The 71006-nt window shown below is 44.5% G+C and overlaps 3 protein-coding genes and 4 long non-coding RNA genes across 23 annotated transcripts; 6 read left to right on the top strand and 1 right to left on the bottom strand.

The window, feature by feature from the left end:
* Positions 1-1779: 1779 nt before the first annotated feature.
* Positions 1780-6135, top strand: LOC120691016 (receptor kinase-like protein Xa21). Of its 2 annotated transcripts, XM_039973966.1 has the most exons (3): positions 1780-1861; positions 2677-5526; positions 5605-6135. In XM_039973966.1, exons 1-3 carry the CDS (start codon positions 1822-1824, stop codon positions 5946-5948), a joined length of 3234 nt encoding a protein of 1077 aa, XP_039829900.1. In that variant the 5' UTR covers positions 1780-1821; the 3' UTR covers positions 5949-6135. The 2 variants fall into 2 exon arrangements, with proteins under 2 accessions (XP_039829900.1, XP_039829899.1); XM_039973965.1 differs by lacking the exon at positions 1780-1861 and having other exon boundaries at positions 2341-5526.
* Positions 2060-2777, bottom strand: LOC120691017. Its single transcript, XR_005682072.1, has 2 exons — positions 2639-2777; positions 2060-2346 (listed from the first exon to the last, which is right to left on the bottom strand). It is a non-coding gene; the product is annotated as an uncharacterized LOC120691017 (long non-coding RNA).
* Positions 6136-10158: 4023 nt separating the features above from the next.
* LOC120688991 (zinc finger BED domain-containing protein RICESLEEPER 2-like) lies at positions 10159-12538 on the top strand. The gene is made up of 3 exons (XM_039971334.1): positions 10159-12273; positions 12350-12414; positions 12498-12538. Coding segments are annotated over exons 1-3 (2181 nt in total). The 3' UTR covers positions 12499-12538.
* Positions 12539-16663: 4125 nt separating this feature from the next.
* LOC120689515 lies at positions 16664-28050 on the top strand. Of its 15 annotated transcripts, XR_005681299.1 has the most exons (8): positions 16678-17744; positions 17874-17952; positions 18896-18969; positions 19451-25471; positions 26168-26386; positions 26617-26970; positions 27059-27187; positions 27609-28050. XR_005681299.1 is itself a non-coding variant. In XM_039971804.1 (7 exons), exons 3-6 carry the CDS (start codon positions 17925-17927, stop codon positions 27145-27147), a joined length of 690 nt encoding a protein of 229 aa, XP_039827738.1. In that variant the 5' UTR covers positions 16693-17621; positions 17687-17744; positions 17874-17924; the 3' UTR covers positions 27148-27187; positions 27609-28050. The 15 variants fall into 15 exon arrangements, 3 of the variants coding, with proteins under 3 accessions (XP_039827739.1, XP_039827738.1, XP_039827737.1); XR_005681293.1 differs by having other exon boundaries at positions 16677-17535; positions 17622-17744; positions 17874-25471; XR_005681292.1 differs by having other exon boundaries at positions 16677-17621; positions 17687-17744; positions 17874-25471.
* Positions 28051-28429: 379 nt separating this feature from the next.
* Positions 28430-30669, top strand: LOC120689517. Of its 2 annotated transcripts, XR_005681305.1 has the most exons (4): positions 28430-28612; positions 28750-29157; positions 30065-30112; positions 30277-30669. It is a non-coding gene; the product is annotated as an uncharacterized LOC120689517 (long non-coding RNA). The 2 variants fall into 2 exon arrangements; XR_005681303.1 differs by having other exon boundaries at positions 28431-29157.
* A 30611-nt stretch (positions 30670-61280) lies between these two features.
* LOC120692969 lies at positions 61281-62290 on the top strand. Its single transcript, XR_005682812.1, has 3 exons — positions 61281-61691; positions 61793-61838; positions 62190-62290. It is a non-coding gene; the product is annotated as an uncharacterized LOC120692969 (long non-coding RNA).
* A 3255-nt stretch (positions 62291-65545) lies between these two features.
* Positions 65546-68611, top strand: LOC120692967. Its single transcript, XR_005682811.1, has 2 exons — positions 65546-66568; positions 67681-68611. It is a non-coding gene; the product is annotated as an uncharacterized LOC120692967 (long non-coding RNA).
* The last annotated feature ends 2395 nt before the right edge of the window (positions 68612-71006 follow it).

Genomic DNA, 71006 nt, shown 5'->3' with positions numbered 1-71006 from the left:
TGCCCCAAACAACAGCAGACACACCCACGCACACACACTCAGCAAACATGACATGATTACATGGGGAAGGGGACACACACACCATCAAGTGCGGCCATGGCACTCAAAATGCATCTGCTTGGACTGCCAGGGCACTAAGGCAATCATTTCCCCCCTTCCTCTGGGAGGTCGAATGTAATGCCTCAGGGTTGTTTGGATTCAAATGCTAATATCAAAAAGTGTTAAATTTTAGTACTAGTTCATCCAAACATGAGTGTTAATGGAGTGGACTAAATTTTAGTCAAGACTAAGGGTATGAGTGGTAATATGTGCTAAAGTTTAGCATTCAACTTTAGCCCATACAAACAGGCCCTTAGTCTTCACCGGATCTAGAAACTGTTCCCTAAAAGCATTTTCCTTGTCCGCAAGCAAAGCCTCCTCTTCAAGCAGGCCACACTTCTTCATTAACAAGCAGGTTGCTTGTTGTTCCATGGCTAGCATTGGTTTTGGCTTGTTTGCAATTCTCAAACTTTGCCGGCCCGAAACGGATCCTAGTGCAGCACTGCAGCACTACCCTCTCTACCTTCTACATTTTGCATTGGCGTGAACAGCAAAGCCCTCTTGACCTTCTTCGTGAAGATTTGCTTCTCCTGCCAGCTGCAGCTCTTGCCCCTGGGTTGAGGTCACTTCTCGAATCGTTTTCCAACCAGGTACCAGTAGCGTAGACAAAAGTGGTGAAACTCTGAAAGAATAGTGCCCCCAAATGCGCTTATTTTTATTATCTTTCTGGTATTTTGATTCTATTTATTTTGGCTGGCGCACATCTTCCTGGTTCAGGCTGCCTTGCGTCATTTCCTTCCCAGTTTCAGTTCCTTCTTCATGGGCCTCTTGGGCCTCCTGCTTGGGCTTCCGCTTCTGCTTGCACCTCAAGTGGCAGCGGACACTTTCCCTGCAACTGTTGTTCATCCCCTTGGTCCAATAATTCTGGAATGTCAGGGGCGAAGCACTCTGCTCCTGCACAACTCCAGTTGGCAGTTGGCACACGTCGCTACTCCTGAAGGTTGGCATCCAGCAGCACTGTCCCCAGCCCCTCTCTGTCTTTGCCCACTTGTACTGGTTCCCACGCTCTGCCACGCACTGGTTGACAACAGGGTTTCATCGAGCATCAGGTCCTGCACTGTCTGGCACCTATTTTGCAGAAAATGGAAGGCCCTCGGCAATTTTTGCAATGTTCCTTGCGATCTTCGATACTGATTATTAACAGTGTGCTTCTGTTCAGAGCTTCTAGCACCATTTGTATGTTGAACTTGGGGAGTTACTGGCCGTGCTAGTTGGAAGTTTGAACCAAGCCTAGCTTAGCTTTCTTAGATTGGGTTTGAATTACGTGCCTTTCTCTTAGTGGGGAAAAACGTGTATTACTGAGTTGGAATTTTGATTCACACGTGGAGAACTGTGGAACATAACACAACTTGTTTGGCTGGTTCTCGCGAGTTGGAAGGAAACAAGGAATCCATGTGAATTTCCATGGAAGGGGCTAGATAGTATGAACATAGAGGCTTGGTCAACGACTCCATTGAAATCCAGGGGCCCAGGCACGTCTCCTTCGTCCTACCAACGCGTCCCGGCGCTGTGAATGCGAGCTGTCTGCAGCACCAAGATGGCAGCAGGGTCGCTGTCCGCAAGGTCACGACGTGGAAATTTGGAAAGAAGCTGTAAATTGGACGGCGTCTTCTTTCTTGACTTGACTCCTATAGCATGCGTGGGCAGGCCGTCGGGCGTCATTGCATTGCAGATATATATAAACGATGAGGACTCAGACTGCGGGCACAAGAGGCAAGAGCAATGATGCGAGCGTTGTTGGCGTTGGGCCAGAGAACATCAGGTACGCGCTGCTCATTCCTTTGGTTCTGCACTCATCTTTGCACATTTATAGTCAAATTAGGCGTCAGGCATGCATGATTATTCCAAGACCGTTCCTTCAAGTCTTCAACCTTCATTGATTCTGGCCATGTCTGTCTGTGCTCCAAAACTGTGAAAATCTGTAAGAGTAAATGGAAGACAAAAATCATCATGCTGTGTATGGTTTGGCTATGCTTCTGGCTTCGGTAATCTTTGTTCATGCCACAAACACTTTCAGCCAACGTATCATCTCATGTACAAGCTCTATTGATGATAATATATGAAAATTATCTTTACAATTAGTATTAAGCTGGAGCAATATTGCTATTAGTTCAGACGTGCTCTTCCATCTTCGATCAACTTTACACCACCTGACGCATGTGGCCACAATGAAAATACTCTATGTTGGTCCAGTCACCCAGAAATCATAGCCCATGGATATGGTCAAGTCCTAACAAGTTGTATACCCTACAATGGTTAATCCAAAAAGGAAGAATTAATAGAATTTATAAGAAATGTTGGAAACAATGAAACTGTTTCTAACTAATTACTATTACAGAAAGCAGATCGTTTCTCATAGCATACACAAACGAGTACTTTTGATATCAAAATTTAATTGTATTGATGATGAAAGGAGATCGTTTTTCATAGCATACACAAACTAGTATTTCTGATATTAAAATTTCATTTAATTGTATTGACGATGAAATATGAATGATATATACTTACAAGCATTCTTATTATTTCGAGTGAAACATACCAAGGAACTGAAGTTAGTTTTGTTAAATTCAATGCCAGAGAACAGCTTCAAAATATTTCCTGTCCTGAAATTGCTTATCTTGTCCCATCTGCTCCTGTTGGCATCAAATTCATGCGCTCAAGCATTGCTGAGCACAAATGAGACTGACCAGGATGTGTTGCTAGCACTGAAGGCAGGTCTAAGCCTGCAGTCAGATTCACTGGCCTCATGGGAAAAAGGCACTGATTTCTGCTGGTGGATCGGCGTCATCTGCAGTCACAGGCACAAGCACAGGGTATTGGCACTGAATCTATCCTCCACAGGACTTGTGGGAAGCATAGGCCCTTCCATCGGAAATCTCACGCACCTGAGAAGTCTAGATCTTAGCTGCAATCTACTGAATGGAGAAATCCCTCCACAAATTGGCCATTTAGCACATATGTCATTCCTTGACTTGTCAAATAATTCACTCCAAGGTGAAATCCCTGTGACAATTGGCCATCTACCATGGTTATCGTATCTTGATCTATCAAACAATTCATTGAGAGGTGAGGTCGCAGTGGGCCTAAGGAACTGCAGTCACCTTGTGAGCATCAAACTTGATTTGAACCACCTTACTGGAGGAATCCCCAATTGGCTTGTGGATCTGCCAATGCTGGAGTCCATGTCGCTAGGTAAGAACAACTTCACTGGTGTCATCCCACCATCACTTGGCAACCTCTCATCACTGCAGGAAGTTTACCTCAACGACAACCACTTATGCGGACCAATACCTGAGGGCCTTGGGACACTTGGTAGCCTTAATGTGCTAGGTCTTCAAGTAAACCACCTCTCAGGCTCTGTCCCACAAACAGTCTTCAACTCAACACTGGTCCACATTGGCATGCAGATGAACGAACTTGAGGGCACACTGCCCACAAATTTGGGCAGTAGCCTACCAAAAATCAAATACCTTATTCTTGCTGAGAACCATTTCAAGGGACCCATTCCAGCTTCAATTGCAAATGCAACCACAATGAGGTCTATAGACTTGTCTGGTAACAACTTCACTGGAATTGTGCCTCCAGAGATTGGGACTCTCTGCCCGGACTACCTGCTGCTCAACAAAAACCAGCTGAAGGCAAGCAGTGTCCAAGATTGGGAGTTCATCACACCCTTGGCAAATTGTACAGTTCTCCGTGGTGTCACACTGCAAAACAACAGATTTGGTGGTGTGATTCCGAGCTCTATATCCAACCTATCAGCTCAGCTTGGAATCCTAGATATCAGATTCAACGAAATATCTGGTAGGATACCAAATGGAATTGGTAACCTTCCCAAACTATTTAAGTTGGGGCTCTCTGGCAACCAATTTACTGGTCACATACCTGAAAGCATTGGAAGGCTAAAATTGCTCCAATTCTTGAGGTTAGAGAACAACAAATTGTCTGGGGCATTGCCATCCTCGCTTGGGAACTTAACACAGTTGCAGTACCTTTCAGTGGATAACAATAGCTTGGAGGGACCTCTTCCTGTGAATCTTGGGAACTTACAACAGCTTATTTGGGCCACCTTTTCAAACAATGTACTTTCAGGTCCATTACCAGGAGAGATCTTTAGCCTATCGTCCTTGTCATACATTCTGGATTTGTCTGGGAATCGTTTCAGTAATTATCTTCCATCTGGAGTTGGTAGACTCACAACACTAACATACTTGTACATACACGGGAACAACTTATCTGGAGTGCTGCCAGACTCTCTCAGCAATTGTCAGAACTTAATGGAGCTTCGTTTGGATGATAACTCCTTCAATGGTAATATTCCTACGTCCATAAGTAAAATGCGCGGTCTGGTACTGTTAAATTTGACAAAAAACAGCCTCACTGGTACGATACCTCAAGAATTAGGATTCATGAATGGCATGGAAGAACTGTACCTTGCAAAAAATTACTTAATTGGACAGATCCCTGGGACCATGGAAAGCATGGCATCGTTATATAGGCTAGACATATCCTTCAACCGTCTTGTTGGCCAAGTTCCGAAGAATGGCATGTTTACCAATTTGACAGGGCTATCTTTTAATGGGAATGCTAAACTATGTGGCGGTATTGAAGAGTTGAATTTGCCTAAGTGCCCTACCGAATCCGTGGAGCATGATCGAAGGATACCAAGAGTCATTCGAAATGCCATTGCAGTAATTTCTATTATCATCTTGGCATGCTTCATCGTGGCACTTATTTTCTTATTTTCAAAGAAGGCATTGAGATCTCCATCTGCAAAAACAATGACGGTGGATCCTTCATTGTTGGATGGCATGTATCCTCGACTTTCATTTTCTGACTTGTTTCAAGCAACAAATGGCTTCAGTGCTGACAATTTGATTGGTATGGGACAGTATGGATCGGTTTATAAAGGGGAAATCCTGCTGAAGGATTTAGTAACTACTATAGCTGTGAAGGTTTTTGATCTTGAACAACCTGGCTCATCAAAAAGTTTTTTGACTGAGTGTAAGGCGCTTAGCAAAATTCGCCACCGGAACTTGAACCGTGTCATAACTTGCTGCTCTTGTTCTGATTTGAACCAGAATGACTTCAAAGCTCTAGTCTTGGAGTTCATGTTCAATGGGAGCCTTGACAAGTGGTTACATCCGAAGGTAGATTCTTCATATCATGTCAATGTACTGACATTACTGCAGAGATTGAACATTGCTGCTGATATTGCCGCTGCACTAGACTATTTGCACAACGACTGCCATCCTTCAATAGTTCATTGTGATGTCAAGCCCAGAAACATTCTTCTTGGAGAGGACTTGGTTGCTCGTGTCGGAGATTTTGGCCTCACAAAGATTCTCACAGATCCTTTGGGCGAGCAATTGATCAATTCAAAGAGTTCTATGGGGATACTAGGAACAATTGGATATGTTGCTCCAGGTAACCAAAAACCCTATATGCTTTTCCTACAACAATCAGCTCAGCTGATGCACTTTTGATGTCATTTATTCATTGCAGAATATGGTGAAGGTGGTCAGATTTATCCACATGGGGATGTCTATAGCTTTGGTATTGTACTGCTTGAGTTGTTTACAGGGAAGGCACCTACGCATGACATGTTTACTGATGGACTGAACCTGCTGAAGTATGCAAAGATGGCGTATCCAGCACGACTGATGGAGATAGTCGACCCACTTCTGCTATCCCTTGAGGCTGAACCAGGGCAAATCAATGTCATCATGAACTCTATTACAAAGCTTGCATTATCATGCAGCAAGAACAGACCAAGTGAAAGGTTGTGCATAAGAGATGTTGTAGATGAGATTCAGACAATAAAGACTTGCTATAGTATTGCAGAATGAAACAAGGCAAAGTAGTTCCTGAGTTATGCAGCATAAGCGCCTTGTGCATGAAGTTTAGTAACAGTAAATGACATCGAGGAAGGAAAAACAACCTAGAAATATGGAAGAAAAAGTGTAATTAAAGCGATCATCATATCAGAGAGTATTGTAGTACCCCACTTACAATTGAGACTGGTCATACTTTTCTTATCCGGGTGCAGTTGCTGCAACATTTCCACCCACACCCAACGTTGATGATGTGCATACAATAATTATGAAGTTTTTCTCTGCATACAATAATTATGAAGTTTTTCTAATTAGCATATTACAATGTTAGTTTAGGTTTAGTACGATTATTTTGTCCGAACAAGGAGTCCACATCTTTTACTTGATTTTATCACAACAACAACATAGCCTTTTTTCCCAAGCAAGTTGGGGTAGGCTAGAGATGAAACCCGAAAGAAATAAGTTCAAGGTTCAGGCACATTGATAGCTAGTCTTTTACTTGATTTTATCCTGCTAAGAAAATCAAATTAGAGTTCAGTCCCTACTTCCCAAACAGTTTCCTAGAAACAACATTATATTTTTATCTTTCTGCTACCTCTGAATACAAGAAGGCAAGAAGGTCAAACAATACGCAGCCGGCACTGATGAACATGAAACTGTGGACGGCACGCTTAAAGTAACAAATAGTGCAGCCTCCTGTGTTGGCCCTGTGCTCAAGATGATTGGCTCAAATTGTTTCGGATTTCACCTCATATATTTTTTTCCTTTTTAATATTTGAGAATGGTTACTAAAAGAGATTGGATTTGTGGAAATAGTAGATTGATTAATTGAGAGACAATACATTTACATATATAGGGGAGGAGGATCGTGAGGCAAAAGGAAACCTCGTATAGGATCAGGACTCCTCCCCATATATCTCTAATCAAACATACTAAACAAGGCTGGCCGGCTGATAGCCAGGCTCTAAGCCGTACAAGATCAGGACTCTTTCTAACACCCCCCCAGTCGAATCATCGGAACACCGAACATTTAGATTGGACCTAAATTCCGTGAAGACCGAAGAAGGCAGCCCCTTGGTGAAGATGTCAGCGAACTGAGAAGTCGTTGGCACATGTAGGACTCGAACATCACCAAGTGCAACACGCTCCCGGACGAAATGAAGGTCAATCTCAATATGTTTGGTCCGCTGATACTGAACAGGATTGGCAGACATGTAGACAGAGCTGATGTTATCACAATACACCAAGGTTGTCTTGCGCAAAGGAGTGTGCAGCTCAGACAAAAGTTGGCGTATCCAGGTGGCTTCAGCAACAACATTGGCAACAGCTCGATATTCGGCCTCTGCACTAGAACGAGAGACTGTATTCTGACGCTTGGAAGACCATGACACCAAATTGTCACCAAGGAACACTGCATAACCCGAGGTAGATCTGTGTGTATCCGGACAACCGGCCCAATCAGCATCAGAGTAGACCACCAGATCAGCTGGTGTAGAAGGACGAATGAGCAAACCCATATGTAGCGTGCCACGAACATAGCGCAGGATGCGTTTAAGAGCAGCAAGGTGTGTCTCCCGAGAATCATGCATATGAAGACAAACTTGCTGAACTGCGTAGGAAATATCCGGTCTGGTGAAGGTAAGCCACTGAAGAGCACCAGCGAGACTCCGAAAATCCGTGGCACCCGTAGACGAGAGTGGAGGTCCTTCAGCAGACAACTTTGGATTAAGATCCACCGGAGTCAAGCAAGACTTGCAATCAGCCATTCCAGCACGCTCAAGAATCTCAATCATATACTTCTGCTGAGACAGAAAAAGATTCGAGCCCAGATGCTGAACATGCATACCGAGGAAGTGATGAAGAATCCCGAGGTCCTTCATAGAAAACTCCTGCTGAAGAGCACCAATAATCTGCCGCAATAAAGCTGGTGAAGAGGCTGTCAAGGCAATGTCATCGACATAAAGCAAGAGATATGCCACATCTGCTCCATGATGATAAACAAAAAGCGAGGTGTCTGACTTTGCCTCAGTAAATCCAAGCTGTAGAAGATGCGAAGCAAACCGACTGAACCAAGCACGAGGAGCCTGCTTAAGACCATATAAAGAACGATTAAGCCGACACACATAATTGGGATGAGCAAAATCCTCAAATCCAGAAGGCTGAGCGCAGTAAACCGTCTCTGACAAATGGCCCTGAAGAAAAGAGTTGTTGACATCGAGCTGATGGATCGGCCAAGAGCGAGAAACAGCAAGAGACAAAACTGTCCAAACTGTGGCTGGCTTAACAACTGGACTGAAAGTTTCAGCGAAGTCAACACCAGGCCGCTGAGTAAATCCACGAAGTACCCAACGAGCTTTGTAGCGCTCAAAACTCCCATCAGCATGAAACTTGTGCTTGAATACCCATTTGTCGGTAACCACATTAGCTCCAGCTGGCCGAGGCAACAGATCCCAAGTGTTGTTGGACAAGAGGGCAAAAAACTCAGCTTCCATTGCTGTTTGCCAGTCTGGATCAGCAAGAGCAGCACGATAACTCTGTGGAATAGGTGACAGTGAATCAGTCTGAAACAGAGCTGGAACCCGAAAACCAGACTTGCTGCGTGTACGCATGGCATGCTGATTTGCCACCGGAGTAACTGGAACTGCACCAGCAGGCAGTGGAGGGCCGACGAGGCTAGGAGCAAGAACCGGAACACTAACCGGAATCTCGCGCGCAGGGGCGCGCGAGGGAAGATGGCGCAGGGCCGACGGTCGCGCAAGGGGCGGCGACGGAGCGCAGTGCACGGGCGCAAAGCCGGCGGACGCGCGAGAGGCGGCGTCGGCGGGCAGCGCACGTGCAGCGGAAGAGGAGAAGGGCTTAGCCCTAGACTCGTGATACCATGAAAGAGATTGGATTTGTGGAAATAGTAGATTGATTAATTGAGAGACAATACATTTACATATACAGGGGAGGAGGATCGTGAGGCAAAAGGAAACCTCGTATAGGATCAGGACTCCTCCCCATATATCTCTAATCAAACATACTAAACTTGGCTGGCCGGCTGATAGCCAGGCTCTAAGCCGTACAAGATCAGGACTAGGGCTGGAAAAAAAGCTCGCAGCTCGAAGCTCGGCTCGGGCTCGGAGCGGCTCGGCTCGGCTCAGCTCGCGAGCTAAGAATGAGCCGAGCCGAGCCTCTTTTCGCGGCTCGCTAAAACGCCGAGCCGAGCCGAGCTGGATCGCTCTGGCTCGCGAGCCGGCTCGCGAGCTGAGCAAAAACCAGCCCAAGCCAGCCCAGTAGCCCACCAAAGCCCAATAGCTGAACCCTAACTCCCCCTCTCCACCCCATCCGCGGACCAGGGACCAGACAGCCACGCAGCCGCTACTCCGCTCCCCGGTTCCCCCGTCCCGGCCTCCCGGGCTCCCGGCCGTCCCCCAGGCGCGGAGGTGCCCGACGCCGGCGTCCCCCGCCGGCCGCCGCCATCAAGTACTACGCCGGCGTCGCATCCAACCTCGCGGGCACCGGCGGCCTCCGCGACTTCCTCCTCGCCGCTGAGGGCCTCCGCGCGGCCGCGGGCGACGATCCCAGATCCAGACCGCGCAGCGCCGCCGCCGCCGGCCTCCGCCAGACGCCGGACTTCCTCGACCTGAAGCCGCCGAGGCCCGAGGTGCCGACCGCCGCCCAACTCCCGCTTCATCCTCGACGGCTCGAGCTCAACGCCTCGACCCCAAGCTGCGCCTGAACGGCTTCATCCTCGACGGCCACTCCGGTACGCCTCCCAACTCTCGCTTCATCCATTGCAGATCGATCGGTTGCTCGTTCTCCATTGCAGAAGCAGAAATCGGTTTTTCTAGTACCTTTTGTGATTCTTGATGCTTGCAGAAGTTTCTCTGCATATAACTCCATGTGGATTAGTTTGCATTAAGATTATATTCGGTATTTATTCCATATGTTGTGTTGCTGTATTTCTAGCAACAACTTGGTCATTGCTTGACTGATTTATAGCTGATTTTTTCATGCTTGGTATTTTGCCTATCTCAAGAGAATCTAATCTGTATTTCTCACAAACATTCATTATTTTCCATACTAAATGAATGCCCATGATTTCAAAAAAAAGGAATTAAATTGGTCAGTTCCTGTTTCCTGGTATCGACTATATTTCACTTGGTACAAAAAGAGATAGGGGTGGAGTGGCTACTTATTTCAGCATGTCAAACAATCTTATGCCATTCAATCTACCTGCAGCATGGAATCTGCTGTGCAAGGGAAGAGTAATGAAAGTGAGGGGACTGATTCAGAGAGTAATTCATTTGACAAGAATGATGAGATGTCTGAGGATGACTTGATAGTGCTAGGTGGGAAAGGTGCTGCTGAATCTGATGGTGGAAGTGGAAAAGGAGGCAAGAAAAGGCGCAGGGGGGTGAAGAAGAAGGTTAAGGTGCAAGGGGAAGGGGGCAGCAGGAACAAATCCAAAGTTTGGGATGTCTTTGATAAGGTGACTATGCCAGATCCGAATGAGAAGGGAAAAGTGTTATCAAAGGCAAAGTGCAAATACTGTAAGAAGATGTATGCTTACATACAAGGGTCAACAACGTCGACATTATCAAGGCACATGAAGAATTGTGACATGTACAAGAAACATATAGCAGAGAAGCTAGATCAAAAACTTTTGAGCTTTGCTCCTTCAAAGGCAGGTGAATCTAGTTCTAGTCTCCCTACTATCACGTCTCCAAAAGATTATAATCATGATCAAGTTAAGAAATTAATTGCCAAGATGATTATAGTTCATGAGTACCCATTTAGGATGGTTGAGCACACATGGTTTAACATTGTCATGACTTATTTGAATCCTCTATACCAGTTTATTGGTAGGAAGACCATAAAAGCTGAATGCTTGAAAGTGTTTGAGTCTAAAAAAGAAGCACTAGCAAAGATCATTAAAGGTGTGGATTTCATTTCCTTAACCACTGATTTGTGGACATCTAATCAAACATTATCGTATATGTGTTTGGTTGCACACTACATAGATAGTGATTGGAAAATGCAATATCGTGTGCTGAATTTTTTTGAGTTAGATCCTCCACACAAAGGACCTGTGATAGGACAAGCTGCATATGATTGTGTTGCTGCATGGAAAATAGAGGATAAGATTATATCCTTGACTCTAGATAATGCTGCAAACAATGATGGTGCTATCCGTGGTTTGAGGGCTAGGTTTGCAGCTAGACAGGGTTATGCCTTCAATGCAAAATACTTCCATGTCCGGTGTTGTGCACACATTATTAATTTAGTTGTCAATGATGGAACTACCGCATTAGCTTCCTTGATAGAGAACTTAAGGTGCACTGTGAAGTACCTTAAGAAGTCTCCATCTCGCATGCATAAGTTTGTAGAGATATGTAGATCTCTTGCATTGCAAATTGGAGAAGGGATGAGGCTTGATGTGTCAACGAGGTGGAGTTCAACATACAAGATGTTGCGTACTGCTATAGCTTACAAGGAAGCTATTCAAGCATATGCTGATGCAGATTTAAACTATAAGTGGGAACCTACGACTGAGGAATGGGATTTGTTTGTTGCAATTGAACCAATTCTTGCATCTTTAGCTAAGGTAACCACTGCATTGTCAGCTTCTTCATATCCCACTACAAATCTATTCTATCCTCACATTGTGGATGTCAAGATTGCATTGAGGGCAGCAATGTTTTCCAATAATTTAAATTTGAAGAAAATGGGTACTGCAATGATGGAAAAATTCAACAAGTACTGGGAAGAAAAGAATAATGTTATGGTGGTTGCTACTATCCTAGATCCGAGGTATAAGATGAGATATATTGAGTGGTGCTTTGGTAGGATTTTTGATGTAGACCAAAGTGGATTTGAGATACAGGAAGTTCGAGCTGAGTTAGAAAAGTTGTATGAAGAGTGTGAGTTGCAGCATAGAGAGAAAAAAGCTGCTCAAAGCAAGTCCAATGCATCCTCATCCTTGACGATTGATAGATCGTGCGGTTTGCCTTCTGCTTCATGTGAATTTCAGTCATATTTATCATCTACTGAAGCGAACCCATCAAAGAGTGAGCTGCTCATCTATTTGGATGAGCTGAATGTGAGTTTAGAAGACAAAGAGTTTGATTTGCTGAACTGGTGGAAGGTTAATTCACATAGATTTCCGGTGGTGTCGAAAATGGCAAAGAAGTTCTTAACTGTTCCGGCAACCTCTGTGTCTTCAGAGTCTACTTTTAGCACTGGGGGTAGAACTCTAGATGACTATCGTAGTTCTCTACGCCCTTCTACGGTGGAGGCATTGATATGCGCATCTAGCTGGATTCGAGGTGCACATGATGGAACCCGTAGATATGTGGTATGTTATTCTTTAACTATTTGTTCTAGTTGGTTTCTTTTTTTTGTTTGACTTTAATTACTCTTTCTATTTTCAGGAAGAAGATGAGGAGGATGACATCGAGAATATTTCATTTCCAAAAAGCTTTGTAGAGAGTAACTAGTAAGATGTGATTTTCATCTGTTATTACAATAGTGTTACGAAATACTAATTTTTATGTCTATTCTCTATTGCATGTTTTCTAGGCTGGAGAGTGGAGACATCAGGACATGGAGATGGAGCTGGTCAACTGGACTTCGCCGTTGCTTGCTGGATGTGGATGGTGCCTGGGCGCCTGGCTGCCTGCTTTTGTAGTTTTGTGGAATGCTTGGAGGCTTGGAGCTGGACTTGGGTGGCTTGCTGGTCTGCTGGATGTGGATGGTGCCTGGGCCTGGGCGGCTGGGCGCCTGGCTGCCTGCTTTTGTAGTTTTGTGGAATGCTTGCACTTGCAGGCTTGGAGCTGGACTTGGGAGTTGGGTTGCTTGCTGGTCTGCTGGATCCTGGATGTGGAATTGTGGATGGTGCCTCAGTGCCTCAGTGCCTGGGCGGCTGGGCGCCTGGCTGGTTGGCTGCCTGCTTTTGTAGTTTTATGGAATGCTTGGAGGCTTGGAGCTAGACTTGGGTCTTGGGACTTGGCTGTAGTCTGTAGATGAGTAGATAAATGTTTAGCTCATTAGTTGTTTTTTATCTTGCGGTCTTGCCTGTGTAAGTATATACTATATGCAAAAACTAATCTGCATGAATTAGCACAGCAGTGCGTCGGCTCGCGAGCTGGCTCGAGCCGGCTCGCGAGCCTTTAACGAGCCGAGCCGAGCCGACTTTCCCAGCTCGCAAAATGACCGAGCCGAGCTTGGCTCGGCTCGCTAACCCACCGAGCCACACCGAGCCGAGCCGAGCCTGGCTCGGCTCGGCTCGTTTCCAGCCCTAATCAGGATTCTGTCTAACAGTTACAGCTTTACACGGCCAATGCAAGACATCTCAACCTCCGAGGCTTGCCATGCGTTTGTGATAGACCGATACAAGTTATTCCCTCCATTCCAAAACTTATATTGTTTTAGTTTTCTTCTAATTTATTCTCTAACTCTGATTTTTGAAATGAGGGGGTATATTGGTCAGCCACACCCATTTTATTTGGTACTCCATGGTGTGCTTTTACAATGTTGTTCTTGAACCATAAACATAAACTAGATTATATAATCTATGGGCCAAGTCCTAACTTCTCGGTCTACCGCGCTCACCGTGTAATGACTGTTAACCATTATGCAACCGATAGCACCTGCCACATCAATTTGCCGCCCACAATCCAATGTCTTAGATGTGTTGTTTCGTTGATAGAATTGTAATGTAGATGTAATCAGACTGCAGAGAGATAAGTTAAAGGAAAGTGATCGCAGCATTTGTTTGTTTTCCATCAGGTAATGCTATTGGATACCATAATATTGTGTAGCGGAAAATTTATAAATTAGCCCCTTATACTCTTACAAAGCCGTAGATTACCCCTTACCCCCCCCCCCCAGCTCTTAAACAGTGTACTTTTAACCTTAAACTCTCTAAATGCTTCTATAGTGCAGCAATGTTTGTGTTTGTGAACCGATCTTAAGGCCAGCAGGGGTAATCTCCAGCAGTTTGAAACAACCAATACTCAACTCAAGTACATCTTGGGGAATTTGTGTTACTGCCCCTACTTTACAGTGCAATTGTGATTTTACCCTCATTTTTCTTAACTTTGTAATTTTTCCCTTACTATTCACAAGTCAACGCGATTTTGCCCCTGGTCGACAGTCAAACAGGGGCAAAATCACGTTGAATAGGGGCACAATCACGTTGACTTGTGAATAGCAAGGGCAAAATTCACAAAGTTAAGGAAAACGAAGGTATAATCACAATCACACTGCTAACTAGGGGCAAGAACACCAATTTCTCATACATCTTTGACATGCTATGCTCACTCTATATGCAAAAGAGAAAATTGGACGCTTGTACGTTGGAAAGAAAAGTGAGCTAGGTCCCATGAAGAAAGGAGGCATATATCAGATTGTTCTTGCTCATACTTCAGACTTGGACGCAGGCCACAAATGTGCCAAGAGGGAAGTGTTTAATACTTTAATTAAGAGTCTGGGGATACTACATATGTAGGAAACCTGTGATCTCTGAGACGAAAGTACACATTATTTATTATTGAGCAAGAGAGAAAAAGGTTCCATGCCTGTTGTGTTGCTGCTCATACGAGTTTTCTAGCCACAATCCTTGCTTGCTGACTGCACATCCCTCCTTCCATCAGTCCATTGTATTTTCCAGAATCACCATGTATTTAATCCCCTAACACCAACGAACAAATGAAAAAAAAAGCGTATTGAAATAAGGAAGAAGAAACAGAGGAGAACCTAAACCATAGCTCCCACATGGATGTAGAGACCAGTGCAGCAACAAAATAGCCTTTTGTCCCAAGCGAGTTGGGGTAGGCTAGAGATGAAACCCAAAAGACATAAATGTCACAGTTCAGGCACGTTGATAGCTAGTCTCCAAGCGCTTCTATCCAAAGCTACCTCTTCAGAGATATTCCAATCCTTAAGGTCTCTCTTAACCGACTCGTCCCAAGTCAGTTTGGGTCTACCTCTACCCCTCTTTACCTTATCGACACCAGTGCAGCAATAAACGTTACCTTTTTTTTTGCAAACATTTACATGTGCCATTAACATGGATTAACATGGCAGCATGCCACCGTGGGATAAACATATAGTGTTCCTGGCTTCTACGCAGGTAGTACAAGAATTATTCTCCAACAACATAAGCACTTGATGCGCAGAGGAAATGAGGAATGCCTACTCCAGATTCACATAATGCTTTTAGATTGGTGGGCTCGAATGGAAGATGCTTCTGAAGGATCCTGTGCTTTATGTAAAGGATGAAAGAAATTATTCACATTTAGAAATGATGGCAAGTACTGGCAAGCAGTCTCCTGCATCATTTGAGAAAATAAACTATCCTCGCAAGTATGTTAATACTAAAACAGGAAGAATTAACACACCTGTTATAGATTTTTTTCCATAGAGGAAAATTGGCTATCATAGAGAAGGTGGTTAACAACAAAAGTCGTGAATATGCTTCAGTGAAAATAAGGCTAGAACCAGTTACATTATTAGCGGAGAAGCAGAATGAGCAAGATAAGAGAAACATTAGTGAACTGATAGTAGAGATAATCTACATACCACTCTGCTCCTGGCTATTATTTCTGAAAAGAATAGAAAGTGAAGGTAGGAGGTATTGTCCACGCAAAATTTGCACCAAAAATGAACTCAGATAATTCAATATTTTGAGTTTTGGACATTTCAAATGAGTTTTGGATTACTCATTTGAGATGTCCAAAACTCTCTTCTTCGTATGGACATCTCGTATGGATTAGCGGGGCGAAGGAGTCTGGGAGAGGGAGTGGTGAGGATAATGCGAGAGGCAGCGGGTAAAGAAGGCAACGGGTAAGAAATATCCGTGTGGATACCAAACTCAGCGACTATGATACGGGTTTAAATTTGTGCTCGTAGGTATTGGTGCGCGTTTAATTCTAGACCCAATGATATCTACTAACGTATTTGAAAAATTGATACTAATCCGTAACCCGTTAGACTCGCAAACCTACGTAATAATAGAGTTGAACAATGACTTTTGTGTGATTGTATGCTTTTATTTGTATTAATATTTGACAACTTCGATTTGAGATGATGGTAAAAAGTATCATGTATAAGACTATTTTATTTGTTGCCTTGGATTTATTCTATGTACATAGAGTGCGGCAGCACGCTCAGCCGCTGCCCGAGGACGCCGCAGCGCTTCATGCCGGCGAGCCAGCCGACCACCGTTGGATGTATCTCGCACGGCCACGCCTGCCTCCCAACCTCCAAGACGGCTCGCTCCTCCCTCCTTGGCTCGTCCCGTCAACTGCCGCCAATCTCCGTTGCCCGGTCCGGCACATGCTAGCCACTGCCTCGCCGCCACCAAATCCTAATCCTAGTGTTTGCCTACCGTCTCGTGCCCTGGCTCTACGTGATGTCACAGCGGCAGCAGTTTCTCTCTATGGCAAGCTGAGAATAAATGGATTTGGTCCAAAACTGAGGTAGTGTTGACGCTCACTACTAAGGACTATCTCTAAGCGTCAATACAGTCTATACTCTATATTATAAAAGATGAAAGAATTGAATATAATTTTCACTCACTCTAACCTATCCCCCTCTCTCATAGAGTATTTTTTTAGGCCCACGTAAAAAGATTGGGTGCTTGACCAAATTTGATAGAAAACAAAAACACCATGAACGAAAATGTTTCTACCATTTTGACGCTACTTTTTTCACCCGATTTTTTGTCTACCCGCCCGTGTACCCAAATCCAATCCCGCCCGCCAATCACGCCGGCAGTGCATCTCCTTCCATCCCCGCCGCCGCGCCGCATCTCGCGATCGCGCCCGTCGCTTCCCCTCCGCGCCTCCCCCAGGCGCCGCCTCCCTCCTCGCGGCCCCGTTCTCCCCCTCGCGCCACCGCCTCCCTGCGACCTCGGCCTCGACGGCGTGCTGCCGGTTCTCGCGCGGCTGGGCGCAGAGCGTGGTGGCGGCATCCTTCTTTTTCCTCGCGCCGCCGGCCTCGAGGAGGGAACCAGCAGCAGGACGGCTCCCGCGCGGCCGGTGGCGCCGTCGAGGTGGAAGCGGCGTGGGGCGGAGCAGGAGCGGCTCCGCGGCCTCTCTCTCTTTGGCCGACGCGCACGCCGCCTCGAGCCAGGGCCGGCGCGGCCGGCCTCCATCTCCAGCGGATCTGGCCGGGTATGGCGCGCACGCCATGGAGGCCCTCCTCCCTCCTCCCTCCTTCGGAGCTCGGCAATCTGCGCGAGCAGGCCGGGCGCCGCCGGCCTGGATCTGCGCGAGCTCCTCTCGCCGCAGAGCAGGAGTAGGGGAAGGAGGTAGCGGCGAATCAGCGGAGCGGTAGCGGCGCGGCTTGGCAGTTGCTGCGCGGGTCCTCCCTCCTTCCTCCGGCCTCATGGACTGCTGGAGTGCCCGTGCGTTGCAAGGTGAAGGCACAAGCACTGCCCCCGCCACCAGCACCGCCGCAGCTGCCCACGTATTCTCCTCCACGAAGCAGCACGCTTAGGAGGTCATGGCATGGATCTTATCATCGTGCAGACCTATGGCACCTCCGACGACGGCTTGAACTGCTCCCCCAACATCACCTCGACCCCAGGCTCAATCCTTCCTCCAACCATATGGTTGATGGGGCGCTGATCCTTTCCTCTTCGTTCTTCTTCAAAATCTGGAGGATTGATTCGATGTTTCCCCCCTTGTGATGCGTCAGGTACTATCCCACAGGCTAGCGAGATCACCTCCAATCACCTCTTTCATTCACAAACATGGTTGCAGGACGCCGACTGCGGGAGCACGAATCACTTAGTGGCATGTCGATGGCTGGGGCTGAAAGGTACACCTGATGCAGAACTCCAACCAATTCGTCCATATTTGTTTTGAGGCATGCGATCTTCAACTTTTCCACTTTAACAGTGCTCGAAGCCTTAACCTATGTTGTTTGGTACCATGATTTGTTTGGCAGAAAATAATTTATGGACAAATGATTTCAATGCCAAGCGCATGTTAGGCCTAGATGCGGAGCACTGATGGCGAAAGATCAGGTCATTTTCATTTTTATGATTAATAATTGCCTGAGTTTTTATGATACGAGTTACACATGAAAAGGTTCCCCTGTGATTTCAATTAAAAGCGGCTCAGTGACACCGCTATTTCGTTGCACACTTAGGTTTTCAGCTCCTATTTATTTCATTGCACGGGCATAGAATTGAATACTTTGTAGGATTTTTGTGTTATAAGCTTTATAAAAAAACTTCTGTGTTTCTATAAGTTAATAGCTGTAGTTACTTGAATCGTTGCCACTTGCCAGTTAATAGCTATAACAATTAGGATTTCTTGTGTAAACACAGTTTGATCAAATATTGTTTTTGGAAAGTAAGGGTCTGGAGGAAGTGAATACTGCTGAACCTAGCACAAGTAGTTTGCATTGTCAAACCAGGCAGCTAATGGAGGCACTGCCGATTCATCATAGTCCTTGGTCCAGGGAGAGAACTAAAGTTTTGTTTGGTGATTAGCTTTCTTTGCAATTATGTCATGAACCAGGTACTAGCATGTATGCACACCGTCTCGCACTCGGTGTTTTGGGGTCAATCTGAGATGTTATTAGTCCAGCAATGTTTAACTGATCAGATATTATATGTTCGCAACCTAACCATTGTCGAATTTGTTAGTTGGTACACTACTCACTGAGAAATTAACTTCACATGAGCTGATTTTGTTGCATGTTTTTGCCCGTTTGCCTAGGTTCAAAGTCCTATGGAAGAATGGAGTGATTTCAGATATTTTGCACAGGCAGAACACTTTAACACTAAAAACTTTTTTTTGAGAGTATTAAACACTAAAAACTTTACACACTATCATGATATGTTTCCATCTACAGCTGGAAAAAAAAGTATGCTTCAGATCTATTTCGCAACACTCCTACATATTGCTTTGTCTTTTATCTAAGAAAGTTCTCTCCATTCTACTTATGGTCCATTTTATCAGCATCCCTGGTACATGATCATTACCCTGTTAATTGGAGTTATCACTTCAGAATAGCTGTTTAGGGACAATAAGAGGTAAGCTATCCTTGAGTACCCTTTTTTTTGGATTCTGTAACTTTTTTTTCCAGTTTCTCTCGCTGCATCTGCTGAATTCCATATTGTGATCTGTTCAAAATAAATCTTTTATAGATATATTGATCGCCTGATGTGTGCCCACATAGAATTATTCTGCAATTGACCTTAGGTTGATCTTAGTCTGAAAAAAAAAGATAATGTCTTACTATTATAATCCTTGTTCAATGGATAAATCAAATGTGTTCACACTTACTATTCAGAGGTGCAGCTTCCCCAATTGGTCCCCAAATGTTCTGTGCATTATGCAGTAAGGATATCAGATTATCTGCCAGCAATTTAAACAACATTTTCTGTTACAGCTCTGAGTCGCAATAATTTACATGAACAAGTGCAGACATCAACTTGTGTGCTCTTCAGTTTCTCCTCTGATTTTGTTTGTAATTTGTCAGATATCTGTGTTCTTGACACACTCTTCTATCAGGCCTACTGTACACACATGACCACGAAACCTCTTGACGTAGCAATTGGGACCACATCGGCCCATCAGCTGATTGGATCTGTGACTGGTCTCTAAGATATGAACAATCGAATGTAAGCATCCTGAACGGATCAACTCTTATGCAGTGATCATTAAAATAAATAATTTTGATACAAATAAATAAAGATGCCACATAGATCTCATTTTGTAAATAACTAAGTTCGTACATGTATGTTGCTACAAACAATAAATATTTTGAGACCAATTGAGATCTGAAGCATCAACCTTTTTGAATTTTATATCACACAATCTAAAGAGAAAAAATGACATAATCTGTCTAAGTATTAAATATCACTTGTTCATAGATAAAAATAAGAATAAAACATTATGAGTGCAGGATCATTGCGCGGGTAAATTTAGGCCGTCTGTCTAGAAGCAGAAAAGATAAAAAAATTTAGTTGATATCTAATTTTGGTCAAACATAAAAATAGTTTGACTCTCTAAAAAATAAAATAACTTACTATTTGAAACGGAGGCAATAACATCAGAAATCATACATATATTTTTAGAAAAGCCAAGCCACAGTATCTTGAGCTGCCCCACGGCAAGAAATTTTCACCACTGAACACCAGTAACTATAGTCAGCAACACGAGCAAATTCTCTTTCCCAAAGCCATCAAAGCAATGTCCCTGCCCATCAGCGCGCAACACCCTCTCAAGTTCCATCAGTCCTCAGAGCCGGCCTACAAAGCCTACAAGCACCAGCTACATCAATGCTCTCTCTCTCTCTCTCATATAAGGCTGTCCGCAGTGGGTATTCCACCCCATCTGCAACGCATCTTCCAGTACCACTATAGAGAAAAAATCGTTGCAGCGGCGTTCTCTAAACGGCACGCCATCCTTGCGAACGGGGCGGAGGCGCGCCAAATCTGGGGTGGTAACGTCCGTCCGCAACGCGCCGACGTGGTTTGGGGCTTGCCTCCGGCAGTTGCTCCACTGCCTCCTCCCGCGCCGGGCAGCTCTCCGCCGCCGCAGCGCCAGTGCCATCTGCCGCAGCAGCCCTGCCCCGTCCGCCCCGCGGGGGAGGGTGGGGATGGAGAGGCCGGCGAGGAAGGGGAGGGAGGGCGCGCGCGCCGGCGAGGGAGGGGATGGAGCATGAAGGAGGCCAGGAGGTCGCCGCGTCATGGCCTCCGCCGCCCCGCCATGGGCGCACCGCCGCATGGCCCGCCAGCTGCCCCGCTGTGCCCGCGCGCCGGCCGCCCGCTGTGGCCGTGGGCCGCCCCGCCGTGCCCGCGGCCCCGTGCGACGGAGGAGGGAGGAGCCAGGACGAGGGGCGCCGGCGAGCTCAGGCCACCGAGCTCGGCACGGCGGAGCTCAGGCCACTGAGCCCTGGCTGCTCGTCGGCGCCCCTGCGCGCTCCCGAGCAGTGCCTCACCCAACGCCGTTGTTGCCGCCGCCTGCCCGCCCATGGTGGAGGAGCCGAGGCAGGCGCGGATGCCCGGGCGTGGCGGAAGAGCCGAGGAGCGCGTCGAGGGAGGTCCAGTGCGCCGCCGTGGCCGAGCTCGAGGCGTCGCCACCGCCCGCGCGAGGCCCCGCGCCGCCGTGGCAGAGGGAGCTAGGGAGGAGGGGAAGAGGAGGGGGCGGCGGATCCGGCCGACGGCTCCATGTACCCGTCAGGGCCGCCGCCGCCATGGCCCCATGGGTGCTCACCTACCCAAGCCGCCGGAGGAGCAGAGGGCAGGCGGGGGCTCGGCCTTGCCGCAGGGCCCCGACCACGCCGTGTCCGCCCCGCCTCGCCGCCGCGGCTCAGCCTCGCCGCGGTGGCCCCGCCACACTGCATCCGCCGAGGGGGAGGCGAGAGCAAAGAGAGAGAGAGGGGAAAGAGAGAGGAGTGGCGGTGGGAGAGAGCGAAAGAGGTGGGGATGGATAAAAAAATCTAAATTACGGGCCCCACAGTGGGTAGTTGGTATAGAGGATGGGATATGGAGGATGATGGGTGCGGAGAAACTGAATATACTCTATAGAGTATAGAATCTCGATGACCAGGATGAAATATTTTCTTTAAAGAATGAATTTAGAGTACGACGAGTGCGGATAGCCTTAGAGGGAGAGTGGAGATAGATGCAAAGGCAAAACCGTGGTGCTTGCCTGTTTGGTTGCACAGAAACCTTGGAGGTTTGGACTGCTGTGAGTTATGACGGGAACTGCAGGTGTGCATGGCGTCGAACTCCGAGCCGGCTTTCTCGGCGCCAAAGATCTTGGCGCCGAGGTAGCTGCCACATTACCTCAGTGCAGGTGGTAAGTACCGCCCCTCAGCGCAGGTGGTAAGTACCGCCGAGACGTGTAACCTCGGCGCCATGGGTTTACAACACATATGAGCTTCTGTGACATTCTATTTATATTACTAAAAGTGGTATTTTCGTCATGTTTTATAATCTGTGACGTTTGCATGACGAAAATTGGTTCGTCGACTATACCTTGTCATATAAAAGATCTTCTGCGACGAAAACATATTTTTTTCGTCATAAATATTATGACGATTATTCTATCGTCACTAATGTCATAAATCTTATGACGATTATTCTATCGTCACTAATTTGTGACCCTCATTTTTTGTCATAATTAATACCAAGAAACATCACAAAACTATGTGCAATGGATGATTTTACATGTGCCATGTAGGATAGAAAACATCATAAAATCTTTCCCCCATATTATGTGGCGATGACTAGAATATGATGTGGCATCTCCATTATGACGATTTCATTTGTCATAAAATATTCAAATTATTAATACAGCCTGATATTTGATTTGGACTGAGATCAATTCAAAACAATATATTCATTCAAAACACCAGGCCACTTTACAGAATATTTATTATAGTCCGATATCACTTGTCCAAAAACCAATAGATTCATATGCATATTACAGCCCAACATCACTTGTGAAGTCACTTCATAAACAACCCAAAAACAAAAAAGACAAGTCACTCGATAACAGGACAGCCAAGACAACTCTACGAACTCACAGCCAAAAAGTCTCTCCCCTTGCTTCTTCAAACTTTCAATCTCTCCCCTTTGATTCTCCCTTGCTGCTTCAGGTTCCTGGAACTTCAGCTTCAAGTCTTCTAACTCACTTTGCCGGTCATCCATTGTCTCACTTTGCTGCTGAAACCTGCTCACTGGTAAGAAAGGCAATGATTATAAGTACCGTAACACAACCATTAACCAAATATCAGACATATATATGTTTGTAACTTCTAGTCACATAAGTGCACATGCTAAGTTACAGTATGAATGCAAGTACCATAACACACTCTAATAAATGTAAGTATAACAGCAGTACCAACTAGAGATCCAACCCAATGTGCTGTAGCAAGCAAGAAAGGTAGACCTACCTTACAATGTGCTGTAGGTCCACACGAGAAGGCAACAGTTTACAATCTGAAACCGTAGTTCTTCCTAAAGGCAGCAGTTTACAATCTGAAACCTTAGTTCTTCCTAAAAGAAAAGGCAATGTCAGAAGCAGCAGTTTACATTTTCATATTAGGTCAGTGTCTTCATATAACATCTGATTAGTCCAATAAACTAAAAAATACAAATTGCTTAGTAACAACTGACAATCAACCCTCCTCTTCTATCAACCAAAGCTTGCTCAAGTCGTGTGCAAGAAAAACTAACATGTCAAGTAATGCTAAAAGCATAGGTATTATTTGCTACCACTTGACTTGAGTCAGTGTATCACTTTGTACTCAACCAATAGATGCTTTAGCTTTGCAAGATCGTGACATCGTTTGTTTATCTGCTACCACTATCCTGCAATGTAAAGTAATAAACATACATTACATATGCTGACTTGTATGGAGAGGCTGCAGTCCACATAAATGATCCATTAAGTCTGTACAAAGAGCAATTAAAAGTACAAATATTCTATTCAAGAGCCTTAAGTATGCGTGCAATTAGTTAAGAACTGCACAAGAGTGTAGAACAACTAAGGATGCCTGCCCACAAGAAAGTCATTCAGCAAACAGGACTAGTAACATAGAGTAGAGCATTACTCAGGTACCTGGGCCTTGTTTGGTTTGGCGCTAGAATCCTAGCGCTAGAAGAGAATCTTTTCCGCATGAATAACTGAATGAAGTTTATTTGCAAAACCTTTTCAGGGATGGGTGTAACTTTTCGCGACGAATCTAATGACGATAATTAATCGATAATTTGCTACAGTGATGTTACAGTAACCATCCTCTAATCGCATGGTCAAAGGCCTCATTAGATTCTTCAAGGTCACTAGCGCGGGGGTTCTGAAGTTAGTTTTGTAAACTGCTTTTATTTGACACCGTAATTAGCGATCAAACTGTCACTATTCACTAGCACACTGCAAACCAAACGGGGCCCTGGTGGCTTGTTTCTCGCTGCTTGTGGAAAGAGATGGAGGTGGCCATTGCTGCTCAAGGGAGGATGGCCACTTCTGCTTAAGGGAGGTCAATCTTTTTAAAGAGTGCTATCCAATCCTTCAGGTTTGGTTGAATGTACAGTCAGTAATCAGAACTATTTTCTAGCAACTGACCCTAGCTTCTGATAAGATTCTGATAACTTATATAAAGATAAAGAATTTTTTTAGCAACTTATCCTAGCAACAGTTTGTAGTTTGTACAGTTGCCCTAATAATAAGAATCGAGTAGTGTTTTAATAATACTTGAAATAGATAAACTATTGCTCTTACATGAACATAATGTAAATGGACAGAATCACATTAACTTTGGTACTATCCAATTACATACTCATAAACAAGGAGACCTAAAAAAATAAAGAGAAAGTTATCTCTGTACATGCTCAATCGACATCCCACCTTGAATCTAGGATGAGCTCATTTGCTAAAATTACTTGCAACATTTTATATAAAATTACTCAATTGAACAGAGCACAGCACAATATCACAAAGCACAATATAAAATTACTCAGTAGTTAGGGGTTGCATAGAACAAAGCACTCAATTTTTTCTTTGACGAACCACAAAGCACTCAATTGAACAGAGCACATCACACTATAGAGACCGCAGCGTGCTGTAATAGGAGTAACATAGGACAGAGCACGCAGTCGAACAGAGCAGAGCACAAATTAGACCACCTCTTCAACTGCAATTGAACACAAGAGGAAGAATCAAGTACCAGGACGGTAGTACCTAGGGTCCTAGAGATGATCCTGATCTGGGTGGAGGCTTGGAGCTGGAGTTCGCGAATCTAGCTAATCTGGCGGCGGGGCTGTAGGCGTCGAGAGGAGGCGAAGCTTGGGGGCCGGGGTGGCACACACGGGGCCGCACAACAGGGCACGGCATGCGCGGCCGCAGGGCGCCGAGCGGACGAGACCTTGGGGCCGGGGTGGCACACGGGGCCGCGGCCGCGGCGCAGGGCGCAGCACGCGCGGCCGCCGGGCGCCGACCGGAGGCAGAGCTTAGGGCACGTACAACGGACAGACATAGGGATGCAAGCGGGGCGGGTTTTGCCGCAAGCCCGCTGGGCTGACCCGCCCCGCAAGCACGTGAAGCGCCGCAATTCGGTCCGCATAATTGAAGTGGCGGTATGCGGCAGCCCAACGGGGCCCAACGGCGCCGCGAAGCCCGCAAAATAGGGTTCCTGTGTGTCGCTCGCAGTCATCCCTAGCCGCCGCCGTCCGCGGCCGCTGCCTCCACTCGCCCGTCCGCGGCCGCTATCTCCACTTGCTCCTCCTCGTCCCGGTGGCGGCCGCCGACGGGAGCAAGGCGCGGCGACTCCCCGTGATTCCACGGCGACTTCCACGGCGGCGGGTTCGCGTTCTTCTCCGTGATGCTGCAGTTCATTGGCGACCCAAAGAAGCACCCCGTCCCGGCGTCCCGCTCGAGTCGAGCCCCCTCCGGGCACCAGGAAACCTTTACTCCTTTGCAAGGAAGAGCGCCACCTGGAAGGAATTCTTTAGGATTGGAGGTGCCGCCGGTGTCCTCACCTCTGCTTGGCCGAATCAGGAGCCGAACTGACTTCGTCTTTGGTCGGTAAGAAATCCTCTAGCTTGGATCCCTTCTTTACTGCGAGTGATCTAGTCCAAACTTCCTTGCTGAGCTGTATAGATACTCCAATCCATCAGTACACTCTATTGCGTATTTACTTGATATATGTGAGCAACCCTGCAAAAACTGAAATGATTGCCTCTTCTCTTTTTACCCAGACCAACAGTGTCAATTCTAGATTTTCTTGTCCATTCTAGATATACAAGCCACTAGCCATCTTGTTGCAAATTGTGGTTGCAGAGCATAGCACATTGCAAATTCTAGGTAGAAGTTTCAGTATTGCATATTCATTACCATTAAATTCTAGGTAGAAGTTTCAGTATTGCATATTCTGCTGTGTTAACCTTAAAGCTGTCTAGTTGATGCTAATTGCATGATGTGTCTAGTTCCCATATCAAATTTTGTCATGTACGCAGCTGAATAATAGGCTTTTAAGGAACGCTGCTGAACCTTGTAATTAGAGTTCAGAGACTTTGAACAGACTGTAGAGCAGAGCTTGCTTGCATCTATCCATTTTTGCCTTTGTTGCCACAGCTAATAGTTGATATGATACTTTTGCAGCTAAGAGTTTTTTTTATTGGTTGCCAGATGGCAGACTTCGGCTCTTAATTCTAGATTTGCTTGATATATGTGAGCACCCCTGCAAAAACTGAAATAATTACCTCTTCTCTTTTTACCCAGACCAAGTGCGCCCTAGACATGGTGTCACCGCTGCCGCCGCCGGTGGGCAGCGGATCTACGCCTGCCGTCGTCAAGAAACAAAGGGTGAAGGTGCTTCGACCTGCACACTCCTCCCAAGCTGCCACTGCTACCACTCCGCTCCGACCTGCACACGAGGGCTCCTCCCAAGCTGGCACTGCTACCACTCCCACTGCTGGATATCTGAGAAGCCCCTCCCTGGTAATTTCTAAATTTCTGTGAACAACGGAACGTGTTAATCAGCACAATTACTTTTTTTTCCTACAATGTACTAGTACTTGATGTCAAACTTGTGCATTCTGGACACATTGGTTCATAGTTTTACTGCTGCTTGCAGCTGCCGTTCTTTTTCTTATAGTGTTGTAATAGATAATGGTTGGTTGAGCACCCAGCTGTGATATTTTCCTACAAGTATACTCATGATTCTGCAGAGTCAGTTGGTAGTGCTGAAACCAATGTTGGTAGAAGCAACCGTTGGGCTGATTGGAGCTTACACCAGAACTTGAAACAAAGGAGAAGGGTGAGCGAACTCGATAAGTATTTGGAAGGAGAAACGGTGCCTGCAGATGCTCCTTTTGACATTCTACAATATTGGAAGACTTCTTCCACTTCATATCCAATACTTGCACGTATGGCACGAGATATATTAGCTGTTCCAGCATCCACTGTGGCATCAGAATCAGCTTTTTCAAGTGGAGAGAAAACCATCAGTGACTACAGAAGCAGATTGACCAGCGAGACAGTGGAAGCGTTGATCTGTCTCCAAGATTGGATCAGGGGGGAAGGTATATTTAGTCTACTGTATGTATTTTGATGTCTTCCATGTGTGCTAATATGTTTACTCCTTTGCCTAATCTATTTCAATTATTTCAGATTGTACTATCACCCATGATGAAATAGCTGGATACTTAATTGGAGATAATGACGATGATGACGATGGTTTACGACTCGTAGACCTATGAGCATTGATCTGCAATATTTTTATTCTGATCTTACTGTAAGGTACCTTTATTTTTCACCTTTAACATCCACTGTCTAAAGTTGCTTGGCTGACCAGCTTATGTTTTATGTATTACGCTAGTTTTGTTTTAATTAGAGATGTAAAACTACTTTCTGAATGTGTATGGGTCTTTTCTTTTATATATTATTCTGATGTCTTCCATTGGCTAGTGATTTTGTTATATACTACGGCTAGTAATCTTTCTTGTCTGATATATACTAGCAAATGAGTAAACATGTCAAACTTCTAGCACCAAAACGTGATTTTGTTACTAGCATCAATACTACTATGGTCTGTCTCTACTATGCACTTTTCTGATCATGCACATTGTTCTTACAGTAGTCATCTAACCATCAGCTTGGTGTTCTGATACTGTCGTTTTGAGGATTTTTTTTGTATATAAAAACAGTCTCTTGTTTGTAGGAAGGATGAAATAATATGCTGCTTGTTCATCTGTTAAGCAAGTGCATAGAGTTTGAGTACAGAATTGTTGGCTACAAGCTGCATTAAGGAGATCTTTCCTTTGCATTTTTGATTGGGACAACAACCACCCTGTCAACGATGCCTCCTGTCTTTCACGTCCGCAAGCCTGATGAGTAGAAGTGCAAGCGTGGGGTTTCGATTTTATCATGAAGTTTGATATTTTTTATGTTGAGTCAGTGTCCTAGAGTCTGGGTCATTTGCTGTGTCAAGTGTGTTGACAGTGCCAATTTTTTTTTCTAATTTGTGTCAGTTACATCAGTTTATGCTAGTTTTACGCCGTCAAGTAAACGTGAATGTTTCTAAGACGTTTGATCTGAATCAGATGATCAAAAAAATTCAGGTGTGAACTTCATTTGAAACACCTGAATTCCACCCATGTCAATTTCCTTATGTTTTGTTGATGGGAAACAACCGGTGTCAGATGGCCCTCAAACACGAATGTCAGGTAGACAACCTCTTTGCATGACAGCCTCTTTGCATTTGAGCTAGTTAATTCTGTCTAGCACATGCAAGTGACACTACTCATGCGGCGGTAGAAGCAGCACAGTGCGGGTCCTATGCGCAGGCGGGCTGCCGCGAACTCCCCTCAAAATTTATGCGGCGGCATGCGGGCAGCCGCGTCGCCCCGCAAATGCGCTTGCGGCTTGTGCGGACGCATTTATGCGGCGGCATGCGGGCAGCCGCGTCGCCCCGCTTGCGGCTTGTGCGGACGCGGGGCGGGCAGCTGCAACCCGCCCCGTTTGCATCCCTAGACAGACAGCTCCGTCGACATGCACAGTTTTTTTTTTTTGCAAAAACCCCCTCGCGGCCGGCATTTACTGAGGAGAGAGAAAGGTGTCGTCGTCTCGTTCGTCGCCGGCTTCGGCGCGTGGTACAAGATGAAGCGACGAGCAGCACGAGCGTTGTACGAACTGTTGCGGCTCGTCGACGGCGGCGAGGATCCGGTGCGCACGGAGGGAATCGTTTGGCGGCAACAGTTGGCGCCATCTTCCCCATCATCCCCGAAAAATCCCCTCCTCCCTTGATAAAATCCCCACGCGTGGTGCTCCTCTCCTACCTGACGGCCACCATGTCGCGGCAGGCAGAGAAGGCGGCGGCGGTGGCAGCCCGAGTTGCTCCGCGCGATGCTTGCGGCAGGCGCGGGTGCGGTGGCCTGAAGACCCAGCAGTGGTGTCAGGAGGGCGAGGCCCCGCCCGTGCATCTCGGCGCCTAGCCGCAGCCTGTGGGGCAGCGGCAGCCTCCCCACCGCAGGTCAGGCCCATGCTTGCTCGCAGCGCGGCCGCCGAGATCTCCCCACTACCGCCGAGGCCTCCACGGCGCTGCTCGCCCACGACGCCTCCTCTCCTTGCTCTCGTAGGGGCTCCGTGCCTCCATGGGGCTAGTGGGACATCAAATTTCAGTTTTCATCAACGCCTAGGTCTGATTCAGATCCTTTTCATGGCCTCCCCGAGCACGATGCTTCGCTAGTTTGACACAGGCACCAGCTCAGGTATGCATCTATGTTGTTCGATGAAATGTTTGTGTGGGTATATATACTAGAGAACAACAGACAATAGTTGGCTTCAAAGATGCCCAGACAACAGAGTACTATATGTTCCCGTTTCTTTTGTAGCCGTTTTCTTTGCTATTAGATGCAAAGCATTTTCAGTGAAATACAGCTTGACCCGAGGGGTAATTCTATAGGCATTTTCAGTGTAAACAAAATGATTATTCTATAGGCAAGTAACTATAGAGAGGGTAATTTAAGAAAGATTTGCTTCAAATGCTAATTACAAACTGAGTCAAATAGTTTTACTACGTGGACCAATTGCTCTTTACTGAGATTTGTCAGAGGCCAACTGTTATAGGCAACCTTCCAGTGAATTTTGAGATAAGGTCGTAGGCAATTAGATCATAACTTTCAACCTGAGTAGGAGAACATTAGAAAATATCTCTGTTGTTAATGCAGAATTAAATTTTGATTGGTTGCTGAATTGTTCATATTCAGATATTGCTGGAGCAGAAAATTTTTGTACATTTTGTTCGACGAAACCCTGACCAGATAAGCTCTCAACAAATTTCACCACTTGTCCTGAACCATTAAAGATGCAACAAAACAGGAGTATGATATTAGCCAATATCATCTGAATGAATTTACTTCATGGTGCACTGTATCACTAAAGTTGTCAGCGACTATTTTTTAGCTGTCCAACGACTATTGTTTTTTCTAGTTATGTATTCCATGTTCCTTCCTAAAGTTGTCAGCCGTGATAGATAATAGACTAAACATGAATCTGACCTCAAAGAGGCTGGTACTCATAGCCTTAAAATCAATTAGGTAAACACTGTGTTTGAACATCTCAGCATGTACTTGATAAATTCCATAATGATATCATGTTGCCCATCTTGCATTGCAGCAAAGGAGCAAAAGGAGGCAGCACAGATTCTCAAATGATTCTGAAATGGTATAGGAATTCAGTTAGCACTGAGAATTTCTGAAATGATTCTGAAATGCTATAGGAATTCAGTTAGCACTGAGAATCCATATAGATTCAGTTCCACTTCTGAAACGTTCTTAAGCGCACTTCAGTTGCAATTCTGAAATGCCAATTATTTTTCCTTGTTGCAGAGGGAAGCGTTTGGACCTAGTGTTTGAGGATCTGTTGGATTTTGTGAACCGAGTATCTTCTGCAAGTGTAAACTATCATCTTTTATTTATTTACCTCCATGTGCGAACAAGTGTAAAGTATTAGAATATATTTATTCCATTCTCCACTCCATGGAACCTATACTCTGCCTGACGAAGTGCTGCAGACTGGTGCTCCTGGTGGTGATGCGCAACCTTTGCCTGGTGGTGATGCGCAAGCGCTGCTGCAGGCTGAAGATCCTGCAGTCTGCACCAACCTGGGTGGTGATCCTGCATTGCATGGCGAAGAGTTGTACTAATTATTTGATATATTGTGTATTCTTCTATGTATACAATAAATTGACTACAAAGATCAAATTATGCATTAGATCACCATGATTCATGTGTCAAAAAGTGAATTAAATTCCTAACAGACAGCTAAACAGACAACATGTTGTACAAGCTGTCAGTTGAGCTGTCTGTATGTGACAAACAGACAGCAGCTATCTAGACCTTTGTACATGCCCTTAGGGGCTGGGGTTGGGGTGGTACATGGGGCCGCAGGGTGCCGAGCGGAGGCGGGTATTGGGGAACCTGCGTAGGGGACGACACGTGGCAGCGGCGCAAGGCACGGTGCGGCGCTAGCTGCTGCCGGCGCACTTGCTTGCCTAGCTGCTGCCGGCGCACTTGCTTGCCTAGCTCCTGGCCGCTGCTAGGTCGCGGAGTGGAGGCGCCGCCGCTACTGCCTTTAGGTCTTGGCACCTTAGGTCTTGGCACCTCCGGCGGCCCTCTGGGCAGCGGAGTGGGTAGGGGTGCCCGGCACCTCGGGCGCGAGGGACCTGTATAAATTTTGTCGGGAGTGGGGACGGCGGTTGCGGCGGTACGGGGCTGGCGCTGGCGGGCAGCGTCTGTCCGTCGGCGTGGCGATGCGTCGCGACGGCCGGCTGCGCCGGGTGGCGCGTGGGCTCGGTTGCGGCGGTGCTGTGCTGGCGCTGGCGTGCGGCGCGGGCGGGCTCGCGCGCGGTGCGCTGGCGGGCAGCGCGCTGGCGGTCGGCGTGTTGCCGTGGCTGAGGTGTGGCCCTTCCACGGGCCACGGCGGCGCCTGCGTTCCTCCGGTGGCGCGGTGTCGGCCTTCGGCAGCCTTCGTCGTTTTCCCGGCGGCTACTGCTTGGAGAGGGCGGCAGCTTCGCTTTGGAATATTTCCCCGGCTCTTCCTCGTCCTCGTCGGTGTTCGTTCCGGTGCCGACGATGAGCTCGTGAGTTCCTCCTGTATTTCCCGATGGCTTTTTGGGGAGATGGCATCGTCTTCGTGAAATTGGGTACTCCACACTTCTCTCTCCTTCGCTGGCGTGTGCTCCGGTGCCGGTGTTGGGTCTGTGAGTTTTTGCACAGAAGTTTCGGTGGCTTTTTTTTTATTCAAGCATATCTGTATTAAGAGTTAAGGAAGCATACAAATACACAACCGCATACAAGTATGCCGTACATGAATACGGATGACAGTTGTCCTTCTCTACTAACAGAAAGGGCCCCTAAGAAAATAAAAATAACAACCAGGTCCCTGGACCCTTTCTCCACCACTGTCAGACAATGCCGGCTCTGGCCGTCGCTGCCGAACCCGAGGCCGACGAGAACCCCATCGCACGAAGGCTTTGACGAACCGCAGAAGATGCTCACCGCCATGGACGAGCTGAGGGCAACGCCGAAACATCGGTCGGGGCCGCACCCCGCGCTCCCTCGGCCATGGATCCATGCTCGCCACCGACGACAACTGCCGCTAGGGGAAGCTCGAGCTCGATCCATCCTCCTCGCTACCGTAGCACCCGCAGCCTCCTCCGCATCCTGAGAACACGAGGCCGACTGAAGCCGCCGCCACCGAGGGCGGCGCGCTGCCGGCAACCAACTCCCAAGCAAAATCCACCTCGCCGATGCGCCGATGGCAACCATCAGCAAGAGGAACACAAGCCGCAGTGGATCCACCTCCATCTTCTCCAACCAACGACAAAAGAAATCGATGGAAAGTGCCCCCCCCAGCAAAACCTAGCTCCATCGCACAACGGTGACGAGCAGCATCTAGGTCTAGATATGTAAGTATCTAACCTATTCACAGCCGCACAGGGGACTCCGCAGTCCATCTCCCTCATCAACGACCGGCCGGCCGTCGAGGAAGAAGAAGACCAGCAGAATCCCCACCGGAGAACGGCGTCCGCCTCGGAGTCGCCCTCTTTCGCCTTGGGGCACTGTTGGGGGCGCTTCGAGACTCAGCAACTGGATTAGTTTCAGTGGCCTTTTTGGTTGTTCATCTTCCTGTCGTTGCCTCTCGCGCGTGGAGCTACAAAGGTATCGCGACATACCCGTCGCCTACGGAGTCATCCGGTGATCTCAAAATGGACGCGGTTCTAGTCTGCTTGTAGGTGTAGGTTTGTTTTGTACGTGTATGGTGTGTGTTGTGTGGGTGTCCAGGCATGTTATGTACGAACAGATACTACATCAACTGTACCCAAATGAGAGGCTTCAAAAAAAAAAAGGTCTTGGCACCTTGCTGTCACCGCCATCGCTGCACGGGCGCCGAGCGGGAGTGCGGCAGTACCGCCCAAATTAATCCGGCTCAAGTGCACTAACCATCTCTATAAAAGCAATACAGATTAACACACACTTCAAATGGATTAATCCGGCAGTGCTATCGGGTAAAATCCCGATTAAACCACTTGAAACAGGATCGACAAAGCAGTCCAGAGCGCACAACATTCCACAAATTTTACAGCACAGAGGATGAAACTGAATTATTATTACAAATTGAGTTTGAATTTATAAAAGTACAACAGAGTTTAAGTGCGGTGGAAAATAAATGATAGTCTACCGACGAAACAAGACGTCATGATGAAATCCCTACATGACGTCAACCATATTCTCAGATGTACCACCTCAAAAACAAAGCCACAAGTAAGGCTGAGTATACTAATACTAAGCAAGACTTACCCGACTAAGGGTATACTTAGCCCATTATCTAGACATGCAAGGCTTTTGGCTTAAGAGGTTTGTTTTGCCGAAAAGCAGTAAAAAGTAGATCCTTAATTTCAGGTTTTAGCTTCCAGGTTCTAGTTCAATTAACCATTCTAGGTGAGTATCGATCCAATAGCATACATGATTGAAATAATTATCTTTCATTATCCAACCAGCCATATTCATCATCATCATCTCTCACTTCTTACTCTATGTGGTAAAAGGGTTAAGCAGTCCCAAACCGTGAGAAGCAGACAATTCGAATCGAATTTGTTAACTTGGCCAGACAGACCTAACACACACGTATGGAAACCAAGTCACCCACACGACTTTTCTCCTTTCTTTCCGAGTTGTGGATCAGAGTCACCCACCTCGACTACAAGAATCCATGCCATAGTATGTCGGGTCATGAGCCTTCTTGCACCCGCATGTGGCCGCATGAGAACAACATTCCAAGAGGGTGAGGGAGAAGTCCACTCGTCGGGCCGATCATGTACTTAAGCTTACCGATTACTATATTTCTCGGTATGTGGTTAGTACATTCAAAAGCTTAACCACAACTACCACACACTGCGGCCTTATCTATTTTTACTAAACAGACGGGTTATCACAAGTACCACAACCCTGCCCGTGACCCTTATAGTTGCAGTATGTAGTAGACATTCAACACCTATAATTCTCGCAAGTGACAAGAAATCACTCGACTTCTACTGAACCATTAGCCTAGCCAACTAGCGACCTACACATACTAGTGTTCAAGCATAGGTAACTAGGATCATGCAACTAAAGTTCCAAGCAACTTCTTTAAACTTAAATGCGCAAGTAGATAGGAATCTTAATAAGTTGCATAAATTTAAAATAGATAGGACATGCTCCGGGGCTTGCCTGGGATTAACACTAGGTCAATATTAGTTAGGAGATAATCGCTCGGCGAGCATCGTCCTTCGGTCGTGCACATCGGGATCCATCCGTCCATCTTCTAGATGTGTCCACCATTCACCGTCTTCTGGCTTGGCTCTAACATCATGTCATTCACGTGGTTCATCTATCGTACCTAAATGAAATGCAACAATGCATATGTATGAATGCATGAAAATGCAACATGCAAAGCATTCATAAGGTACAACACACTAACATAAGCACCTAGAGCTATCTAAATGAAATGCAACAATACATATGTATGAATGCATGAAAATGCAACATGCAAAGCATTCATAAAGTACAACACACTAACATAAGCACCTAGAGCTATTTAACTCAACTGCAGCAACTGGATAAAGTTTCATCCAAAAATATTCATTAGAACATCAAGAACCAAATATATAATTTATTCCTAGCCTAGAACAGGATCTAATAAAAACCCATAGCTACACTTATCTCCTGGGCCTTAAAATTTTACGTAGAGCTTATCTATTGACATGTGACCTGCTGTAAAAATTTCACAAGTATAGCTACAATAGAACATGTGACACATATATATTCACCATTTCATTGCCTAAAACTAGATTTATTAAAAACTAACTCTAGGTAACAGTAGTGAGTCTGAAATTTTTACACTAACACTAGTATCACAGGAACACACTACCATGAAAATTTTATAGCATGACATGGCTCCAAATATCAGTTATAAAAAAGGTACAAACAACTAGTCTTTATGCACTATTAATCATAAATCTATTTTTACAGCAAAAATTTCTAACTCAAACTTGTCATATTATGGTTCCAGAGGGTAGAGATTTTCATAAGGATTCCAAACAGTCCTCATTTGCCATTTTAGTATTTTTCTAAAATTTTCAATTGAATTTACAAGTCCACTGTAAAAATTTGAAAACAAATCTAATATTATGTTTAGGCCCCTATGTTTTGCGGAAGGGACCCTAAAAAGAATTGGGGACTCGCGTTTTGGCCCTTGGCCGGAAAACAGAGGAGGGGCGGGTGTCGGTGTTTACCGCCAAGCCTGCTCAGGGATACCCTTAGCAGTAGGGTTTGTAGGTAGGGATCGACGGCTCTGGAACTCGATGGTGCAAGGAACACAAAGATTTAGACAGGTTCGGGCTGCAAGTTACGTAATACCCTACGTCCTGTGTGGTGATTTGTATTGTCTTTGATGTAGATGTGTTTCGAGGGGGTCCCTGTCCGCCCTTATATATCCGGGGTAACAGGGTTACATGGAAAGTCCTAGCCGAGTACAGTTGGAGTCCTACTACATCACGATCGTGTAGTATCCATTGTACTGCAGCTAGTTCTACGCCTATTCGGGTAGTTTACAAGAGAGGTAAGGTACATCCATGAGCTATCCCTTACTCTAGAATATTCTACGCCTGTGAGCAGTTCCGCTGCCCCGGGTCTGACAAGCCCCCGAGCTCTTCGTAGCCGAGTCCTGCAGGCGTCGAGTACTTGGCAGGGCATCTTCGAGTTCTTCAAGTAATCAGAACCTCCTCCTGGTTGCTTCTGGTCCTTCCTTCAGATACGTCGAGTAGTCCTTCAAGTACTTCCGTTTGCTTCGAGGCTGTGAGGTGCTCAAGCCCCGAAATCTTGATCATATATGGTGCGCGAAGTACTCGCGCTCCATATGGAGAAGCCCCCAAGCCTTAGGTTGAATCGTAGAATCAGGCTGAGGATCACTTCCGACTTTTTCTTCTTATCTTTCAAAAAAAATGAAAAATAAATCTCTGATACATATATTCCGCAGCCCCCAAGTCTTGAATTTAAATCCCTCCATTTAGATTTAAGAATCAATGAAATCTCGTGATAAAAACTGAAAACTTCCCTAAGAAGGAAAGAATCTGTTGGCATCCCAAATATTCATGAAATTACCCTTGAAGACTATATAAAGCCGGTTAAAAACTTCCGAGGTGTTTACCCCTTGAACTCCTGGCCGCCGTCAGACTCAGATTCACATTCATCTCTTCTCAGTCAAAATCCAAAAGCCCCTCTCGTATCCCCCGAGCCAAAACTCGTGACTTTGAGATGTCTCCCAGGAAGAACAAATCCAAAGTTAAGGAGGAAACAGTCGCCAATATGTCCACAGGTTGGCGTAAAAGCAGGATGTCTGAATCACTGGTCCGAGAGTTGGAGAATATGGGTCTCCTCCAAGAATAGGGCGTAAGCCAATGGCGCGCTGGTGAAGGAGAAGATTACCCCATGGAAGGTACTCTTGAGACCGTTATGTTTTGTGATTTTGTAGAACGTGGTCTCACTCTTCCCGTATCAGAATTTTTCTATAGACTTCTTCAGTTTTGGGGAGTTCAGTTACACCATCTCACTCCCCAATCCATCTTGCATCTTTCAATTTTCACTCATTTCTGTGAGGCATTCCTTGGACTTCTCCCTCATTTCCATCTTTTCCAACATTTCTTCTTTCTTGTTCCAATCCCTAATGCCGCCAATCCCGCCGTCGTCGGGGGATGTGAATTGGTACTCCGCCCTGAGAACCGAGGCGAGTACTTGGCTTATGATCTGGCAGATCAAGGAGCTGAATAGAAGAAATTCAAGTTCCATGTTGGGAACTTTGAATCCCCACTTCCAGAAAGGACTGCTGGTGCCCCCCAAGTCCAGGAGAGCTGGTCGAGTTGAGGACCTAGTGGCAAGTAAGTTGAAGCCATTCTTCGTGCATTTGCCATTATTAAGAAAAAAGGAGTCACTGGAGATCATGTGGTCTTCTCGTTTATCAGTCGCCAGATGCAGCCTCTCCAGCTGCGAAAGCATCCTGACTTTAGATATGAAGGTACGCAGGATCCCACTAGGATGTCCTCAGAACCATTGGCTCAGTCTGAAGTGATAAAGAGATGCTACAAAGTACTCGATAACTTCGACAAGTCTTTGACGCTTCCAACACTCTTCTCGGCACAAAATCCTCCCAAGAATGCCTAGGTACGTGTTTTGGATACCATGTCGAGTACTTGTAGTTAACCATTTTTGACCTTCTGACTAAGTATTGGCTTCTTTCTGCATAAGAATTATAAATCCTGGTATTGTATGCTTCCGATTTCCGCAAATGCTGATTCTGACGACAGCAAGAAACGGAAGGTGGCTCTCTGATCAATGTTGCAGAGGAAAGTTCCTCGTCTTGATGCCGGCCAGTAAGTATATAACATTTTGTTGATTGTATCCCATTTGCCTCAACTTTCTTATTTAGAATCTTGCTTGGCTAGGGTCCAACATCTTTCGACGCATGAAAAAGATTAAGTCCAAGACTTCTGCAACTGGGTGTCGAGTAGTTCGGAAGAAACTAGTTGATCAGCCCCCAATTCTCCTGTAATTGGGTTGATCGAGAACCCGACTGCCAGTTGCCCGAATGCAGACACAGCTGAGAAACCAAACGAGCCAAGCCCTGAAACATCTGATACTCCTGCGGCTACTGAAGGAGCTTCCAAAGCTGGTGGATCTGGGAGTAGTGAAGCAGAAGGGTCAAAAGGTCCTTCTGTTCGACTGGTACCATTCCAGTCTATGCCTCAGTCAGCCCAAGAAGAGCTGGGAAAGGAACTGTTTGATGATCCGCTGTTGTCTCTAGACAACAGAAACTTTCAGATTGTATGCAGTGGAGCTTTAAATTCACCAAAGTGAGTCTTCTGCCACTATTTGTCTTTGTAGAGTAGTTGTTGATATCTGACCAGATTCGCATTGTATGTCTCCAGAGTTAGCCAATCGATGTTTCTTAAAGTCTCATGCTCTGTATAAGACTGTGGATAACAGAAAGGCCTTGGAGGATCAGAGAGCCATGATTGCCAAACGTCTGGATGAGTCCCTGGTGGCTCGTAATAAGCTCTATAAAGCAAATCAACAGCATCATCTGGATATTTGTAATATGAAGCTCCAAATCAAAAATCTTGAAGAAGAAAAATCAAGGCTGCAGGAAGAAAATTCCAAGCTTCAACAACAAATGTAGACTGCCCAAGCTTGTAAGTACTTGATCTTTTTCCCTTGATTTTGCTTGGTCAATAATAATTACTGAAAAACCTTTCCATCAGGTTCTTGTTGATGCTCCTTAGCGCCCCAATTTATATACCGCAAGCGCATAGGATCATGCAGCTTTTCCCATAGAGTATTCCCCCAAGGTTTATCAATCCGTGGATCGGCAAAGAACTACCCAAGGTTTTCCATCTAATCTAACGGATCTATCCTAACATGAAGCATGAATTGCACATATAGAGTAACCTTTAATAGATATGAGTGTTGTGTAAAGGTTGATCTCATCCATGAACATAGGCGTAACCATAGCAAAACCAAAGACATGACTAAGCCTATTGTCATCTAGTTGTAGTTCAAGCTAACGAGCAAATAAATCATGCATCTCAATCAATGGCATCTTTAAACCCAAAATCTCCAATCCGATCCTTCGATACCCCATCTACTTAAAGCAACGCCCTGTCACGATGCCCCCCTTTGGACGAAAGCACCCTGAAGCAAGTCGAACCCCCTTTGGTAGTTCCGCCATAAACCTCTAGCCACCATGACTACAAGATCATGCTAAGTGATCTATCACGATAATAGATCTAGGATGAAGCAAACCCAAAGAAAAGAACGAAATCGAAAGAGAGAACATGGTCGCTAAAAGATTCGGAAGACCGATTATCATTACTCATATAATAGATTCGTTTGGATCGTCACCACCGAGTACATACCATTGACGACTCCAACTAGCTCATGAACTCCACCATGGCACAACCACGCAGGGAGGCCATGGCGGCTAGGGGCGGCCTAAGCCATCTCCTAGACAACTTCAAAGCCTTGCGGCGGCCGACGTCTCCCTCCGGTCTTGGCCCTAGGTTTTCGTCGAGTTCTAGGTGGATGGATGCTGCGAGTTGAATAAGGTGCGAGCTATTTATAAGCTGAGGAAGCCACCGGTCGAAGCGGCCGCCGAACCGCCTCGGAAATGGGCTAGGCCGGCTGGCCTACCCTCTTTCGGGCTCGCCTCGGTCTCATCTTTCGCGTGTAGACTCCCCGCATCTTCTAGAGTTTATGTCCTTCACGATTGCACCCCTTTGGACGTCGTTATCTTGGAGATATTTTCGGGGAAAGGATAGGATAGGGAATTCTTCCTTAAATCTTCATTTGCTTTGCTTAATCCCGAAGTATCTTGATCTCATCTTTGTGGGCTTGGTCCTTTGGGCTCTCTTAGAGGATGGATGTGCATGAATGGGCTTCGAATCAACATGGGCTTTGGTCCTTCCTTTGGGCTTTGGCTTTCGTCTTTCTCCGTGTTAGCGTTCGATCACGGGCCTCATCATTTAATGCTCCAAAATAGGCCAAAAAATGAAGTTCCTCCAAAATATATGTGCAAGTGTGAAAATGACCAATAATTAGGCCGGGGTTAGGACGGTTAGTGATTTTGATATTAAATGCATGCCATTATCAAGGATAAACAAGGGATTAAAGGGGTACTTAAGGAGCGCCAACCTTGCTCGTCCTCGAGTAAGTCCAGGAGCTTTGCTTATAAAGAAATCAGCGTTGCCCCTCAATGTCCTCTCTGCACTTAGTCATACATAACAAGACATATTGCTGTCTCAAGTATTTAGCATTTAAGTTCATGTTGTGACCGGCTACTTTTTCATTATGGAAGATAGACTAGCAATTAAAGAACAAGCCACAATAATAAATAAATGCAATGCTCTCAAACTTAAGCGAACTTCAAACCTTTACCTTGTTTCATCATGAAGAGTTTTCAAAAGAATACATATCAAACATAAGTGAGGTTCTCTTGCAAAAGATCATGGAAACACTCATCTCATCAAGTCGCTCAAGCTTACATTAGATTGTCTTCAACCTATTCTACTCATATATAAAAGTGGAAGGCTTATGTGGAGCTTGGTAGGTAAAAACAATCCTAGCAAAACATTATACTTGAAATATTATCAAACTAAGAGAGAGATCTAATGGAATTACCGAGACTAGTCAAAAAGGCCATTGGAGAATAATGTTGGAGACGGAGAAAGATGAAACACACACATTTAGATAGGTGGACATGTGCAAGTGGCAAATGGATGATTTCGAGACACAAATGAAGTTCTCGTTATCGGATTGCACATGGTTGGAAGATTTGAATATGGAATAATTCTTCAAAGTAACTTGGAAAATTAATGAAGCCAAAAAGAGCTAAGGAGCATTTTATTCTTCTCTTTTTTTCTTTCATTTTTCTCTTTCTTTATTTTTCTTTCTTTCTTTTTGCTCCTTAGAACTTTTGATAACATAGAATACTTACCCAGCCATCCCCCCATGCTTGAACGAATGCTCGTCCTCGAGTATGAATAGTGGGAGAACCAACTAGCTAGGTTAAGTATCTCAAATTCACCTTCTTCTTCGTAGAACCTCTTGAATCTCCGGGGAGCCTTGTCTCTCAAAACTTTTCTTTATATGGTGCCCTTGATTCTTTTGATTCTGTCGAAATGATAATCCATACTCAAATTGGGTTGTGGTCAAGGAGGTAATCACAAAAAGATATTTTTGGTTTAGGGTGGATATCCAACGAGATTTGCAAAATTCCCGAAGTAGAAACTCACAATGCATGGATAAATAGGCTAGCAGAAAGAAGGTTACACAAAAAAAACGGAATTACCAGGTTCTTAGTCTCATACCAAAGAAATCAATCTTAATCCAACTCATCAAAATATAAGTTTGCAATCTAAAGGTTTCACCATTAAAGAATATGTATGTATAGGCTTTGGTAGGTAGAAGTTTGCAAGAGATTCACAAATGTAGATAGCATAGGAATTAAGTTTTCAAATTAAACAACACAAGGTGTAAGGTCATCGGTAGACTTAAATCAAAGAGCAACATAGAATATGTTGGTCTAGAATTTAATCATTTAACCTCCACAAATAAAAGAGCTGGTATTTAATTATTTTAATTCCATTTAATTGAGAGCAAATGGTCAAGTCATATACAACATAGCGTAGGTAAAACAAAGCATCACCTTTCATCATTTTTCCATAAGCAAAAGGCATTGCCAAAATGTATCAATGTGGTGCACAAATTATGGTGATCCTACACTTATTGAAAACAAAAACAAAACTAGGTTGTCCTCCTAGAAGCCATATGATAGGTTGAGAGATATATACAAAGGTTGCATCTATGGTTGAAGGCATATATGTACAAGCATTTAGAAAAAGAGAGTTGAGGAAGAATTACCGTCCTTCTCAATGCTCGTAATGAAGTGTAGCGCGGCCTCCCCCATACTTAAGCATTGTGCTAAGCATGGAAGAAGAATCATGAGCATCTTGTGGCAACCGTGATTATCTTACTCCATGAGATCTTTCTTCCTTGTCCATGAAATCCTCCCCCATGCTTGTGTAGGATCAAGAACACCGACTAGAGGGGGGGTGAATAGGCGGTTTAAAAACTAAACCCAACAACACTAGAGAAATTTAATTAGTAACAAAGGAAAGCCCTATGTCAAGCTATTACAATCTCTAGATGGGTTTGCAACCTAGGGTGACAAGACACGAATTAAGCTCTAGTAAAGTAAATTGCTCAAAGTAAAGACAAGAATAAAAGAGAGCAAGAGTAGTAACCGAGCTTGACACAAGAATATATCCCGTGGTGTCGATGACTTGCCGGTCACCCCTAATCCACGTTGAGGTGGATTCCAAGAATCAACCGCTCCTCTATCAAGAACCTCTTGATCTTGAGCCGGCTTGAATCAAGGAACCGCTCCACACCTCGATTCCACTAGAGTTGCTCTTCACCACTCCGGTGAGGTGAGCACAAGACCTCTCACAACCGAAATCGGGGCTCCTCAACAATCTCCTTGGAGGTGCTCCACGAAATCCACTTCTCCAAGCCGTCTAGGGAGCGGCAACTCCCAAGAGTAACAAGTTGATGACGCTTGCTTGAAGTTTCCCTAATGCCACAAAGCTCAAACTCTTGATGCAATGCACTAGGAAGCTCTCACACTCTTAAAAATGCAATCTCTAAGCAAGTGTGTGTGAGAGAGGGATGCCTTAGCTCTAATGTGTCAAGAATGCTATCCAAATGGCCAAGAGAGTCACCCAATGGCCGGGCATTGGGTATATATAGACATCCCTCCAAAAACTAGCCGTTACACTCTTTTCTGCGAAGTCGCGGACCGTCCGCGATTCAAAAACCGGACTGTCCGCCGTTAAAAACCAGTGAGTCAGAGTGCATTTAATGCATGTTAGAACTAGCCGTTAAGCCCTGGCGGACCGTCCTCGCCCCAGTGGCGGACCGTCCGCAGTTAAGAGTTCCAACCCCACCAGAGACTAACATCGTCTCTGGAACAACTTTGAGATTAGCCTGCGGACCGTCCGCGCCTCAGGAGCGGACCGTCCGCAGTTTAACTTTGAAGCCCACACCAGAGAGACACCCTTTCTGGTAAAAAAATGAAATACAGTAGCGGACCGTCCGCCCACCTGGGCCGGACTGTCCGCCAGCCCACCAGAGCCTCTGCAAGCTCTCTGGAACGATCGCGGACTGTCCGCCCCTCTGGGCCGGACAGTCCGCCAGCCCACCAGAGCCTCTGCAAGCTCTCTGGAACGAGCGCGGACTGTCCGCCCCTCAGGTGCGGACTGTCCGCCGTTACTCAGTGAGCTCGAACTTAGTCTATTTCAAAACTTTTCAAAACGCCGTTAGCCCTCATGCATGCAACTAGACATTTTGAGCAAAATGGCACTAAAGACCCGTCAAGCATGAGTACACAACCCCTCTTGATAGTACGGCTAACTATCCAACAAATCCGGTCACTTTTCATCCACTAAACGCCTTGTGACCGGTAAAATGTAAAAGCCCTATTTTATACCTTTGCCTTGAGCCCGAGCTTTACTCATCATCTCCAAAACTCCATACGTTCACAACCAAATGTCTTTCATCCGTGAATCAACCTATACTCATCTTCTCAAATGAAATCGTTAATCCACAAACCGTTGTCATTAATTACCAAAACTAGAATTAGGGGCCTAGATGCTTTCAATCTCCCCCTTTTTGGTAATTGATGACAACACTAAATTTTGGAGTGATAAAAGTTTTCAAGTCAACTTTATACACTAGGCATAAGGTGGACTTGGAATTGAACTTTGGAAGAACTTACTCATTTTCTTGAAAATTTCAGAATATGGTATGAATAAATTCACCAAGTTCGATGAGTAGAGAGAACTCCCCCTTGATATGTGCATATAAATTTTCATGAATACCAAGAGCACATATATATATTTGAGAATTTTGACAGAGTTTTCCCTACAAGTGGAAATCGAGGCATACAAGATACAATAGATATATGATATGAAAGTTTAGCATGGTTAGCACGACCTCACAACCACAAGATGAACATAAATAGATAAGAGTAGCGCAAACTAACATAGTTCATCACACATTACAAACCAAGGTTCAAATCCAAACACAAGTCTCAAATAGAGTTCATGAAAGACACAAATATATAAAACATGTGAGGCAAGCGGAAGCTGAAAACGAATGATCTCCATAAGAAGTCCATGAGCTCCCCCTAGATCCAGGCACTCCAAAGCTCCTTCTCCCCCTTTGGCATCAATTGCCAAGAAAGTCAAACGGCTGGTGGAGGAGGTGGCGGTGGGTAGAACGGCTGGTGCGGATAGAACTCTGGAGGCGGCACTGGAGCTGGAAACACTGAGTAGAAATGATCAGAAAACCCTGTGAAGGCTGTGCTGAAAGCATCAAAGCGCTGCTCTAGCTGCTCCTGTCTCTGCTCAAGCTGCTCAAACTGCTCAGAGGAGGGCAAATCCTCAAAACGTGAGTCAAGGGCTGCTATATCTGAGTGTAAGCTCTCATGAAATCCCTGCATCTGTGTCATCATGGGCTGGAAAATCTGCTGCTGCATGTTCTGAAAGTTGAGGTTCATTTGATTCTGCATCTGACTAGCCAACCCCGCAATCTGAGAGGACATGCTTTCCTGCATGGATGCAAAGTATGGATCAAAGTAGCCAGCTGGAGGAGCCCACTGCTGCTGTGCTGGAGGATGCGGTGGTGGCATGGCATGCTGAGCTGCAGCTGCTCCCATATGAGCATCATCATCACTATCATCTTGCCCCTGTGCTTCGGCATCCATATCATCTCCAGGGAAGGGAGTCAAAGGCCTCAAGAGAAAAGCATTGTCATTCTTGAATGGCCTGAAAGGAGTGTGCTTGCTTTCACATAACCCTCTGAAGCTAGTCTTAACCTTGATGATGGACATAATGTATGGAGCAAAGTACAAGTTCATCTCCATGTTAAGCCTCAAGTCTGCAAGCTGATCCATGATAAGAGCAATGACATTGATTCTATTTCCATTCATGACATGAGATATCACATTCCAATAGTGTCCTCTAATCTTGTCCTTGTTGCCACTCTTAGGCATGAATGTGACTCTAGCAATCTTATTGATCACTGCAGGATGATGCCTCAGACCCTGAGTGCCCCCAAAAGTTCTAGCAATTCCAAGATGTGCAGGCTCATAGAACATGGGATAGTCATTCTCATCTAGAGGGTTTTCTAACACAATATTCATACTTTGCTCACTAGTGATGAGATTATAATCCAATTCATTTGCTTCAGCAAACTGTGCAAATGTAGCACCATAGGTTCTTTTCCCAGTTGTCCACCTAAAAGTTTCCTCAACCATGTTGATCTCTAGGGTGGCATAGAACTGGCGTATCACAGTTTCATTCCAATCACACCTATGCTGCAGAAAATTAGCTAACCCCATTTGCTGAAATCTATCTACTAGATCAGTCATGACTTGTTGTTGTCTCATGTAGCCTATGTCAATGGTCTGATGTTTGAATACATTTTTCTTAACTAGATGACCAAAGTAAACATCTTTTTGTACCTCGGTTTTGAAGAAAAGAATGTTGGTGTCACGAGGTAAGCTGAATTGATCCACTGCTCTTGCATTGGCATAGCTCTCTGCAGTCCACTGACGGCTAGGTAGATCTAACCCCATTAAATCTGTAATATCATCATCAACCCCTTCAGTCTCTTCCTCTGAAGACTCATCACCTGCATCTCCTACTGAAGAAGCTGCAGCCATCTCACTGACATTTGGAGCATAGTCCACATCATCCGAGTCATCACTGTCTCTTTGTCTTTTGGAAGACATAGCCTTCTTGATTTTAGAAGCTACCTTGATGATCTTCCGGGGTGGCCTGAGATCAAGATTTAACCATAAGAACAATTACTAAAGCAATAGAATGAATCCTTAATGATATAACTCAATTCAGCACTGATCTGAAAATCTGATACTAGCGGACCGTCCGCACTTCTGAACGCGGACCGTCCGCGGTTCATGAACTACCACGGCGGACTGTCCGCGTCCATCAGGCGGACTGTCCGCGACCCATCTGTTCTGCGCAGGAACACAAAATCGCCCTCATCTTTGATTCATCCACATTTTGAGTTTTGATTCAAATCCACCAACCAAAATTAAACTATAGCATCTCCTCATCACTAGGAATAAGATCCCCCAAGTATTTTTAAGAATCCATGGCCAAAAAATAGATCGGAGCATCTAACCCTAACTCTTTCCAATAAAGAAATCCAAGAACAAGAGTTAGGGATTCATTGAAATACCGCGAGGACATGATGCACTATCTTGAGAAGAGTCCGGGGATGTGCTCGGACCGTCCGGGAACCACTCCAAAAGGGCTTGACCTTGTCGTCTTCCCCACGTGCTTGAGAGAGAAAGAGAGAGACACTTTTGGAGTATGTGTTCGGTTTGGTGGGGGAGGTGAGGGGGGCACCCATTATAAGTCGAGTCTGGCCGACCCCACAATTCTGTCCAGTCGCGGACTGTCCGCGGTCCTTTGGCGGACCGTCCGCCTTTGAAATTTTTTCACTGCAACTGACTGAACTTCCTCTGCCCAACATGCGCGGACCGTCCGCGGTCCTTTTGCGGACTGTCCGCAATGAATTTCTGCGATTGACAACTTCTCTGCAGAGCTTCTGGTGAACAAGTCCAATTAACGGCGGACTGTCCGCCTATTACCCGCGGACCGTCCGCGCTACCAAAAATCTGACAAGTCTGAATTCTGCCAATTTTCTCAATTCCAACTCCAATTTGGGATCATTGCTCTTACAAAAATCCAAAAATCTCAAATATTGCATGAAAACCTTCAAACGACTTATATGAGCAAGTTTCAACAAGAATTCAAAAATAAATCGAGTAGAATCATGAAAACTCATAAATGGCTCAAAAATACCTCAAAAATTCATAAAAATGAAACAAGAAGTGCATGAAAGAACCATATGCCACATGTGCTAGTTTTCAAGCCACATTTGAGAAGTCAATGATATTTAACTCATTTCTCAACTTGCAAAACCGAGATTCATCCAAAGGCTTGGTAAAAATATCGGCTAATTGATCATCCGTGCCAATACCATCAATCTTGATATCACCCTTGTTCACATGATCTCTAAGAAAATGATGGCGGATATCAATATGCTTGGTTCTTGAATGTTGAACCGGATTAGAGGCAATCTTCACGGCACTTTCATTATCACACAACAAGAGAATTTCATCAAATTTCACACCATAATCTAGAAGAGTTTGCTTCATCCATAATAATTGAGCACAACAACTTCCGGCCGAGATATATTCCGCTTCGGCGGTTGAAAGAGCCACGGAATTTTGCTTCTTTGATGACCATGATACAAGAGATCTTCCAAGAAATTGACAACCACCGGAAGTGCTCTTCCTATCAACCTTGCACCCCGCATAATCCGAATCCGAGAATCCAACCAAATCAAAATGAGCACCCTTGGGATACCATAAGCCAATATTAGGAGAATATTTCAAGTATCTCAAGATCCTCTTGACGGCGGTCAAATGACATTCTCTAGGTGCGGCTTGAAATCGTGCACACATGCAAACACTAAACATGATGTCGGGCCTAGATGCGGTCAAATAAAGCAAACTACCAATCATAGAACGGTAAAGCTTTTGGTCAACCGGGTTACCTCCCTCATCTAGGTCGAGATGCCCGTTTGTGGCCATAGGAGTCTTGATTGGTTTTGCATCTTCCATTCCAAATTTCTTCAAGATATCCTTCACATATTTTGATTGACACACAAAGGTGCCTTCCTTGAGTTGCTTGATTTGAAGTCCAAGAAAGAAACTCAATTCACCAATCATGGACATCTCAAATTCCCTAGACATCATTTCACCAAATTCCTCACAAAAACTTGGGTTAGTTGAACCAAAGATAATATCATCGACGTAAATTTGACAAACAAACAAGTCTTTACCAATATCTTTAGTGAACAAGGTAGTATCAACCTTACCAATTTTGAAGCCCTTAGAGATAAGAAAATCCCTCAATCTTTCATACCAAGCTCGTGGAGCTTAAGACCATAAAGAGCTTTAGAGAGCTTGTATACATGATTTGGCTTCTTGGGATCTTCAAAACCGGGAGGTTGCTCAACAAAAACAAGTTCACTAATTTTGCCATTCAAGAAAGCACTTTTCACATCCATTTGAAAAAGTTTAATGTTGTGAGAGCAAGCATAAGCTAATAAAATTCTAATAGCTTCTAATCTAGCAACGGGAGCAAAAGTTTCACCGAAATCCAAACCTTCGACTTGAGTGAAGCCTTGAGCGACCAATCTTGCCTTGTTCCTCACAACCATTCCATCTTCATTTTGCTTGTTTCTAAAGACCCATTTAGTGCCAATAACATTATAATTCTTGGGCCTCTCAACTAAATCCCAAACTTGATTCCGGGTGAAATTATTTAATTCTTCATGCATAGCATTCACCCAATCCGGATCTCTCAATGCTTCATCTACACGGTTAGGTTCAAGAAAAGATACAAAAGAATAATGTTCACAAAATGAAGCAATGCGAGATCGAGTTTGGACACCCTTACTAATATCACCCATGATTTGATCCACCGGATGATCCTTTGCAAGAACATGAAGAATTCTTTGAGGAGTAATGGGTTCTTGAGTTGATGAAGAAGGTGCACTAGATGAACCAACTTGATCTTGTACTTGAGAATCATCATTACTTGAATCTTGTATATTTTGTTGTGCTTGATCATTTGAGATAGAAGTTGAAGGATTAACTCTAATAGAGATAGAAGGACCATCTTCATCTTCATCTTCTTCTCTTGGTCTAACATCACCAATTGACATATTTTTCATTGCATTTCTCAAACCATCACTTCTCACATCATCAAGATTTTCTTGTTCATTGTGAGACCCATTGGTTTCATCAAACTCAACATCATATGCTTCTTCAACAATGCCATGTGTTTTGTTGTAGACCCGATAAGCCTTGCTACTAGATGAATATCCAAGAAGAAAACCCTCATCACATTTGCTTTGAAACTTTGATAACCGAGTTCCCTTCTTGAGAATATAGCATTTGCAACCGAACACTCTAAAATATGATATATTTGGCTTCCTTCCAATGAGCAACTCATATGGGGTCTTGTTATGAAATCTATGGCAATACAATCTATTTGAGGCATGACAAGCCATGTTGATTGCTTCGGCCCAAAAACTGTCCGAAACATTATACTCGGAGAGCATTGATCTTGCCATATCAATCAAGGTTCTATTTTTCCTCTCAACAAGACCATTTTGTTCCGGAGTGTACTTGGTTGAGAATTCATGCTTGATTCCTTTCTCATCACACCATTCCTCAACTCTTGTGTTTCTAAACTCACTTCCATTGTCACTCCTTACTTTCTTCACCTTAAGCTCAAATTCATTTTCGGCCCTTGTAAAGAATTTCTTGAAAGTGTCATATGTATCGGCCTTGTCATGAAGAAAGAAAACTCATGTATATCTTGAGTAATCATCTACTACCACAAGACAATAGCAATTTCCACCAATACTTCTATAAGTTGTAGGACCAAATAAATCCATGTGCAATAATTCCAAAGGTCTCTCGGTTGACATGACACTCTTAGTGGGATGAGTATTTGCAACTTGCTTTCCGGCTTGACATGCACTACAAAGCTTATCTTTATCAAACTTCACATTCTTCAAGCCAACTACTAAATCATGCTTCAAAAGTCGGTTGAGTTGTTTCATGCCAACATGACCAAGCCTTCTATGCCATAACCAACCCAAAGATGATTGAGTGAATAAGCAAGTGGACAAATTTGCCTCTTTAGTTGCAAAATCCACAAGATATACATCCTCATGTCTAAATCCCGTAAAGATGTGATCTTTTCCATCCAAGCTAGTCACTACAACATCATCTTTAGTGAAACTACACTTATATCCAAAATCACAAAGTTGAGTGACCGCTAAGAGATTAAACTTGAGAGAATCAACTAACAATACATTTGAGAGAGAATGATTGCTTGAGATAGGAATTGTACCAACTCCTTTGACTTTGCCCCGGCTATTGTCACCAAAAATGATGTCACTATAGCCACCCACATTCTCATCTAGAGAGGAAAACATCATTTGATCTCTGGTCATATGTTGAGTGCATCCACTATCAAGCACCCAATGTCTTCCTCCGGACTTGTAATTCACCTACAAAGAGGAAGTAACTCTTTTAGGTACCCAAACTTTCTTGGGTCCTTGAGCGTTAGTGACCACATTAGTGACCAAGACTTTTGGCACCCAAATGGCATTCTTTTTAGCACCATTTATAGGTATCCCAACAAATTTTGCACTAACATTGCCATTTGAATTTTTCATAAGCATGTAACTTGAATCAAAGGATATGACTTTCTTGTTGGTGCAATTCTTCTCAACATGGCCAACCTTCTTGCATTTTTCACAATATGGCTTGCCACTACTCTTCACAAAGGTAGTTTTGGTTTGCACAAAAGCCTTCTTCCCTTTCTTAGGAATATATCCAAACCCTTGCTTGTTCAAGGTGAACTTTTGGCTTGCCCAACAATGATTAAATTTTGCTCTACTATCGTAGCATTTTCTCAAATCATTAGTCAAGCAAGTAACCTCTTTCTTTAACAAATCATTTTCCATAATGAGAGATTTATTGCAATATGAGTTGTCTAGGTTGGTGCACAAAGAACTAGTAGAGCTAGAGCCACAAGATTTATCATCAATTAAATCACAACTAACACCAATGCTCAATGTTGCTTTTCTTTCATGACTAAGCAAGGTATTGTGAGCTTCCTCAAGCTTCTCATGAGTTTCTTTGAGATTCTCATGAGAAGTCTTTAGCTCCTCATAGGAATCTTGAAGAGAAGTAAACTTCAACTTCAAGTCCCTCAACTTAGCCTTTTCCTTTGTCATGAATTCATCGGCATCATTAAGCATTTCAACAAGATCATCATATGAAAGTTCATCAAGTTCATCATCTTGTTGTACCTTTGCACCACCCTTTGCCATAAGACAATGTGGTGTAGAGAAGAGTGATGGAGCCTCCTTGATGGCGATCCCGGCAACTCCCTTGGATGGCTTGTCATCATCATCATCATCATCATCGGAGCTTGCATCGGAATCCCATTCAACAAAATAAGCTTGGCCATTCTTTTTCTTCTTGATGAACTTCTTCTTCTTCTTTTCATCATTTTTCTTGTCCTTTTTCTTGTTTGGACAATTGACAATGATATGACCTACTTCACCACAATTAAAGCAAGTCTTGTCCACAAAAGGATTTTTTCTTGATGATTGACCTCTCTTGCCAAAGCTCTTCTTGCTCATCATTCTATTGAATCTCTTGACAAAAAGAGCCATCTCCTCATCCGATTCTTCTTCTTGGCATCCACTTTCTTCTTCATTTTTGCTATCTTGAGCTTTGAATGCCACACTTTTCTTTTTCATATCAATTTCTCCACCATGAGCTTCATCTTGAGATTTCTTGAACATGTCATGGGTGAGAATTTCTCCCAATATTTGTGTGGGAGTTGCGGTCTTCACATTTGACCTTACAAGTAAGGTCACAATTGTGTCATATCTTTCCGGAAGACATCTAAGAAACTTGTGGTTGAAATCCCCATCCGGTACCTCAAATCCAAGTCCCTTGAGATCATTTACAATGTCATTTAGCCGGTTGAACATCTCGGCTATGCTCTCATCCTTCTTCATGGTGAATTCACTAAAATTTCCTTTAAGCAAATATAGCTTGGCCTCCTTCACCGTTGATGTACCCTCATGAATTTCCATGAGCTTCTTCCATATGTCATTTGCATTGGTGAGGCTCTTGACTCTATTGAATTCATTTACATCAAGAGCACTAAAGAGCACATTAACCCCTTGATCATTTAGTGTCTCATTTTCCTCATCTAGGGGTGTCAAACTCTTTGGGTCCAAAATGACATATCCATCATTTACTACTCTCCATAGCTTTCTACTCATGGCTTTGAGATGAGCCGACATCCTAGTCTTCCAATAATCATAATTGTTCCCATCAAAGAACGGTGGCTTCCCAACATGAATCCCATGATCACTAGTCATTGTTCTACTCCAAGATGGTTAAATCCTTAATTAATGGAGTACTTAGCTCTGGTACCACTTGTAGGATCAAGAACACCGACTAGAGGGGGGGTGAATAGGCGGTTTAAAAACTAAACCCAACAACACTAGAGAAATTTAATTAGTAACAAAGGAAAGCCCTATGTCAAGCTATTACAATCTCTAGATGGGTTTGCAACCTAGGGTGACAAGACACGAATTAAGCTCTAGTAAAGTAAATTGCTCAAAGTAAAGACAAGAATAAAAGAGAGCAAGAGTAGTAACCGAGCTTGACACAAGAATATATCCCGTGGTGTCGATGACTTGCCGGTCACCCCTAATCCACGTTGAGGTGGATTCCAAGAATCAACCGCTCCTCTATCAAGAACCTCTTGATCTTGAGCCGGCTTGAATCAAGGAACCGCTCCACACCTCGATTCCACTAGAGTTGCTCTTCACCACTCCGGTGAGGTGAGCACAAGACCTCTCACAACCGAAATCGGGGCTCCTCAACAATCTCCTTGGAGGTGCTCCACGAAATCCACTTCTCCAAGCCGTCTAGGGAGCGGCAACTCCCAAGAGTAACAAGTTGATGACGCTTGCTTGAAGTTTCCCTAATGCCACAAAGCTCAAACTCTTGATGCAATGCACTAGGAAGCTCTCACACTCTTAAAAATGCAATCTCTAAGCAAGTGTGTGTGAGAGAGGGATGCCTTAGCTCTAATGTGTCAAGAATGCTATCCAAATGGCCAAGAGAGTCACCCAATGGCCGGGCATTGGGTATATATAGACATCCCTCCAAAAACTAGCCGTTACACTCTTTTCTGCGAAGTCGCGGACCGTCCGCGATTCAAAAACCGGACTGTCCGCCGTTAAAAACCAGTGAGTCAGAGTGCATTTAATGCATGTCAGAACTAGCCGTTAAGCCCTGGCGGACCGTCCTCGCCCCAGTGGCGGACCGTCCGCAGTTAAGAGTTCCAACCCCACCAGAGACTAACATCGTCTCTGGAACAACTTTGAGATTAGCCTGCGGACCGTCCGCGCCTCAGGAGCGGACCGTCCGCAGTTTAACTTTGAAGCCCACACCAGAGAAACACCCTTTCTGGTAAAAAAATGAAATACAGTAGCGGACCGTCCGCCCACCTGGGCCGGACTGTCCGCCAGCCCACCAGAGCCTCTGCAAGCTCTCTGGAACGATCGCGGACTGTCCGCCCCTCTGGGCCGGACAGTCCGCCAGCCCACCAGAGCCTCTGCAAGCTCTCTGGAACGAGCGCGGACTGTCCGCCCCTCAGGTGCGGACTGTCCGCCGTTACTCAGTGAGCTCGAACTTAGTCTATTTCAAAACTTTTCAAAACGCCGTTAGCCCTCATGCATGCAACTAGACATTTTGAGCAAAATGGCACTAAAGACCCGTCAAGCATGAGTACACAACCCCTCTTGATAGTACGGCTAACTATCCAACAAATCCGGTCACTTTTCATCCACTAAACGCCTTGTGACCGGTAAAATGTAAAAGCCCTATTTTATACCTTTGCCTTGAGCCCGAGCTTTACTCATCATCTCCAAAACTCCATACGTTCACAACCAAATGTCTTTCATCCGTGAATCAACCTATACTCATCTTCTCAAATGAAATCGTTAATCCACAAACCGTTGTCATTAATTACCAAAACTAGAATTAGGGGCCTAGATGCTTTCAGCTTGGCATGATGCTAGGCGTGGAAGGAGAAGATGGACCATCTTGCAATTCTTGAAGTTCTTCCCTCATGTGTATGAATATCATCTTCAATGTATCTTCACCTTTGTTACCTCAATTTTCCTTCAACTTCTTCTTGTACAAAGTCATGGTCCCAATCATTGCTTCACGTCGTCGTCGCCTCCTTCAATTCCTCGTTGTCCCATTGCTGCCTCATCTTCATAAATTTTTCTTTCAATTTCTAGAACAGAACATGTACTGAAACGGGCTAGGCCGGCCGGCCTACCCTCTTTCGGGCTCGCCTCGGTCTCATCTTTCACGTGTAGACTCCCCGCATCTTCTAGAGTTTATGTCCTTCACGATTGAACCCCTTTGGACGTCATTATCTTGGAGATATCTTCGGGGAAAGGATAGGATAGGGAATCCTTCCTTAAATCTTCATTTGCTTTGCTTAATCCCGAAGTATCTTGATCTCATCTTTGTGGGCTTGGTCCTTTGGGCTCTCTTGGAGGATGGATGTGCAAGAATGGGCTTCGAATCAACATGGGCTTTGGTCCTTCCTTTGGGCTTTGGCCTTTTGAGCATCAAAATTTACAGGAATGGTTCCCAACTTAAGTAAAGACTGTAATAAAAATATTAGATTTTGCCAGGCAAAGGAACTATTTTTCATGATTTAGTACATTTCTTCATACCATAAATTATTTGAACCATTTTGACTTAACTAAAAATTGCCAAACTTTTTCTGAAGAATACATGCATCGCAATAGAGGAAAAGTAAAAGTTTCAGCTCATGAATCATATCAGAACAACTTGGATAAATAAAACTATTTAACCTAGGCATAAATCAAGATCTATTAAAATCTATAGCTAGATTTCTCCTATGGTCATGAAATTTTTACACAGAGCCATACTATTTGGTAAAACAACACTGTCGAAAAAACAGAACCAGAACATGCATATAACTTCAGATACAATAGAAGGTACCTATTCTTTGTATTTTAAATAAAGCAAAAACTAGTGAGCAAAAGAAAAGTGAATGTAACGAAAGTTGTAGATCTAGTCACAAGGAACTCAGAACAGTTGAGTTTGCATTTTTCCGATTTTTCTACGAATTTCTATGAATTTTCTAAGTTCACTGATTTCTTTTCTAAAGTTCATGTACATTTTGCACTTTAACCCTTGACTCTTTTGTTTCTTTTTACGGGAGACCCCTAGCCGGCCCAGGAATAGAGGAGGCGGCGGCGGTCCGTTTCCCGGTGAGGGAGCTCGCCGGTGGTGGGGGCCCCGCATGGGAAAAGAAGGAGGGGGCCGAGGCGAACCTCTCGGTGGGCTTGGCTTGACAGGAGATGGCCGGAGGAGGGCCCTCCGCGGGAGCAGGCGGCCGGCGTCGGCTCTGTCTGTGGCGGCGGCTCGTCAGCGACGATGTGGAGGGGCGGCCGGGCCTGGGAGCTCCACTGGGATGATACATAGCTAGTAGGGGGTCGGATTTGGGCAAAGGGATGGTGGAGAGGCGGCGCCACAGCGAGCTCCGCTCGCCGGCGCTAATGGTGGCCGACGGCGGCGTTCTGTGCGCAGGGAAGTAGGGGCTCGGTTCTGCGAGCGTGAGAGTGGAGAGGGGACGGGGCAAGGCGCTGGTCCGCGATGCAAATGAGGGAGGGCAGAGCTCTGCAGCGCGGCCAGGCGAAGTAGAGGACGCGGCGCTGGGATCGGCATTGATGGCCAGCGGCGTCGCCACGGCGTTATCACCGAGCGCTCATCGTGTGGTGGCGTGCTCGATGGAGCAGATGGTCAGCAGCATGGCAGGCTCGATGGGATGAGAGGGAAAGTCAGCGGGGGCAGGCGCTCATGGCCGGGCAGCGAGCAAGCGTGCGTGCGCAGCGAGCTACGTTGCGCTGCTTTGCTCAACGCTCGAGTGCGGGGAGTGAAGGAAGACAGAGAGAAGACAGAGAGGAGAGAGTCAATTGAAATTTGACTACGTTTATTCAAAATTTTGTGTTGAAACTCGAAAAACTTTCAACACAAAAGTTGTAGAAAATTGCAAAAACTACAACTTTTGTTTTAGGCAAAAGTTAATTTGAGCCCTGTTTTTGAATTTATTTTAAAACCACTCAAACTTGAACTATTCATCATTTCATGTTTAAATTTAAAGTTTTAATCAAAACCTCTGATTCATTTTTTTCCAGACCAGATCAACATGGACGTGTGGATGCATTTGGCTAAACTTGTATATTTGATTATGAAAGTTTATAGAACTATTCTACTCATGCACACATACTCATACATACATGCATGCATGCATACATACAAGAATGCATTGTTTTTAATTTAAACTTGGTTAGTATGCATGACGACATGATTAATGACCTTGCTAAATGTTTTTAAACACCTGAGGTGTTACATCCTACCCCCTTAAAAAGAATCTCATCCCGAGATTCAGATAAGCAAGCTACGTGCGGAAAAGGGGGTGTACCTTCAGTTGAATTTAGAAAACTGGGGAAATTTTGATTTAGATAGTTTTCCGTTTCCCAAGTAGCTTCCTCTTCAGTATGATGGCTCCATTGGATTTTATACATTTTAACCACTTTTCTTCTAGTATCCCTTTCTTTTTGATCGAGAATCTTGACAGGATACTCGACATAAGAGAGATCTCGTTCTACCAATATTTCTGTTTGTTCAATGATCTCGGTGGGAATTCGGACACATTTCTTGAGTTGAGAGACATGAAAAACATCATGTACTGCTGCAAATCGAGGAGGAAGTCGCACTCTATAGGCCACGGGTCCACAAATTTCAGTGATTTCATAAGGGCCAACATATCGGGGAGCTAATTTGCCCTTTACTCCGAATCTCTGCACACCCTTGGTTGGCGAGACTCGAAGGTAGACATGATCACCCACTTCAAATTGCAAAGGGTTTTTCCTTTTATCAAAATAGCTCTTTTGTCTAGACTGGGCGGCTTTTAGATTCTCTTGTATTACTCTTACTTTTTCTTCTGCCTCTGCTACAAGATCGGGTCCGAATACCATTCGTTCTCCGATTTGCGACCAGCTCAAAGGGGTACGACACCGTCAACCATATAAGGCCTCAAATGGTGCCATTTTCAAACTCTCTTGGTAACTATTGTTGTATGAGAACTCCGCTAGAGCTAGACATTTGTCCCAACTCTTGTCATAATGAATGACACAAGCTCTCAACATGTCTTCCAGGATTTGGTTCACCCTCTCAGTTTGTCCATTAGTTTGTGGGTGATAAGCTGAGCTTCGAATCATTTTGGTCCCAAGAGATGCTTGCAACTGTTCCCAAAAGCATGCAACAAACTATGTACCACGATCAGAAATGATTGTCTTGGGTACCCCATGCAAGCAAACAATGCGATCGAGATAGATCTCAGCATACTTCTTGGCAGTGTAAGTAGTATGTACCGGAATGAAATGTGCCGTCTTGGTGAGTCTATCTATGGCGGAACCACCCAAAACTACTGGGCCCGGGTGCACTGATCTTTGTTGTTAAGTAACTCTGACCCAAATCGGCACACACCGGTAGTTCCTCGAGTGAAGCCTCGATTAAAGCCACGCTATTCCAGGTTCAACAGACAACACTCACACGAAGGTGAGCCCAGAGATTACAACATCGAACATTTCATACATCTCAGAGTGATTGCAGCGGAAAGGAAATTTATTACAAACCAGATTCAGAATAGTAAAGTACTACAGAGTTCCATCTACTCAAATTATTCAAGTCTCATTGTTCAGCGGAAGCATTAAAAGATAACTAGCGTAATAACGTGACGCATCGATAAAGCCCGTACGAAACGTCACTCAGCGGGAGGGTGGTCAGCACCAGCTGAAGGGCCATCCCACTCAACAGACCAACCCGGGGGCAAAGTACACGGCCAAGTAAGACTTGCAAACAGATCCTCGAAGTTAGTACCTGAAAAACAGTGCCACAAGCAAGGCTGAGTATACTAATACTCAGCAAGACTGACCCGTCTCCGGATATAACATAGTCTGATAACTAGACATGCAAGGCTTTTTGGTTGGTGGGGTTGTTTTGCCAAAAACGCCACTAAGAGTTGAACCTTATTTTCAGATTTTATTTAGCCATCTTCCAGTTGGATTAACCATTCTAAGTTTGCATCTAACTCTATACAAACATGGTAGAGCGACCATTTAATCAACCAGCAGTATTATCATCATCATGTTCCACTTGTTACTCTGTGTGACCGAAAACATTAAGCAATCTCATGCCGTGAGAGGCGGACGATTCCAAATCGAATTTCAACCTGGCCAGGGGAACCTAGACCACACGCATGGGGATCGACTTCGCTCCCGCCCACGCTACAGTTCCCCTTTCTTTCCAGTCCGTGGATCCGGAACACCCTCCCCGACTACAGAGCCCGATGTCTCTGCACCCGTACGTCGCGACAAAAATATAAACCCTACTTCTACCAGGAGGGTGCGAGATCGTTCCACTCGCCGGTCCAATCAGGTACTTAAGCTTACCGATTACCATATTTCTCGGTATGTGGCTAGTACTTTCAAACGCTTAACGAAATGAGCCACACACCGCGACCTTAGCCATTTTTGACTACACCAGCGGGGTATCACAACTACACAACCCCGCCCGTTGTCCTTATATTTCAGCAGGAATTAAAGTCAGTCAAATTCATATTTGCTCGCGAGAGGCAGGAAACCCCTTGACTTTTACCGTACCTAATTAGCATGGCAACTAGTCGATAAAAAGATCCGGGATCAAACATAGGTACCTAGGGATCATGCATCTAAGGTTTTCGATCAACGCCTAGAAAACTTAAATGCAGAAAAAAAGTATTACAACACAATATAAGTAGTTGAATGAATAATAACTCGGAAAATAAGGCATAATGCACCGGGGCTTGCCTTCTTGGGCACTGTCAGGCAGAAAAGCCCAGGTCTTGAGACAAGTTAGCACAGTTCAAATTGACCTCCTGATCCACACGAGAGTCCGCGGGCACCAACTCGTAGTCACCGTCCGCGAGATTGACCGTTTCTATATGCAATGCAAGATTATGAGTTATTCATGGATAACGATTTCTTTCCTTCACGATAAAGTTGTAGTTCAACAAAAGTTAATTTAGTGATGATTTCAACATTTCATTTCATGGGCAGTCATTTATAGAGTAGTAACCACAATTATGTTTCTTCATGAAGGAGTGTGGGTTTGTTTTTCATTTCCAAATTTAAAACATAGCATGCTTTCATTATTTCATAACAACAAATCTACTCATGAGCTAGTGATGGAAAAAACTAAAGTAACACAGATCCAAACTTAAGTATGTATGGTATAAATTTCAGATTCTAACCATAGAGCAATTACCACAACTATTCATGTAAGTAGATTACTCTACTTACTTCACTTTTTTGTACAGAACGTTTAACATGGGTTCTGGTGCTATAAATTTTATGGGAGCATCTACCAAGCATCTACTTAGTACTATAATTTATCCAGATTTTATTCACTTATACAACAGAGGTGAAAAAAAGAACAAAATCAGCAAGCCATTAACTAAGATTAATTCTACAGAGAGTTATACTAGGAATATGGTTCTCAAATTTTTACCAGAGCCTAATCATGATATAAACATACTCCAGAAAAATTATCAAGCTTTATATTATTACGATAAATTAGTTATGCAGTTAACTTAACATGAGTTAGCGTAAATTTCTCACAGTCCATTTGACTAGTACTGCATGTGAACTTTTTATTATAGACAGAACATACCCTAAAAAAGAACATGTCCAAAAATCAAGATCAGATATGGTGTAGTTTACTCAGCACAAAAATGGTAAAACTAGCCATGAGATGCTAAGCATGATTTTTAACTAGAGCAAAACTCAGTAACTGCAGCTCAAAATTTATAGGCAGGAACACAAAACTAAAATGAGACTTCAGAAATAAATATAGATTTTTCTGAGCATAAGAAATATATATGATGAATTAAGTTAATTAAACAAGCATAAAACATGGTATATAGCAAATGAACTCTAATAAATATGAAATTTATGGATTAACAAGGTTTCAGTTACACATGTATGTAGTAAAAATTACAGAGCAAGTTCATGTATATGTTTTCCAGCATTAATTCAGGAAAGTCAACAACAGATTAGAGAATCTTGATTGTTCCAATATGATAACTGTTTTGGTTGGGTGCCATATTTTTACTGTGAGCTTAGTATTCCATTAGTGATAACATATTCAAAAATCAAGTTCATTTGTTTAGAAGAACTTCCTGAACATGCATAGGTCTATTTTCTTATTCTTTTTCTTAGATTAAATTTGGTAGAGTTTCTGCAGATCTGACTGTTACAAAACTTGTAGATCTTATTATAAGGATTCCAGATCAGTTGAGTTTACATTTTTACGATTTTTCTGTGATTTGTTTTGCATTTTTTAAGTTCACTGCCATACACTGGAATTTTTGCAGACACACCCTTAAGCGAAAAAAAGAAATTTCAACCGGGCCCTTCGCCGGCCTTCTCGCCGTGGCATCTTGCCGGTGGTGTTCTGCTAGGCAGGGCTTACCGGGGCTGCCACGGGGAGGCGTGTGGGAGAGTAGAGATCGAGGAACACCTACCCTTGTAGCCGTTTGGGCTTACCGGGGCTGCAATGCAGGGCTGTGGTGGCTGGTCCGCGCGAGCTAGATCTCGCCGGCCATGGTGGACGGCGGGAGGAGGAAGGAGGGGAAGCCGCGCAATGGCGGGGCGATGGGGGTTCTTATAGGCCAAGGAGCACCTAGGCGAGTGGAGTGGCGTCTGGGGGAGGCTGATTCGGTCATGGGTGGCTCGACGGCGGGCTGACGGAGCGAGCGGGCGGCGCTGCGCATGGCGGGGTGTCGTGTCGGCTCGGGAGGACGCCCAGGATGCGTGTGAGCGTGGGGAGGTGCCAAGGGGCGGGCCAGGTGGCGCTGGAGGGGTTCCCCGGGGTCCATCATCATCGGCATCACCTTTAAGTTTGGAATCACGCATCGATGGTGGCCGGTAATTCCGGTTGCTGGATCCCGATGAACAGTCACCGGACTCCAGTCACTTCACCGCTACGCTGACAGACTGTAGATGATCGCCTGCGTCCTTCATACTCTTCTGTAGATCCGAGACTTTGCCAGGTAGCGCCGCCAGATCAGCGACACTAGGAGCCAATGGCGCCAGAGTCTCCATGGTGGAGTTCATCTGAGTCATCGTGGTTTTCATGTCTTCCAGCGCCTTCAACACGGCGTCCATGGTGGCCATGGACGAGGGACCTGAGCAATCTGATACCAGATTGTCACGTGGTGGGCTCTCTGATGGATGAACGCTACGGAGGTTGTAGCTGTGATTTGTAGGAGGGCGAGGTCCAGGACCTCTGCATTTGGGCGCCGTTGGCAAGCTAGGGCAGAATAGATAGAAGAGGTAGACGAGAGCAGGGATAGGGGAAACTAGAATCAATTCCTTTCTTAGTCCTTTCCTGATTACATGTATCCTCTATTTAAGCTAAGCAAGAGTTCTACTAAGGAAATAATTAAACGATCTGATTACAAGGGAACTAATCCCCTCCATCATGCACCCCTGCATCTACTCTTTCCTTCTTCTTGCGCCTTTGGTAATATTTTCCCATCATAACAGTGTGGGCCAAAAACCAGTTATGATTAGTGGGCCTTCTGGTGTTGGTAAAGGGACCTTGATTGCAAAGTTGATGAAAGACTACCCATCAAAGTTTGGATTCTATGTTAGCCACACTACAAGGTCTCCAAGGGAGAAGGAAATAGATGGGGTTCACTACCACTTTACAGAAAGGAGCAAAATAGAGAAAGATATAAGTGAGGGAAAATTTCTTGATTTTGCTCATGTTCATGGAAATGTTTATGGCACAAGTATTGAAGCAGTTGAATCTGTTACTGATGAGGGGAACGTAAGACTACAACAATCTTTTCATACAAGTTTCTGAATAGTGAACTGCTTCATCTTTCCCTTGCTTTCTCATGGAAGAGGTGTATTCTCGACATTGATGTCCAACGAGCTGGATCTGTGAGGGCTTCTTCTCTTGCAGCGATATTCATCTTTGTATGCCCTCCAACATTCGAGGAACTAGAGAAGCGCCTTCGGGCATGGTATATTTGTAGTTTATGAAATGCAGTGTTTGGTTAAGCTCAGGTGATGGATTATTTAATTCTTAACGAAAGAACTATATGACATGCTTGATTTATTCTCTGCTCAGTTGGTTATACAGCGGAACAGAAACAGAGGAGAAGATCCAGAAATGACTCAGAAATGCTCAGGCTGAGCTTGATCAGTCCAATTCACCAGGTCTCTTTGATCATCTTTTGGTAAATGATGACCTTGAAACTTACTATGAGAATTTGAAGGTAATTCACCAAGCTCATTGCTACCTTGCCTAACTCTTTGACAGTGTAAGACTTCAATTAGGATCTTCATCTTTTCTAAATATTGTTATTATAACCTGCAGAATTTGCTTTCTCTGGATGATGATCAGGAGGATTCAGATGCTCTTTGTAAGTTTCATGAACTTTGCTGCTTACAGTTTTCACTGATGCTTTGGTGTGTGTTTTCTTATAGTAAATTTGGTTATTGTCAGTTATCAAGGATGGTAAAACAAACCGCCAGTTACTGTATTGTGTCAAAAAATGACTCAGAAATTTTGTTGCAACCTGATACTAATGAAGCCAAAAATGGAGCTACAAGCTTGTATGTCATCTTGCCCTTGGTTTTTTTAATACAATTCCATGCTTTGAGCTGATGGGTTGGGGCTTACACTTGTTTCTGTGTCTAACTCATGGTAGAATTTCTCCTTATTCGTTGAAATCGCATCTTATTGATTCCAAGTTTTTTTGTCTTCTATTCAGACTTCTACCTGGTGACGTCCCTTTTTCAGATACAAGAACGGTTCGAGGGGCCAAGGATGTGATGTTGCCTCAGTTGTCTGATCATAGTTCTTGATCTAGCTGTTACCTTGGATGAGTGAATGGGAAGAAGAGAGTCTGAACAGAGACAGCAGTTGTGGTATATGAGGTAGTCCATATGGGCCTCAGGCCCTGACCATACTTAACACCCCCCTTCAAACTCAAGGCGGAGGTGGAGGATTAGAAGCATTGAGTTTGAGCAAATGCAGTCGATGTTGCTCTCAAGTTTGTGTTTTGGTGAAGAAATCTGCTACTTGCAACTCTGATGGCACATACTGAAGAGCAATTGTCTGTTGCTGACAATGAGACCGAGTAAAAGAGGCATCAACACCAATATGTTTTGTGAGTTCATGCTTCACAGGATCATTTGCAATTTGTATGGCTCCGGTATTATCACGAAGGAGAGGTGTGGGGGTATCACAGGAAATACCAAAATCAGCTAGCAACCATCGAAGCCATACAATATGTGAAGTGGTAGTGGCAAGTGCTCGAAGTTCTGCCTCTGTACTTGATCGAGATACAGCTGACTGCTTCTTGGACTTCCAAACAAGAGGAGAAGAACCAAGAAAAATACAATAACCAGTGACTGAACGACGGTCTGTGGGATCACTCGCCCAAGTGGAGTCCGAGTAAGCATGAAGACATAGTGGACTATCATGAGCATAGAGTAAGCACTGGGATGATGTCCCCCTTAAGTACCGTAGGATACGAAGCAAGTGTCCAAAGTGAACCGATGTAGGAGCACTCACAAACTGACTCAAGATATGCACAGCATGAGCAATGTCAGGTCGAGTAATAGTGAGATAAACAAGACTCACGACAATATGCCTATACCTAGAGGGATCCTCCAAGGGAGCACCATCAGTAGGACGAAGTTGCAAGTGAAGATACATAGGTGTTGCAGCCGTCCGATTATCAGTAATGCCAGAGCGAGCAAGAAGATCTTGTATATATTTGGACTGAGAAAGATAATAACCCTTGGCAGAATGCAAAACCTCAATCCCTAAGAAATAACTGAGAGGACCTAAATCAGACATCTGAAATTGCTACCCAAGTTGCTTCTTCACATGAGAAATGTGTTCTATATCATCTCCCGTAATCAATATATCATCAACATATATATATCATCTCCCGTAATCAATATATCATCAACATATAGAAGAAGCAAAGTACGTCCATGCGGAGAATGATGAATAAATAAGGCTGGATCATGTTCACTTGGTGAAAAGCCTGCAGCCCGTATCACAGAAACGAAGCGCTGAAACCAAGCACGAGGAGCCTGTTTGAGACCATATAATGCACGACGAAGACGACAAACATATCCTGAAGGTGCATGGACACCTAGTGGGGGTTGCATATACACTTCCTCATGTAAATCACCATAGAGAAAGGCATTCTTAACATCCATCTGAGAGATAGTCCAAGAACAAGAAGCAGCCACTGCAATTAGAGTGCGAACAGTGGTCATGTGAGCAACGGGAGCAAATGTCTCATCATAATCAAGACCTTGAGTTTGCTGAAAACCCCTGGCAACCAAGCGAGCTTTATATCTCTCAATAGAACCATCTGATTTGGTTTTAATTTTGAATACCCATTTGCATGTGATAGGTACTGCATGAGATAGCAATGGAACAAGATCCCAAGTACATGTGCGCTCAAGTGCAGCCAGTTCCTCAGTCATAGCAGCCTGCCACTCTGGAATATTGGCAGCTTCATGATAAGTGGATGGCTCATCAATAATAGCACCAACACGTGAGAAACCAAACTTGTCAGGTCGCTCAATAGTGGTACGATCACGTAAATTGTAGTGCTGACCAATCTGTGACTCATCAGAAACATCATGTGACTGATGAAGAGTATTAGAATCATTAGAAACAGGAGCATCAGGAGTGGCCGAGGAAGGAGGATCAGATGGAGATTCGGTAGGAGCTTTGGGACGACGAGTGTAAACTTTTGTGACAGGTGGTTTAGAGGGTGGAGGAGGTGGTGGTGGTGGAGGCTAAACGGGAATGGGTGTGATGGAAGGAGCTAGATCGGGAATAAGTGTAACAGGTGGTGGTGGTGTTGTAGTGGCAGTATCGCTGGATGAAATAGGAGGAAGAAAGAGAAACGATGTGGACTCTGTGGGCGAATACGAGGGCTGAGTAGAAGGGTTGTAAAAGAACGGATGATTCTCAACAAATGTCACATCACGAGAGATATGCATGCGATGAGAGGAAGGATCATAACAACGGTAACTCTTATGCTCATGACTATAACCAAGAAAAACACATTCAACAGACTGGGCAATTAACTTAGTTCGCTCACGAGGTGCAAGCAAAACATAGCACGTGCACCCAAAAACTCGGAGATGGTCATAGTTAGGAGGTATCCCAAAAAGAATCTCACCAGGACATTTTCCAGCAAGTTTAGAAGAGGGTTGTCGATTGATTAGATAAACAGCTGTAGAAACGGCTTCTCCCCAAAAATGAGAAGGCACAAAAGATGCAATGAGAAGTGTCCGAGCAGTCTCCATGAGATGACGATGTTTGCGTTTAGCTACGCCATTCTGAGCATGAGCACCTGAACATGAGAGCTGAGGAAGAGTGCCCTCAGAGGTAAGAAACTGACAAAAAGCTGAAGATAAATATTCTCCTCCAGAATCAGAACGAAAGATTTTAATAGCAGTAGAAAATTAGGTGTGGACCATGCAAGCAAAAGACTGATATATAGAACACAACTGGGAGCGATGCTTCATGAAATAGATCCAAGTATATCGAGAATGGTCATCAATAAAAATAACATAGTATCTATGACCACCCTTGGATGCAAACGGTGAGGGGCCCCAAACATCCGAGTGAATAAGATCAAAAGGTTTTGCAGAATGAGAAGTACTACTATAATAAGGGAGTTGCACCTGTTTGCCAAGTTTACAACCCTTACAGTGGAAGCTAGAATCAATAGGAATGTGTCTGAGATGTCCGTCATGAATCAAGGTGGACAATCGAGACCCACAAAGGTGTCCAAGACGATGATGCCACTTCGCAAAAGATGAAGTTGATGATAACACCGCTGATGATACATGAGCAATGGAAGAAGGAAGACATATGGTGTCCATAACATAGAGGTTAGAAGAATCTCTACGGCGATGACCAGTCCCAATCACTTTCCCATTCCGACGATCCTGAATGAAGCAAGATGACTCATCAAATCCAACAAAGCAGTTCATATCAGCTATTTGACCCACTGATAAAAGATTCATAGATAATTGAGGTACACATGAGACATCTGGTATATAAAAATGAGGAGTGAAGGGATCCTTGATGAGTAATTTGACAAGATGTACCATCAGCCGTGTGGATAGAAGTACCATCAGTGATAGGCTTACAGGCTACCAACTTAGACTTGTCAGACGTCACATGAAAAGAAGCCCCTGAATCCAGAATCCAAGACTGCGAAGCAATGTTTTGAGAGGCAGCAGCGATTGACACAGTTCCACTAGTATGAAGCCCAGCATCAAGTTTGATAGCACTAGCCATAACACTGGACTGCAACATGTTGAAGAAATGCTGATCCTTGTACTCAAACCAGAGAACAGGACCGGGCAGAGCTCCCGTGCAGCAACAGACCAACCAGCAGAGGGCAAAAACCAACCAGAACATAGCAGGACAGCAGAGCAGAGTAGCAGAACAGAACAACACAGCAGAGCAGAGGCGGATGGTGTGGAGGAGTCCAGCAGCACAGCCGCACCCCCCTGAAGAAGATGCAGCAGCAGAGGCCGCAACAGGCAGACGGATGGACCAGCAACGGATGTGGGCCGTGCCCATGACTGGCAGCAGTGAAGAGGCCGCGACGAGCAGCGTGTGCGACTGCAGCAGGCTGCGACGGCGGCGGACGGTAGCAGGCCGCGACGAGCCGCGACGGGCGGCCGCGCGAACAGCAGCGACGATGGGCGGGGTGTGGGACAAGGCGAGGCGGCGACGGGCCGCTCCCTCACGCAAGCCGCGACGGGCGGCTGCAAAACGGGTCCGCAACTCGCGGATCTGCGACGCCGGACAGCCGGCGGCGGCGGAACAGTGGATCTCGGGTGGGATGATGTATCCCTAGCCCTACCTGCTCTGTATCATGTTACCTTGGATGAGTGAATGGGAAGAAGAGAGTCTGAATGTTACCTTGGATGAGTGAATGGGAAGAAGAGAGTCTGAACAGAGACTGCCGTTGTGGTATATGAGGTAGTCCATATGGGCCTCAGGCCCTGACCATACTTAACACTAGCTATGCAACGAACTGATGCATTGTGCGGGATAGGGGTGAAAAGTATCTCATAAACAACCATATTTGAGGTATGTATCAAAAAGAAGTATGGTGGGTTGTTTGCTACACTATGCTCAGCAATCTTTTTTCTTTTAAAAAGTAAGAAATTCGATTAGTGTTATTTAAGTTTGTGAGAGAAAATTGGTTGAAAGAGAACATTACATTTTATTTGTACGTGTTCTGGAATTACAGACTCCTATGCATTGCTTACTATGGTTACAAACGAATACATTGTAGGGAGCTGGTTATCATTCTTGTGAAATTTATCGAATAAACTGTTTTTGCTTGATAGATGTTTATAAACATTTATTGTACATGGAAGCATTGCCTCTGAAATTGGCATATAACATTGAGGTAAGAGCATCTCCAAGAGTTTGCCATATTTTACTTGGCATATCTTGTGTTTTGCCAACTTCTAAAAAGATATTCCAAGTAAAAAAAGAACTTATCTCCAACAGTTTGGCATAATTCACTTGCCAAATCCAGATCTAACTTATATCAGGAACCCTGAGAGAAAAATAAAATTATATTTATGCCCTTCCACCTCTTGAAAACTTAAATCAGGAACCCTTCTTTGTTATTTTTTTCACCCTCCCACCTGACTAGAAACCACGATGCCAACCGCGCGCCGCGCGTGTATATTTACGCGCTGGAGGCTGGTTTTTCCCAAGTTGCCAAAAATTGCCAAGTCCTTTGCCAAACTGTTGGAGGAGTATTTTTAACGTTTTTGCCAAAAATCAAAGATGGCAACTCGATTTGCCAAACTGCTGGAGATGCTCTAAAGAATCAAGCAACAAATGAACCAGCTATAGAATTTTGGCTTTACCCTGTTATGTAGTAAGGTTCCTACAACTGTCCAGTTAGGAAAGTGATCGGGTGCTTCATGAAATAGAACTTGCATGCCATGTATAGCCTCTTAGATGTAAATGTACAACTACCAGCAGCTACATGATCGAATGCAAAAAAAAAAAAAAAAACTGGCAATAGGACATGGAAACCATGGAAATAGAATTGTTCCATTTTAATTTCAGTGAGAGGCTAATAAGCAGAAAGTAGGGCAAATATTCCACTATTTCAGTGTATCCAGTGCTTAAATATTTGATAGGTAAAATCATTTCTTGTTTTAAATTGGTCTCTGCAGATCCCATTTTCCAAAAATGTGGCATCCATAACACTGCATACCCTGCAGTGCAACAGTTGTCCCTCAAATCTATCCAGACTGCAACAGGCAACTTCGAAACATTGATAGGAGGGTGTGTTTGGAGCAGTTTATCCAGACTGCATACCCTGCATTTTATTTTGCTAAATTGACTGCTCTGAACTATCCAATAACATGGGCTTCAACTCGATATTATCTGTATAACATGTTTCTTGCCAAAATGAATTCGCTTTAGTTGCTTGCTTTGAATTATTGTGCCCAAGTGGTAGTACTTGGTCTGTTCTGCTTTTTTGCATTGTGGCGCGTGCTCAATATATTCCGATCACCTTGAATGGTATGTAAGCATAGTAACTTCAGATATAGATGTGTTTCCTGAGATAGGATGGGTTTCGATATGATAACTCTTATCTAAACTTACATATTTTGTGGCCAGCTATATGTAGCGCAATCATATCTAATGTTGGTCTCCTAGAGCATTTTTATGGCCAGCTGTATGTAGCGCTATCAACAGGTGTTTCGCTTGATACTGTATGGGTTCTCACGAAAAGAAATATGAACATCGATCCTACTAGAAAGTGAACCAAGAATATTATTTATCAGGAGGTCTTGGAGTCGTGAGGTAAGTTTCTCTGTTTTACTTTACTATACGTACAGATATACAAGCTTTGAGATATTTGTTCTTATTTATGTCCCTTCTAAGTCTATTTATTGTTCCTACGGCATTTATGGTTGAAGCTTGTCAATGGTACGCAGAAGAATAAGGATAGCAGAATCAAAAAGCTATTGCATTTAGTCATATGGATGTAAAATGCCTCTTGTGCATTAGTTAGAGGAATTACTATATTACTATATTTGTAAGATTTGTACGATAGATATATGTATTTATAATCTATGTATATCTCTCTTAATTTCATTATGGGCAAAATTTCAAAGCTTATGCGAGTTCAATTAGCTCATGATAGATTGTTAGCATATTAATAAATTATTTCTATCTATTTCCAGGACTTTTTTTTGATAAGTTAAAAGTTATTTTTTTATTATCTCTTCGTTCTAATAGTTTTATTATTTACAACATATTTTATAAATATAATTCTGGTTTATCAATTTTTTTTTGAAAACACGTGTCACTCCACTAGTATTTTTAAAGGCAGAATTAATGAAAAGCATTATTAGTACAATGATCGGTCCTTTGCTTCTATATATAGGAAGGTTGCAGGATTAATTATAGAAAAAAATTAAAGTTAATGAAATGCAATAGGAGCACAGTGATTAAGCCTGGACTCAGGATGAGAGGTCGGCACCTCGTTAACAATTTTTTGTACTTTATTATTGATTATTATATTTCTCATCCGATCTTTAAGTTATAAAAAATTCATATCTATATATTATATTTTATTTTGGGTTAGATTTTTCACTTAACTCACATCGAATGGTTAGTGGGTCACATTAACCTTTTAACTAAATACATGTGTACGTGTAGAGCCTAGCGTCGGTCCCACATAATCAAATGGCAATGACCCACCCTGCAGGTGGGCCACACTTGCCAACAGGGACGATATAAGTATTTATTTTAAAAATAATTATGACAAACTTGAATTGTCATAAATTTTGTCACAAATGTGGCAATGGAATTGGTTATGACGATTTTTGATTGGTCTTAGTGATGCACACTATATTTTCGTCACTAAATTGTATTTACTCCTACAAAATGTCATAAACGGAAGTATTCAATGACGAATAGCTCTATCATCATGAGAAATTCGTCGCAGAAGGTCATCTATGTTGTAGTGGTTGTGGCGCCGACTTTTGAGTCAAAAAACAAAAATCGTTTAATGTAAAAATCTTTCGCAGAAAGGATTAAAATGTAAAAAGTGCGGCGGATACATGTAGCAAGCAGCAGCGAGGGTAGCCTCAAGCTAGAGCTAGAGCACACGGTGTAGATACGAAGTTGCGAAAAGAACGCGGAGGAGAAAAAAGAGAATTTTTCTAGATGTAGAAAAGAAGCTGATGCAGCTCTCGAGCCCCCGCCGCCAGCAGCGCCGCACCGCAGCGACGGCGACGGGGAAGCGGCTCGCACGAAGTACGCACGGGGCACTCCCCGTCCGCCTCGCACCGAGACGGGAGGGAGGCCAACAAAGTGCGATTTGATTACACGACAGCATGAAGCCCTGGCCTCATCAGGGCATTGTTTGGTTTGTGAACGAGCCTGTGGCTCGGTGGTAGGCACGCTCGGTGGAGCGCCACCCGCCCGAGCTCGAGACCTGTGTGGCTCGAGTTTCGGGTGTCGCACGGGGATTTTCCCCTGAGGGGACTGAGCGCCTGTGCGAGTGTGTGTATAGGGTGCTCAGTGGCGCGTTTTCGGACTTCCCGATAGCCCATCTATGCGTGAACGTGCGGTCCACACGGGTGCCTAAATTGAGTTCTTACATGATTCCCCAGTGCTCCTGGATGCTTTAAAAAAACAGTGTTTGGTTAGCGTGAATTTTTTTTTTGCGAAAACAGAAGCTTGCATGCATGAAATATTAAATAAAGTCTATTTGCAAATTTTTTTCACACATAGGTGCAACTTTGTGAGCCAAATCTAATGAGCTTAATTTATCCATTATTAGATACAGTAATGCTACAGCAAATATGCTCTAGTCATCCTCCAATCATGTGATCAAAGATCTAATTAGCTATATTATTACTACAGTAACTATGGTTGTAAATGTGCTTTTGTAATTAGATTTCATTTAATACATCTAATTAGTGGTCAAACTTATAAAAAATTTTCGCAAATTTTTTTCGCCAACATCCAAACACGGCCCAGATTGTTATCCCTACCCGGTATCTCAAGGACTTCATGCTGCTACGATCGTCCAGAATCTTGGTGTCAGCACCTTTTATTCCTTTCTCTTGGGTGGACCTGCTGGCAAGAGGCCGGTCAGAGCTGCCGGCTGCCGGCTGAATAAAAAGTGTGGGTAACATTTAATGTAGTAGTGTGCAGCAATAGTAGCCAATCACCGGCGAGCGCACCAGCAGCCCAGCGAATGATAGCCGCGCATGCTTGCATCCGCCCGCCTCAGTCGCCGTTTCGCTAGTCGTCCGCACACTCTCTCTTCTGCTCTCTCTCCATGCACACGTAGGATCCCAGCCGGCACATCGCCGATCATTATACTTGCTCTCAAAGACAGGGGTGGAGAAAAGGGGGGCGCGCATGGGCTAACCTCCCCTAATGCTCCCGTAGCACTATTAGCAAAGGTGGAATTCACCCCGGCGACGGCCGGCGGCAAGACCATTGCCCTCCCTCGAATCACTATTTAACCCCT

Source organism: Panicum virgatum, chromosome 9N (assembly GCF_016808335.1).
Source record: "Panicum virgatum strain AP13 chromosome 9N, P.virgatum_v5, whole genome shotgun sequence".
Taxonomy (NCBI): Eukaryota; Viridiplantae; Streptophyta; class Magnoliopsida; order Poales; family Poaceae; genus Panicum; species Panicum virgatum.
Note: the sequence above shows the minus strand (reverse complement) of the source record. Positions and strands in the feature narration are given on the sequence as shown.

What these genes read in the sequence shown, in the direction of transcription:
- LOC120691016 (XM_039973965.1), top strand. Translation starts at nt 2,589, where the DNA reads ATGAATGATATATACTTACAAGCATTCTTATTATTTCGAGTGAAACAT. An exon ending in AATTGGATATGTTGCTCCAG is followed by an intron (nt 5,527 to 5,604) that starts GTAACCAAAAAC and finishes TATTCATTGCAG; the next exon opens with AATATGGTGAAGGTGGTCAG.
- LOC120688991 (XM_039971334.1), top strand. Translation starts at nt 10,159, where the DNA reads ATGGAATCTGCTGTGCAAGGGAAGAGTAATGAAAGTGAGGGGACTGAT. An exon ending in ATGGAACCCGTAGATATGTG is followed by an intron (nt 12,274 to 12,349) that starts GTATGTTATTCT and finishes TTCTATTTTCAG; the next exon opens with GAAGAAGATGAGGAGGATGA.
- LOC120689515 (XM_039971805.1), top strand. Translation starts at nt 17,925, where the DNA reads ATGCGGAGCACTGATGGCGAAAGATCAG. An exon ending in CACTGATGGCGAAAGATCAG is followed by an intron (nt 17,953 to 26,167) that starts GTCATTTTCATT and finishes CTTTTTACCCAG; the next exon opens with ACCAAGTGCGCCCTAGACAT. An exon ending in ATCTGAGAAGCCCCTCCCTG is followed by an intron (nt 26,387 to 26,616) that starts GTAATTTCTAAA and finishes ATGATTCTGCAG; the next exon opens with AGTCAGTTGGTAGTGCTGAA.